The sequence below is a fragment of the Vulpes vulpes genome, chromosome 7, assembly GCF_048418805.1.
Source record: "Vulpes vulpes isolate BD-2025 chromosome 7, VulVul3, whole genome shotgun sequence".
NCBI lineage: Eukaryota > Metazoa > Chordata > Mammalia > Carnivora > Canidae > Vulpes > Vulpes vulpes.
In genome coordinates this window covers 22,759,641-22,829,500 of record NC_132786.1, presented here as the reverse complement: position 1 = coordinate 22,829,500, position 69,860 = coordinate 22,759,641, and the positions used below count along the sequence as shown (strand labels likewise).

The 69,860-nt window shown below is 55.1% G+C and overlaps 1 protein-coding gene and 1 long non-coding RNA gene across 3 annotated transcripts; both read right to left on the bottom strand.

Annotated features, from left to right (window-relative positions):
* Positions 1-16,948: 16,948 nt before the first annotated feature.
* Positions 16,949-23,406, bottom strand: LOC140599485 (uncharacterized). Its single transcript, XR_012002373.1, has 3 exons — positions 23,159-23,406; positions 22,573-22,770; positions 16,949-18,106 (listed from the first exon to the last, which is right to left on the bottom strand). It is a non-coding gene; the product is annotated as an uncharacterized lncRNA (long non-coding RNA).
* A 29,214-nt stretch (positions 23,407-52,620) lies between these two features.
* On the bottom strand, positions 52,621-63,756 carry INSIG1 (insulin induced gene 1). Of its 2 annotated transcripts, XM_072763241.1 has the most exons (6): positions 63,625-63,756; positions 62,687-63,118; positions 60,423-60,547; positions 59,755-59,921; positions 59,304-59,403; positions 52,621-54,572 (listed from the first exon to the last, which is right to left on the bottom strand). In XM_072763241.1, the coding sequence occupies exons 2-6, from the start codon at positions 63,090-63,092 to the stop codon at positions 54,543-54,545; spliced, it is 828 nt and encodes a 275-aa protein (XP_072619342.1). In that variant the 5' UTR covers positions 63,093-63,118; positions 63,625-63,756; the 3' UTR covers positions 52,621-54,542. The 2 variants fall into 2 exon arrangements, with proteins under 2 accessions (XP_072619342.1, XP_025849526.1); XM_025993741.2 differs by lacking the exons at positions 62,687-63,118; positions 63,625-63,756 and adding an exon at positions 61,805-62,024.
* Between the last annotated feature and the right edge of the window lie 6,104 nt (positions 63,757-69,860).

The window sequence follows — 69,860 nt, the reverse complement described above, 5'->3', positions numbered from 1 at the left end:
ACCAGTCATCCCCCTTTGTGTCTGTGTCCTGACTCCCTCTTATAAGGACACCTGTCAGACTGAACCAGGACCCACTATCCCGATCTCACTTTACCTTTACCGCATCTTCAAAAACCCCGTCTCCATATACAGTCACCTTCTGAGGTCCTGGGGTTAGGGTTCAACAGATGGATTTGGGGAGGGAGATACAATTCAGCCCCTAACATCCTTCTTATATACCTCTTCCAACCCACCAAGTCTATGAGATCCTGTCCACAGCATCGGGCAGGAGACACAGAGATGACTGCCGCTCACCCTTTCTCTTTTGGGTACTTCCGGCTGTTCCACGGTAGCCTGGGTGTCCTGAGCCCGGACAGGAAGCCTGGGGGATCGGGAGCTGGGTGGTAAACTGGCTTTTGCAGCTGCAGGAGCAAGAAGTCTGCTCAGAAGAGGAGGCATCTGTTGGGGACCTCGAGGTGAGCAGGGTCGTGCAGGGAGGGGTAAAGGGGAGGATATTTTGATTGAAGGCTATTTCTTGAGCGAAGGTGCATGGCTTGAAGAGCTTCTGGGGTCCGGGGAGCTGGGGGCAAGGGGGCGGGGGGTGCTCTGATGGCAGTGGGCAGCAGCAGACCAGGGCAGTGTTCCCTAGGCCAGGGGCTGTAAGCAGAGGAGTTCCTGACTTAGTTGGCCACCATGCTGGGGCCCCCGTAGCAGATCTGGGGAGAAGGAAGCCCGAGCAGCCCCTGCCTCAGTGGCCAGTGCATAGTTCTCCAGCAACACTGGCCGGCGGGGCCTGGGGTGCAGGCTGCTGCCCCTCCCGAGGGAGGTGCCCCAGCTGAAGCTGCCGGCCCTGAGCCCAGTGTCCGTCCTGGGGCAAAAGGGGCATGGGACCCGGGGCCGGAGCCTGTGGCCGGACAACACAACCATCACTCTCCGTTTAAAAAATGTTGTTCTTCTGAGGACAAGAATGAAGAATCAAGCTACGGCGTTTGGACTTTATTCCTCAGGCAACGTGGAGGCGGAAGGGGGTAGCAGTTGAAGGTTTCGGATCAGGAGTTACATGAACATCTGGGGGTGTGATTCTGTTGGGACTTTGGAGGCTAAAATGGACACTTGAAGGAGGGAAACTGAGGCAGAAAAATCCAGTCGCAGATTTTTATTATTTCTCTCGAGTTCAGTTGCCCCCGTGTCTTCCCAGAGCCTCCCCTTTGGTTTCAGGGCTATTTTTGACTCACAGGTGGATACCTTCCCTCCTCAAAGCTGTCCTGGCCATCCTGTGAGGCCTGGGGGTGGGGAGGGGTCCTTGGCCCACAGGTGGGAGGGCGAGGCTTCTACCCCTGACTTGGGCTGCATCCAAGACCTCACGTGCTTCCTCCAGCTGCGGGGAGAGTGGTGCCTGCCTTAGACTTCTGCAGTCATGCAAAGAATTTCTGAATGCGGGAGGCTACTCCAGGCTGGATTAAAAACCCACTTTCATGCCAGCTGGGTTTCTGGCAGACCTGCCACAAGCTGGCACCTGGCAGTGTTACTAAGCTGGCGGAGTCAGAGAACTTTGATTTTTCACAGCTCACACAGTGGAGCCTCCAGCATTTTACAGATGTTCCCGTGTGACTTGCATTTTTGCAAGGGGCTGCTGTGGAAAGCCACATTAGATCACCTTGAGGGCGATCAGGGGCGAACGGTGCTGCTGGAAGCTCCAGGAGTATCGGCAGTGAGGGCCACCAGCCCCCTCCAGAGCTCTGCGCTCAAGTCCAGCTGAGTCTGCTCACCCCATACAACAGGCAGTCGTGTCTGTGCTGATTCGTATGCACAAAGCAGACTTAAGGGAGGCGGGGGGCCAAGGACGACCTCCGGGGCCCAGCATGCAGAGTCACAAGACAGAGGGGCTGGACCTATGTAAACTCTGGGGCACAGCGCTGCCCCTGGGGACCACCTATGGGGCACCTCCCCCGTGATGGACACATGTCATCAGGGAGTCTTACTCATACATTCACTGATCTCCTTAATGTGGGGAGTTACAGTGCACTTTGCAAATATTCGTCCTTTCCTTCTCAGGGCGACCTTCCGAGGTCAGGGCTGCCATTAGCCCCCACACATGAAGACACAAGTAATGAGAGGCAGAAGCAGGACTGAGCCCCCGGCAAGCTGGCTCTAACCACTTGGCTAACCTTCGCTAAGCCAGATGCTGCACAAAGCTGTCAGGATACAGAGGAGAAGCCCTGCAGCCCTCAGTGTGCAGAAAGGGAGCGACCCGGGCCTTGCTGAAGGCAGGAGGTGGCCAGTGTGGGAGAAGCCTTCAGAGCTCTCACCTTGGATGTGCCTCCCCCCACCTCCACCTCTGCGGGGAGCTGCCCAGGCTACTGCTCTGAGGGAAACTGTCAGAGGTTAGTGGAAAATCGGGACTTCTTCCCTGGTGCAAAGACAATCGAGCACAGAGAGTTAAATCAAGAAAGGAGGAAGAATTATGTGTATCTCTTGTGGAAAACTCTAGGGTCCTCAGGCACCACCTGCAAGGAGCCAACAGGCTCCAGAGATGCGCTGGGGTCCGGGGGCATGGTGAGCGAGGCAGACGCAGACACAGGGCCAGGCAGCAGGAGGGGCTGTTGCAGAGGCACAGTCCACCATCCCAGGAGGGTGGCCAGGGCTTGGGGCAGAGCAACCGCCAGGGGTTTGGTGAGCAGAGCACTGCAGGGAGAGTCTGGAGCCTTAAGCTGCGGCCCCAGCCCCAGCCATGGGACACTCGATGGGCCCCCTTCTGCCTCTGGGTCCAAAGGGGTTGGACCATCTGCTCCTGGCAGTTCCTGGAGCTGTCACACTTTGTGGTTCCATCTCCTGGGGCGTGTGTGAGCATGAGGTCTGCCCGTCCTGCCCTCTGGATGGCTCCATGGTCTCCTGCCTTCCCTACAGCTCCGTGTGAACTGTTCGCAAGGCTGTGTACCGAGGCACCACGCACCAGGTGGCTTAAAACGGCGGACATTAATTCCCTCATGTCTGGAGGTCAAAAGCCCAAGACCAAGGTCCGCAGGGCTGGTTCCTTTTGGGGCTGTGAGGGAGCATCTTTCCTGGCCTCTCCTCAGCTCTGCCGCGGCCAGCAGGGGCGCTCCGGGGCCCAAAAGCACCACTGTGGCCTCTGCCTCATGCTCAGGGCTCTGCCCGGATTCCCCTCTTTTTAACAGGGTTAAAAGATCCTAACACCCTAGGACGGCTTCTGAACTAATTCTATTTGCAAGGGCCCCGTTGTGACTGAACGGCGAATTCCGAGGCTCTGGTGGGGAGGACCGCAGCAGGTTTTTGCAGGATACGACTGAACTCACAACACTCCGATTTCTCAAATTTAAAGCACGGAAACCGTTATCTGCCTCATAGGCTTTTGGAGAGAATTAAATGGTTAATGCACATGACGTCCTTTGCACCTGGGCCTGGCACATACTAAGTGCTAAATAAACAGTACCTGTTAGTGTGGTCCCCTTGTGAAAGGCTTTTTGATTCTGCTCTGAATTAACTAGAGGTCAGGGTGAGGTGAGGGGCCCGTATCTGGCCATGGAGGTCAGTGTGGCTGGCTTAAATCTGGACTCAGGCCTGGCCGGTGTCAATTCTCATTTCCAAGGTGGCTTGGCGACTGCTCGGGGACGTATGTGGTGGGGAGACAGCTCTCTGCAGGGATGTGTCTGCCAGTTTGCTTGGGGGTCACCCCGATTGGTGCCACCTATTGGTTTCCCAGCATTTCTGTGATAGAAATGCTCCCACCATGGCCAAAGTCAAGGCTCAAAACTGAAGACTCTCTGCAAGGAGTCACCGAGTGATGTCAACAGAAGACCCCTAATGACTGCCCATCCGCAGGGAGCATCCCCCGCCCCCCATTATCTGGATCCCAGCTTCATGCCCAGTGACCAGCCCGCTGTTTTGTGCACTGGGGGTCTACCCTCCACACCCACCCACGTCTTCAGCTTGTGTACGCAGCCTGAGGGTGGTTGGCATAAGGAAGCTGCCCAGGTGACCCTGACCCCCCATTGCCCCACCTCCTCCCCCTCAGGTGAGACCCATTCTTGCAGGTACGGGGCTGCCGGTGCCAGGTGTGTGGCACTGTGGGAACGCAGGAGGAAGACATAGCAATGGATAACACAAGGTCATGCCAGGAAAACCAGGCTTCTGCTCAGTGGCACCCCAGCTACATGTGGGGGACCCTGGCTAAGCGCCGAAATGTGGGTCTCAGGTCGTGAAATGGGAAGAGCCCAGTAGAGCAGGGAAGGAGACACTATGGGGCGTGGGAGACTAGGGCCGGATTCAGGAAGTGAACGGAGACTCAGGGACAGTTGTTCTCCATCCTTGAGATACCAGACCTCCTTTAAACATGTTCCAAAAGCTGGTTTCCAGGGTCAAAGCAGGCGATCTGGGCCGCCTGGGTGGTGCACGCGGTTGAGCGTCGGACTCGATTTCGGCATGAGATCAAGCCCTGCGTTGGGCTTTTTTCCTCCAATGCTCATGGGGGCATCTGCTTGAGACCTCTCTCTCTCTCTCTCTCTCTCTCTCTCTCTCTCTCTCTCCCCCCCCGTCCCTCCCCACTCTCTCTCTTTTTATTTAAGATTTTATTTATTTATCCATGAGAGACACAGAGAGAGAGGCAGAGACACAGGCAGAGGGAGAAGCAGGCTCCATGCAGGGAGCCTGATGCAGGACTCGATCCCAGGACTCCAGGATCACGCCCTGGGCCGAAGGCAGATGCTCAACCACTGAGCCACCCAGGTGCCCCTCATTCTCTTTTTCTCTGAAATAAATAAATTAATCTTTTAAAAAAAGAAAGATATAGTCTGTCTAACCGAGAGACTGCATTGTTTCAGCAGACGTTACTTCTCCCGTTTGCAGCAGCAGCACCAGTCCAGGCTCTGGGCGGGCCAAGAAGACCCGTGTCACTGCAGTGAGCTGACATCGAGTTAGCCCACGGCTGTGTGGGGCAGGGGAGCGAATGTGTGCGGATGGGCCTGCGGGGAGGAGTGCCCTGCTGACCGGCAGATCCTGACAGAGGCCGTGCTTGGTGCCCTTGGCATCCAGTAGACAGAGGACAGTGGCCCCAGGGGGGCTGCAAGGGGACTCATTCCCCGCATCACTTGTTCTGGACTCACTGGGGTCTGAGGAGGCAGATGTCGAGTTCTCCAAACTCCAAGGGCTGGACGTGGAGGCGGAAGCCTGTGGTGGGTTCATCGCTTGCTCTCACCTTGTGAGATGTGCCGCGGTCTTGGGCAGAGCGCTGCGTTTGTCCAAGCCTCAGGCGCCACATTGTAAAATAGGTAAGTGACAGCTGACCCGCGGCCCCCAGGGCTGCCATGAGGAGAGTCCTTGGGAAGCACTGCAGTTGTGTGGAGGCCCTGGCCCCAGGTGTCTCCCGGTCCCCAGGCACCGTCACTGTCCCCTGCTCATGCCCATACTATGGTGTCCCTGTGACCTCACCGCCGCTCCACACCACACTCCTCTGGCTTTTTTTCCGTAGTTGCTCCATCGGGCTGTCTGCACCTCCTCCCGGGCAAGCATTCTTGGCTGAGTTACCTTCCTAAAGCAAGATGCTGATGGCATCATTTCGCTCATCATCAGAAACCTCCCTGGTGTCCTCTTGCTCACGGGATAAGACCCCAGCCCGGGCATCTCGTCCACAAACGAGCTCTGAGCTCGTCCTCCGCCAAGCCCTGCCCACCCTCTGACCCCCAGCAGCTCCGTGAACGCGGCAGGGTGGCCTCTCCGGGGCCTCTGTGCTGTGACTGCTATTATTCCTCCTGACCAAACGCCCTTCCTCACCTTAGCCTTCTCTCCAAGCTCCAGCTCACCCCCACCACCTGGCCTAGCGGGGCGGCTCCTCCACACACACACCCCCAACCCCACCTCAGGCACCCATCCTCTCCAGCCTTGTGACCGGCTCATCCTCACACCTGTGTGGGCTGCGGGGTCTTCGGGGGCAGCGCCATGCATGGCTCCTCTCCACACTGCAGGCAGCACTTGGCGCTCACACGTAGTAGGTGCTCAGCAAATGGGCTGTGCCGTGAGAGAGCCTGAGCTGAAACTTGACACAGAAATGACCCAGGGCAGGCAATAGGTACCTGCTACTTTGTGAGCACCTGAGATCCATCTCCTGGTCTGACAATCTCAGCCCCACCATGTTTACCCGTATTTTATGGAGAAGGTAATGAAGGTTCCCGAGAGTGAGTTGCCTGACTCACAGCGAGGAAGTGGCAGGATTGAAACTCAGTTTGGTGACTCCAAGACTCAGGGATGTTCATGTCTCCTGGGCTGATGCACCCTGCCCTGGGCTCTCTTAGAAAATCGCTGATTCCCTTTATAGGCAGATTCCTTGGCTCCAAGAAAATTTAAGGATGAGGTACATAAGAACCCCAACCACCGCTCGATGCCCCAGCCCCTGTGCAATGGGGTGCAGTGGGGCATCAGAAGGGATAGGCCAGAGGTCTGTTTCTCCCCTAGCTCTGCACCTGACTCACGGTGGTAGAAGGAGGAGGCTACGACATTATGACAATGCCCTGCTGGCCTTTGGGTACCCCGGTGGCCTGTGGCTATGCATAAACCCAGGGAAGCTAATGTCACCCTCACCTAATGCTCTTCCATGGGGTAAGACGTATATTAAAAGTCTAGCTGAGTGGGGAAGTCTTCCAGGAGGTTCTCATCAGCCCATGCCAGCCCTGAGGCAGCAAGGGACCCTCCGTGGTTGCCCCTGGCCTCTGGCTGGCCAGGGAGTCCCCAGGGCGCCCCTTGCCACTTGGTGCCCGCCAGCCCTGTGGTGTGCTATCATGGGAACACACAGAAGCAGGGATCTTCTAGTTATTTTCATCAAGCTAAAATCAAACACTAAATTCAGAGTGGCAGTGGGGGAAACAAAGGGGTTCAATGCAGCATTTGGGGAGGAAGGGGAGCTGGAGGGAGTCTCCACGTCCTTGGGCGAGGCTGCTGTATGCTCTCCTCTTCGTCCACACCTACGGATGAGTGCTCTCCTGAACTTCCTGAGGTGGGGGTGGCCAGCACTCATGCCCCTGACAGGAGCCCAGACACTGTCTGTGGAAAACACCCTTGCAGAGGATCAAGCCTGCTCCTGGAACCTGCCCGAACCTCTCCGACAGGCGGTGCCATTCCCAGCATGTGGGCAGGAAAGCCTATGCCATCGTTTCTGGAAGGACCATCTCGGGCTCCTGTGTCTCCAGCGGCCTGCACCCAGGCTCACAGTCTCAGCTGCCTGGCTGCCGGCTCCTTCTTGGGGCTTCGCAACCCCTGCAGGGTCTCCCCGAGTCCTCTCTGTGGTTCTGGAGCAGCAGAGTGCTGGCAGGTGGAAGGCCAGGCTCCACGGAGGGGAAGGAGGACCAGATGGCCCTGCCTCCTGGTGCCTGGGACCTCTGCCCTTCCTGCAGAAACCACCAGGGATCCCTCCGGGGGTGGTGACCTGGAGACCACCTGGGCAGAGCAGGGGTCCAACGTGGGCCAGGACCAGGGACTCTCAGGATGTGCAGGCTGGGAGGCAGGATTAATAATGCATCGGAGGCAGCACTGTGCCTTTCAGGGAGTGAGTCAGGAAAACGCACTTCCAGCCCCGTCTGTACAGAAATCGCGTCTCCCTCGTTGTTTCCAATCGTTCCCGAGCGGGACACCAGCTCCCCCATCACTGGTGAGATCCCTCCTGGGCGACTGCGGGGCTTCTCAGCAGAGCAATTACTTTGGTATCTAAGGAAGTGTGGTCTGTGCTTCTAGGGCGATGGACACAAAATGGAGATCGCAAGAAAGCCTCATTCATTCAAAATCCAATTTTAAATTATTTCTTTCCCTGGCATTCAAAGCCCGGCCTGATTCCTGCAGCAACACCGAGCTGTGTGTTCACACTTCCTACGGAAAACACGGGCCGGCGTTTACCACCTCCCCCCCCCCCCCCCCCCCCCCCCATCCTGCAAGCAGTGGAGCCCGGTTCCCTCCTCCGTATTCTTCGAGTGTGTTTATTCTTTGAACACATTTGTGGGTTTATGCTTCTTCCTGGTGGTCAGAACGGAAACCGCCCCCCCCCCACACCTGACAGCACCGTATAGCGTCCTGTTCCTGACTCTGAGGGCCCTTCTCGAGGACGAACTGTAAGCCACGTCCAGCACTCTGTCTCTGCTCTTCTGTTGCCCGTGGGAACCCCCAGGCGCTCGGGCCTAATCTTCCCTCTGGGGGGCCGGGGGCACCCTGCAGCACCATAGAGAGGGCATCCCCCCCACCACACCCCAGAGATGGGTTCCAGTGGCCCTGCTACAGCCACTAGCCAGGGATAGGTTTGGGGTGGGGCCTCCAGAGCTCCTTAGATCTCAACCCTTGAGCCAATGTCTAGGTCCGACGTGAAAGCCCCAACCTTCTTCAATCACCTCCACCTGACCCCGGGTCTGACACTTGGGTCTCCAGACGACCTGCTCCCCTGCACCGCCTCCCTCCTGCCAAGGCCAGCAAGTGTGTGACGGCAGGCTGCAGGCATGCGGGGCTCTGCGGCTGCACTGGCGGGCCTCCGTCTGCAGCGTTAGAACTCGTGGCCCGGAGGGAGGATGCATTATTAATCCTGCCTCCCAGGCTGTGCATCCTGAGAGGCCCTGGCCTACGTTGTAGACCCCTGGCAGTCCAGGGCCCACAGCGAAGGCCAGACTGCAAGCAGCAGGTGGGGGGCGTGATCCCTGGGCCCAGCTGCTGGGGTCCCCACGTGCCCCTCCCACACGGCATGGACACGGGGTCACACTCCTGTTCTCAGGAAATCAGAAAATACATTGCTTTATGCTTTTCCCTCCGCGGTATTTTTCAAGAGGTGTCCGACTGTGAGTCAGTCCTGAGGTTGCATGATTTCCCACTCACGCACCCGCGATTTGTGACAGTGCTCTCACTGTTCTCCAGAAACAAGGTGGAATAATGTCTCCTTTGAGTGTCACTGCCATTTACGCCCATTCATCGATTAGGCCCCCTGCCCACACCCCCCTCCCTCGCTGTCCTTGGTGCTCTGTGCGAGAGGTGTGCTGTGTCTGCCCATCCCTTGGGCTCCACACGGCCGCGTGGGGTGTGAAGCTGGTTGGCACTGAGGCCTGTGAGCACCTGGGGCCCCAGGCCTTCAGCCATGGCATTTCTGTGGAGGTTCTCCCTCCCATTTCCATAGCGAGAACGCGACAGAGGGCTTCCCAGAGGGCAGCTGGGGTGGCTACATGAGTCACTAGTTGCTCACGTGGGACGATCCCAGGATACTCGTGCTGCCCTCTCCTCAAGCATCTGGCACCTCTACTGTGAGTGCAGCAACCCCTCTGGGTGCTGAAGAAGAGGGGAGCCTGGTGCTTCACCCCAGCCCTTCCAGAAGCAACGTGGGGCAGTAGGGGGGAGATAATGCAGTTCCAGGTGAAAGGCCCCCGAAGGCTGGGCCCCCACATCCTGCATGGTGGGCCTGTGATGGGGGCGATGAGGGCAGTGACCTGCCCAGTGGAAGCCCAAGGGCACAGTGTAGGTGGACAGAGGCTGCCCCCCCTCCCCCGCCTGCCTGGGCAGGAGCTCCTGCTCACTGGTTTTGTCGGAAGAAGTCGTGGAAGGGCCATTCATGCAGGGCGGCCGTGTGCATGGCCAGGGTGGCCTCTAGGACTTACTGCCATCTATGAATCTACACATCGGGGACCCAGGACTAGTGAGGTGCAGGGGCTTCCCCATCATGGGACAGGGGACCCGGTCCTCAGCCTGCCCCTCCCCACGGGCTCTGGGCCCTGGAGGACCGACCTGCACCCACCCAGCAGGCTCCCATGGCCTTCGGCTCTAGCTGGGTTTGCGTGGCAGGAGGACCAGCCGTCAATCTGCGGTGGGGTGAGTGGGGTGCACATCGCCCCTCCTTGCCCATCCTCTGTCCTGTATGTACAGGTGCCCGTCCCCTTGCCATGGGGTGGGAACTGCTTGCTGCCCCACCCGTGTGGCCACACTTCCACCCACAGCCCCTAGCCACCTCTCTCCCCTTGGGAACTCGGCTGGCTCTTCTTACAAGCTGATGATGAACTAAGGTGGTTCGCGGGCAGCTCACTGTGTTTAGGGTGAAGCCCCAGCTCGTTCACAGGGCCTCCTCCTGCTTCTCCAGCCCTCATGGCCCACCAGCCCCTTGGCCTTAACCCTGAAGGGTGTTCTGGAGGAGGCGCCCACAGGCCAGGCCCTGTCTGCTCCCGCCCATCCCACTGTTCCTCTGTTGAACAGCTCCTGTCCCTTGGGTCACCAGGCTGCCTTCAGGGGTGGGAGTCTCAGCTCCCCGGCCTTCTGGCCCGATCCCTCCCTGATCTTGGACCAGGCAGGTGTGCGTGGAGCATTCAGGCTCCCGGTGAGTCTGAGGTCCACACTCTTGGAAGCAGGCCCCTCGGGCCCCACACATGCCCGGCAGCCTCACCCTCCTGCTTCTGGAGACCCATTGCTGAGGGGGCTGGCTTGTGTACTAAGAAGAAGGGGTGTCACGGAGGTCCCCACACCCCACTCCTACCCAGGTGGGAGGCTGGCACAGCCTAGGCATGGAGCATTGGCATCAAAACCCCGGATTTAAATTCTGGCTCCATGCCTTACTGGCTGGTGACCTACAGCCAATGATCTGACCTCTTGGGCCTCAGTTTCCTTGCTGTGAAACAGGGAAAGAGTTACCCCGTAGTGCAGTAAGGGCACCCTGCAGGCACTGCCCACCCCCACCGGGCCCTACCCTGCCCAATGAGGAGGCCATGTGGTCTCAGGTCCCAGGGTGCAGCTCACTGCCTGTCATCCCAACCCCAGGCCAGTTCCTCATCATCCGGGTTAACGCCTCCTCTGACCACAGGAGGAAGGGGGTGCCGCAACTCCTGCAAAGTGGTGCAGGCAATCTGTAACCAGGAAACGAGGGGAGCTGTACACCATGGGGGGTGATCTTCCACCAAGATGGGAGCAACCAAGTGCCCGGTTCGGGGGAACCACCCAGACAGCTGCATGGGGGACCATGTGACAGATGAGGGCACAGGCTGGGAGGGAGGGGCATGGAGGGGGCCTGGCTGCGTCCTCACAGGGACACCCAGTAGCTCCCATGAGGGCAAGCTGGGCTGTCCGGAGTAGAGGGATGGGGCACACACACAGAGAGGAGCGGTTCCCCTGGTCAAGGCCAGTCTTCTGCAAGCCCTCGGAGGAGGCCTGACTCCCTGAGCTCGTCCTGCAGCAGCGTTGACCACAGGACTCCCAGCCAAGTGCAGGCCCTAGTCTTCTCTGTTTCTCCCAAGTTGTTTTTGTTTTCCTAAGGAGATTGCCAAATTTGGGGGCAGGATCATTAGCACAATCGGATGGGTTGGTAAAATCAGTAAGAGTGGGAGAGACAGGGGATTCCTTGGGTGGCTCAGCAGTTTAGCGCCTGCCATTGGCCCAGAGTGTTATCCTAGAGTCCCGGGATCAAGTCCCGCTTCCGGCTCTCTTGCATGGAGCCTACTCCTCCCTCTGCCTCTGTCTCTGTCTCTGTCTCTCTGTTTATCATGAATAAATAAATAAAATCTTAAAAAAAAAGAGTGGGAGAGACAGACAGGAAATATCAGTCCCAGGTATCTGGTAACTCACTGGACCGCTGAGAACTCCAGTTTCTTCTTTGACGGACCATGGAGTTTGGTTGGAGGAGAGTGATTTTTTATCCAGGGGCAATGAGGGGCACACCCCTGGTGCTGGGGTGTTTATACCCCCTCTTGACCAGAGTTTTCCCTCATGAGGGCTAGTCATCCTTTTCTATGTGGTCCTGTCTCTTGGACAGGCTCCCCCATCACCCCTCATCCAGCAGCTACATGTCCCAGGACCCTCAGACTAAAGGCCTCCCTGGACCACAGTGGCACCCCAAGAAGGAAGGCACTATTCCTCCCCCTGTACTCAGGTATGGGGGCTTCACCGTTAGCAGAGGAGTTGGCAGCAAGCAGACCACCTCCAGTATGGTGATCCCATAGGACTCCTTCTTACCAAGAGACAGCCCCCGCTTTCCAATGAAATATAAAATATTTCGAGCTAAATGGAACTTAAAATAAGCTAATTTAAAACACCCGTCGACAAAGCAGAACACTTAACAGGCGTGGACAGACTAACGTTCAAGGGGTCTGACCCCTGGCCGCTTCTCTCTTTTCCGTGCCAGGATGAAAGGCCACGTCCCCGTCTAGGCAACCAGAACCTGCTAGCCCAGGTTGACTCTTTGTGACTACACCCTGGCAGGCGGCTCATTTGAATGACAAACAAATGCCTTTGTATACTGCTGCACACTTTTCAAGGGGCCTTCTGGTGGTCCGGTGTGGACGGTCTCAACAGCCCCATGGAGCTGGCGTCTGGAGGCCTCCTTCTACAGTTGAGAGGACAGCCTGACTTAGAGATGGTGTTGACAGGGATGAATTGCCCCAAGCCTTTCACACCTAGGTATTGGCACAGTCAGGACTCCAACCAGATGCCCCTTGCCCAGTCCTGGATGGATGCAGCACCCTGAATTCTGCGGGATGCCCCCTGTGGCAATGGTGTCGAATGTGCCTTGATCTGCACGACATGCAGACTGCCCCCCAGATGACCTACGGAGCACTGTTGCGGAGGGTGGAGGGTGGGCAGAGGTTCACAGACAGTCAGGCTGAGCCATCCAGCGAGGTAAAAGCCGTCCTTGGATGGTGACAGTCCCTCATCCCTGCCAGCAGCACCGACCCTTCCATAGACAAGGCCTTGACGTTACCTACCCCCTCAGACATCTGTCTCTTCCTCCGGAGAGTGGGGTGATGAAAGTGCTACCCTCACGGGGCCGTCGTGAGGATGAGATGAGCGAACATGTGATGTGCATAGAAGCACATCTGGCCCACAGTACCTGCTGCCCAAGGGCTTCAATGACGATGGCATTGCATCATTTCTTCAGACAGGCATTCGCTCTGCATCTATGCTGTGCCCATCCCAGCCTCATCATTCCTATGATTAAATTGGTGCAGGGACTCCTGGATATCTCAGCAGTTTAGCGCCACCTTCAGCCCAGGGTGTAATCCTGGAGTCCTGGGATCGAGTCCCACGTCAGGCTCCCTGCATGAAGCCTGCTTCTCCCTCTGCCTGTGTCTCTGCCTCTATATGTGTGTCTCTCATGAATAAATAAATAAAATCCTAAAAAAAAAAAAACAAATAAATTGGTGCAAATGTCGAGGAAACCATGGGCATTGTGTTGGCAGGGAGGAGAGGCACAACCTATCTGGGAGGCCAAGACGCCCGATCTGAGGTTGGAGCATCATCACAGCCTGAGGCATCAGCCTTTGGTTTGGGGCTCTCTCACAGGGTAACCCCAGCCACTGGCCCCCACGGATCATCCATGGGGGCCACAGGGGTGCAGTGCCCCACAGAGATGCCACAGCCGGCTGGTGTACCTGCTTCCCATCTGTGACTCCATACCTCCCGTGGCAGGTTGTGAACCTCAGCGCTCACATGCTGGAATCCCAAGTTTTCTGGGTTGGGAGGGGTCACTCGTCCAAGTTTTACTCGGAATATCTTCCTCCTCTTTCTGCTGTACACGAAGCTGAGGTAGAAAAAGATGTTTGGGTCGATGCTACCATAAATCGTGTCTTCTTGGAACACAACTTCCAGGTGCAGGTGTTTAAATCAGCACAGTGTTTCCTTTATCCCCATCAAGGGAGAGGCTTCAGTTGCATTAATTAAGCGCCTACTGCACCCAGGCCTGTGAAAGTCCCTGTCAGCCTAGGGATACAGAAACAGAGGCATAATAACATCAGGATTTTATATCTGCAAGGACGGCACAGTGCAATCCGTGTTGCGACAGGCCTCGGCCCTGGGGAGTACGGGACTCCAGAGGAGGAACACCTTTTCTAGCCTGGAATTAGGGAGAGATTGGGGGAACAGTGTGGGAAAGCCATCCTGGGAGAGGAGGCTTTGCTTTATAATAGATTCTGAGAACTGAGAGCTGAAGACCACCAAGTGCTCAGGGATTTTTGATATTTAAAAAAATAGGAACAAGAATAGGGACTCTGGAAGAAGTGGGGGAAGGAAGCCACAGGTGGCTCTTCTCTGCCTGGTTCCCAGGTGCCCGGGCCCCCCAGGGCTGCTCCTGTCCCTGCAGCTTTGAGGGTGCCAGGCACTGGGTCCTCCCAGCAAGAACTACCCAGTAGGGTCAGGTTTCAGGTGGCAGAGACCCAAAGCTAAGCCAGAGGCGGGTCTGCACCTTGATGCTGGTTAGAACCTCCCAAACAGCTTCAGAACGTCCCCCGGTGGCTCTCATGGGCAGCCAGGGCTGAGGGCCGCTAAGCTTGGTTCAGGAACTATATAGCCTGGATCTCATCTGATCTGCAGCCCTGCTGGCTGCTTGGGGTGGAGGATGGGTATCTCCATTTCGCAGAGGAGGAAGCAGATTTGCAGAGGCCGAGTCGGGTGCCAAACATCATAGATGTGGCTGGGGGGGGCATGGAGGCGAGTTTACAAGCATGGCACCTGCTCCTTCACTGGCCCAAGATCCTGCCACGTGCTGATCCATCACAGCCAGAGGCTCAGTGGAACTGCTGCCAAGCATATGGTTTTTGGGTGCCCCGGAACCCCTCACTTTGGAGGTGCCACAGAACCCCAAGTCTCCTGGGGATGTGTTGCTTTGTCATAAACCCCTCAGGGGAACTACAAATGTCAGCCACCATGCTTAGTCCAGGCTCCATGTGGACGCTAGCTCAGAGCAAATGAGAGATGGAGTGAGCCTAAGAGGGGCAAGGACCCCGAGAGCATCCCTGGGCTCCACAGGGATCTGCTGGGGAGGAAAGAGAGCTGGAGGACATCCCCACCTGGCTCCTCAGGAGCAGAGAGAGGACATGCCTGACTCCCTGGGCGGTGTTGCCACAGCTTCTGCTGTCCCGTCGGCCTCATGGGCTGCTGAGACCCATGGTCATCGCTCAGGGTCCCCCGAAGCCATCTTAAAGCCTGAGTGGAGCAAAGGCCGGAGCATGCATGAAGGGACAACCATGCAAGGAGGCCATGTGACCACGCAGGCAGATCTTGGAATGCTGCATCCATGAGCCAAGGAGAGCGGAGAGTCAGTGGCCACCACCAGAAGCTAGGAAGAGGCAAGAAAGGCCCTGCCCACACCTCCAGATGTCACTGGAAGATTTCAGACTTCCAGCCTCCAGGATTGGAGGATCATAAATTTCTATTGTCCTAAGCCCCTCGGTTTGCCAGACCTTGTGATGGGGCCCCAGGACCCCGAGGACACAGACAGGCTGGTGAAGTGACTGTTGGAGAGTGGGCTGAGTGGCAGGGCAGGGCACCAGAGGTGGGGGAAGCCTGTCCAGGCCATGTCTTCGGGCAACCTCATGGCCTGCAGGCACTCCAGGGCCTGTCTGGGATGCACCTGGAATGTGTACCACCCAGGGCCGAGGCCTGTCACAACACTGACAGGGACTTTCATAGGCCCCCCAAGCCCCGCCTGGCCAGTCCCAGCACCACGCCTGCCTCTCCAGGGTCTGGGGCTACCTGGCTGCTTGGGGCAGGCATCCATCCTCCAAGGCCTGGCTGCAGGGGTGTGTGAGAGGGTATCTCTAGCTCTCCACCTCTCCCACCCCCCTCTAGCCACCTCCTGGCTGTGCACAAACTCAGTTCCACGGTGGAAGAGGGATGAAGAAGACCAAGTCCCCAAGGACACTGGCCTCTGAAGGCCAGAGGGTGCTTCCCATAGCTCCCTGAGGCTCTCGGAGGGCTCCCTGGGCACATTCCAAGCCCTCCTCCCCATCTCCCACCCCGTGCCCCCTGCCCCACCCGCACACTCAGCCAGGCCGCCCTTGACCATGAACCCAGCCGCCAGGGCTCTCAGCAACCAGGAACTTGCTTCCCCCTAGGCTGGCGGGTGGAGCGGGGCACCGGGGGAGGGAGGCTGGGGGGCTCCAGGCAGGGCAGGGGGTGGACCACAGAGGGCCATCCCAGCCCCTGGAGCCACCCCATGGGGCCCGGCGGAGGGGGAGAAATACCCCCGACACTCACCAGCATGGAGCCCGCGTGCCAGCCTTCTCAGCAGTCTTCCCGGAGCCAAGAAGGCCTGTCCTCCAGGAGCTCCGAGTTGGTCTCCCCCCCACCCCTCGCACACCCCTGCACTCATGCACAGTCACACGCTGGTGCACACCCACGAGCGTGTACGTACAGGCTCATGCGTGCTCACGCACACCCACAGGCTTGCACGCATTCACACGCCCCTGCTATGGGGCCCAGTGAGCCAGGGCCTGGGAGGTGAGGAAGGAGGGTGTGCAGGTCCTGGCGGGGCCCCTCAGAGAGCAGGGCCAGGGACCCCCCGCTGGAGGTGCCTCAAGCGGGGGAGCCCTGGGTACCCTGAGGCATGGGGTGGGAGCAGAGGGGACCCCCCCACCACTGGGGGTGGGCGGCGGCACTGGACACCAGGCTTTGCCCAGATCCCCTTCCAGGCGGAAGATGGAAGTTGGCTTTTGTCTGACCTGGTCAGACAGAGCCGTTTTGTGGGATAAAGGCTTAACGCTGGGTGAACACGCAGAAAAAGCTCGGTGCTGGCCCTCTGACAATCCCATTGTCTGGGGCCTGAGCCCAGCGGTTGGGGCTGAAAGCGCCAAGTTCATGACATTTCAAAGAGAAATGATACTGGGGAGGAGGGAAGGGGGGAGGGAAGGGTGTGCAGGAGACACAGAATCTTCAAACACCCAGCGACAGCGCTGGACACGGTGCCCCTGGGCAGCTCCTCACCCCCCTCTCAGACCGGCTCCCTTTCTCAGGCAGTGGGATAGGGGAGCCAGGCGCAGGAGGTCAGGGTCACCAGAAGCTGCTGTTTGCAAGGTGAAGGTGTAAAAAGAAGGCCAAATAAGCCGTGTGGAAGCTTCCAGGACCGTTAGTGCTGGGGAGCCTCGGTCAGCGCAGGCTCTCATTGTCCTCACCGCCCCGGCAAATGAGAATTTGCCAAAAGGACTTTAGGTGAAAAGGGAGTTTATTTTTTAAAAGAAACACCGTGTTATTGTTTTCTTTCATTTTTATTATTGTTATTACCAGATCCTTTTTTAAAAAAATATTTTCTTTGCCAGGGAGGTTCCATTTTTATGTTTCATTTGTTTCACGTGCCTCTGCAAAGGCAAATAATTCGGGAGAGAAAGCGGAGTCAGGAAATTGAATGTGTTTTGTCTCCAGCCAAGTTTCCCTTGAGTGATTTCGTTTGCTTTCTGCCTGGCAGAGAAGGCTCTGCGCTCTCGGACCTCCAGCCTGCTGGGCCAGGCAGGCAGCCCGCCATCCTCCGCCCCACCTCAGGTGGCTGGGGGTCGGGGTGGGGAGCTCGGCACCCCTCAGCCCATTGGCCAGGTAAACCATCCTCCAGAAGAACAAAAAAAACGTGGCCTTGCAGAATCATTCTCCTGCAGGAGAAAATAGGATTAGGCCAAAGTATCAGCAAGGTAAGTCGGATTAACAGCAAGGTTCAATACATTTTGGCATTCTTGTGCAATTTTTAATTGTACAAAGGTATATGTTTCCCTTGCCTGGTTTTATTTAAAGAGGCTGTTTGTTTGTGCCCACGAGGTAAACGATGAGCGATAAGGCTCTGTGTGGAATTGGAAACGGATAACCTTGCAAAATGACATTTCGCCCTGCAACGTGTGACACGCACGGGCAGATAAAGGCAGCTGTCTACACCCATTCTTTGTTAACGCCTCTTGCCCCCTGGCGTCGCTTTCATGGAAGGACACCCCTCGCGCTGCTGCAGAGGTGTCTGCCAACGGGCTCCTTCCCCACAGGCAACCACAGAGGTGACTGTGCGCCGATTCATTTTTTAAATACCCAGAGTGGGTGTTTAAAAGCACACCAACAGGCACTGCAGAATTTGATGCCAAAGCCCGTTGTTGATACTATTGAGAAAAAAAGAAAGCCTAGCTCTAATGCATTTTGCCACATGCAGAGGAAGGCTAGATTTGCTAATCAGGCTCTTGTCTTAGCAGGATTTCTTTGGGCCGAGGCAAGGGAACAATTATAATCGTTTAAGTTTGCAAATCATTTAGCAATGAACTTGGGGAGGGAGGTGCGGAGGGCTGCGGGTCCCCAAGGTAGCCAAAGCCGGCTCCCGAACCAGCGGGAAGTCATCGAATCCGAAGGTCGGTGGCATCTCGGATGGTCCTTTTCAGGATCACTGCAGACAGAGAGCCAGAGGGGACAGAATCAATCCAAAAGGTTTTTGAGGTTCTGGCTGAGAGAGAAATGCGCGTTTGCGGAAGCTTGGGGCCAAAGGAAAAGAAAGTTATGCTTGATCAAAGTTGCCTCTGTGGGTGGGGGTTTGCTGGGAGGGAGGTGGGCGGTGGGATTCGCCTTCCGCTGCGGACCTCACACGCCCGGCCCGCCGGTCGGCGCGGTTCTGCACCGGCAGTTTCTATAGCTGGAGACAGGTGTCCCCAGAAGAACCGAGCAGGGTCAGAAGTCTGGGAAAGTTGTGGCAGATGTTTGTGTGCTTCGGCCAGCTCGGGAGGCAGACTGCTTTCCTCCCGTGGCGGGAATGGAGAGAGAAGTTGGTTTCCTGTGAGCAGCTGGCCCTGCCTAGGCTGTTTCGCTGCTGTCCCAGGGAGCTCCCTGCAGCCACCCGGGAGGTGCCAGCGGGCACTTCTGCAGCTATCTTGGGGGGCCGGGGTGCGTTTAGGTGAATTCCGGAAGTCTGTCATTCCATTTTGATCAACCTGGTGAAGGAGGACCCAGGGATCTGTTTATTTTTTAGATGTTTGCCGTTTCCCAGATTTAACGTAGATACGGGTGTCTCTGCAAACGGCGAGGGAGCCTCCTGCAAGGCAGAGGAGTCCATGTTTCCACGGCTCGGCTCAGTTTGCAAATTCATGCCCGAGTGCCTCTTTAAAAACTGATTGATGATCCCACTTATTGCTAAGGCTGCAGGGCTCCTGGACCCATTATTCTCTCTCAGGTGGGGTAAGACCCGACACCTCTTCGATCTAAACCGTGTTCTGGTTACTCAGCACACACGTTTAAAGGTCTTTATTTCCACAAGACAGCTGACAGTTCTAAAGGCTCAGGAATCTGACCCATTCTGCCTCCTCTTCTCCCCATCTTTATTTTTTTAAAGATTTTTTTTTTTTTAATTGACAGAGGGAGAAAGAGAACACAAGCAGGAGGAGCAAGCAGCAGGCAGAGGGAGAGGGAGAAGCAGACTCCCCACTAAACAGTGGGCCTGATGCAGGACTCGATCCCAGGACCACCACCCCCCCCCACCGCCACCCATCATGATCTGAGCCGCACCACTGAGCCCCCCAGGCTCCCCTCCTCTTCTCCCCATCTTTACGCTATAACATTTGGGGGAGTGTTCCTTCACTGGAGTCTGTATCTCTGCACGGATTCGTTTTCCCAGGTGTCTGACCTCAGTACCTGAGGCCCGGCTGCAGACGCTGTGTGATAGGAAGAAGTGAGTCCAGCCCACCTGCACCCCACCCTTCGTCTCTGGCTTGTTTTTGAAGGAACTCCGAGCTCAGTGGGACACAGAGGGGTCCCTAGCCTGGGGCAGGTTGACCAAATGTCAGCATGGGAGACGAGGACAGAAGAGCCTGTGTGGGGAAAGGGAGTTCCATCAAAGGGGTACAAAATATCAACCTGTACAATGACTCCCACACCTTTGGCCCTTGATGTTGACCTCTGCTAACTTCCCTGGGCTTGTTCGTAACCAGCAGAGGTATTGATTAGAGGGATGCTGCCTTTATGGCTATCCATAACATGTTTTGTTTAGCTAGAATTTAAAAGTAATGGTGAACCATCATCCCAGGTGAAAGAGTATATACCCTGAAACCCTCGGAACAAACAGAAAAGGGACGTGGGGGCAACACTCTTCTTTACTCTTTGGAGGAGGGGGCCGAGGGGAGGAGGCAGTTGTGTTTCCTAAATCCAGGGACCGCTGGAGAAACCCAGAGGCCGAGCCTTTTCCTGCAGGCCTGCACTCCTGCCTCACTATCTCCAATCCACAGGCACCACAAATAATCACCAACACAGAGACAAGGGGGCCCTTGGCCACCTGCATTTGTGCCTTTGTCAGCCTTGGGACCGGGGGGAATGGCGGCTTCCAGCTCATAGGGTGGTGGACCCAAGCTTAAAAGATCCAGGGTTGGGGGGAGTCTGGATATGAGCTGGAGCCGGACCTCCAGCTTCACCATGGCCAGGAAGTGCAAGCTGCCTCGGGGTGCCCAGCAAGCTGATTACTGGGTGCTGGGGTTCCTGGCCCAGGCAGCCTTCTCCCACAAAGGCCCCACCTGGGGCTGCCCGAGGTCCGAGCCCTGAGTCAGGCCTGAGCCTGAGCTCCTGACTAGGCTCTTGTTTTTTTCTCAGGAGAGGGGGTTTGGAGGTGCGGAGTGTGCTGGCAAAGCACAGAGGAACTATTAGGGTGTCTCCTTGGCAAGAACTCATCCCGAGAGCCAAGGAGGCCAGCTAGGCTAGACCTTAGGGAGGCCCTGCCAGGTGTGTGCTGGGACAAAAAGCCATGGTCGTGGTGGTAGGTGTTTGGGGTGGTGTCCAAGTTAGAAACCTCCTTCCTTTGTGGACTTGAAGGAGGGGCAGGGAGCACACAAGAGGCCTTCCAGTGAGCCTTGAAGTCCCAGTTCCTGCTCCCCACTGCTAGCCTGGGTAGGGGAAATGAGATAAACCCAGCACAATCACAGAACCCTCTCTGGGGGGGGGGGGGGGGTGCAAACAGAAAGGGAGAAGTGGAGATGGGGAAAGAGCAAGTTCATTCCCCAAAGGGCTTTATTATAAAAGTCTGGAAGAGAACAAAGCGGGAACTGTTAATGTTTGTAAGTGTGCCTATTTCTTTAATATTTGTCTTCTCTAAATATAGCATCTAATAAAAGATATCTTAAAACCCCTGAATTGGGCCGAGTCCAAAAGCTGTCTCTTGGCCAAGTTCACACACATCAGCTCCCTCCCTGGGCATCCTCACACATTTTATTTATCCTTCAGTTTATCCAAACTTATTTTTGAACCACACGAATGCAGTTTTATTTGGCTAGTAAAGATTGTGTTTAACTCATTGAGTATGCATTGTAAAAGTTTTGCAGTCAAATGCCAACCCGAATTCCAAATTGGGAAGTTAAATATTTGTTTTTAATTTTCTGGCTTAAAAATGTTAACTAACAGAAATGATTCTTTCTGCTCTAATGTGCTTGCATAAATGGGGTTGTTATTGGAATCTTCCCCTAAAACAACATTTGCTTCCTGTCCTGACACATTGTGTTTGGAAACTCGACTCTTAGGAGCAATTTTAATATGTATAAATAAAAAGCAAGTGCTTGACCTTATAGTGTTTTGGTACAGAGGCTTATAGGAGGCAGGAAAATGAGAACACAGCATTTGTATTATTATTTGAGAAGCTCGATTAAAGACAAGTTTAAGTAAAAAAAATGTATTTTGTGGGAAATTATAGAAGAGCTTGCTTTACAAAAAAAATATAGGCACCAAAGACCCCTTAATGTTTGTCCTTTTAATATTATAATTGAAGATTGAGTAAATAATTTAAAATCTGGAATTTTGTAAAAAAAAAAAAATCCAAGATTTAATCTGCCAAATATGTCAGCTGTGTTGCAATATCTTGCATTTACCAGTTCATATGTGTCACTTTCTTAAATTAAGCAAATTGCCCTTTTCTTCACTGAGTGCCACTACAGGACAGAAAAGACAAATAGGTTTGGAGCTGACCTCACACATGTAACCCGCACGCCCTTGTGGGGAGTGAAGCTGCAGCAAACTGTGCCTTCTCTGGGGAGGTGTATTTCCAGGTAAACCAAACTGCAAACAGTTTAAAACCCTCTGCTTAAAATAGACTCTCAGATGATGGTGAAAATGAACCATCTGACTAGAAACCAAGATGAGATCCATTATAGAGATCACAGTATTCCAGCAGCTCCTCACATTTGACTTTTTTGAAAAACCATGTTTTGGGGGGATGAAGTCTGAAACCTGGGGTGGGGGGCACCTAGAAACACGTAACAACCCCAACAAGCAGATTGTGGCTGTGTCTGAACTGCAAGCCACTTCCTCCCTCTCCGCTTTATCTTCTAAAATCTAGAGGAAGCAGAGATGCCCCCTCCTACCTGCGGCTGGGTCTCCGCGGGCCACCAGCCCCAGAGTAAAACGGAACCTCACTTCTGCGTCTGTGGACCGCACACCAGAGACCCTCTCTTCCCCTCCACTCGGAGTGAAGTAAGTGCCCTCTGCACCCCCCTCCCGGTCTCACGTCTCTTTCCAGCCAGGTAGGGCTTGTGCAGACGGAGACCACTCTCCACCGGCATTAGGGTATCCCCAGGGCTCCTGCTGGAGACACGTGTGCAGGGGGTGGCCACGTGTACCCAGAGCTATGTAGGTGTCAGTGGGTCAAACACAACCATTCCATATCCCCTGGCAGTTTGAACTCCACCAACCTTCCTCCTCCCCCTCCTTCCGGGGAGAACCTCGGGAAGAAAGGGAAAGAGAGGCATAGCTTTCTGGTGTCTGAGGTGGGCAGGGATGGAGGAGCTTCTAGGAGGCAAGTTATTTCCCTTCCCCAGACTCAGCGATTCATCCGGTCACCAGGTAATTCTCTGGCCCCCTCATCTACAGCCAACCCCATTTGAGATCTACCTGGAGAAACTCTGGGGAGGTGTGCTCCGTCTCCTTGGCCCCTCTGAGCTCCAGGACCACCTTGGGGAAGCCCTCGCTGCCACCCGGCCACAGCCCCACAGCGAGGCAGGCCTTCCTCCCTGGGCATCCCGGCTCCTGCATCCGTTTGACTCTCCTCCCCAGATCCGCCTGCCGGCGCCCACTCCTGTCCTCGTGGTCCTGCGGGAAGAAGGGACAGGGAGGTGTTTCCTTTCTAATTGTACTTAATGCTTCCTCTAAAAACCAGCGGGAGGAGAGACGGCGGTCTAAGTCCTCTCGCCACCCTGCGCCATCTCCTTAGCTAGGAGAGCCCCTGGATTTTAAGAAGCGACCTCCCCGCTCCCCTTCCGCCCCCATCCGCCGACCGCCTGCCCTGAGAGCGGCCCCGCGTGGATGCCCCGTGCGTGGGCGCGCGGCGGGCGCAGGGACGCGAGTGCGCCCGGGCTCTGGAGGGGACCGTTCTGCACCGCGCAGGCCTGCGGGAGGGAGGAGGAGGAGGAGGAGGAGGGGGCCGGGCCGCGCCGCGGACCCGAGACAACCGAGCTCCCGGGCGCCTGCACTTGCTCACCTTCCCTAGGTGACCTTCAGGCCCGCGGCGGCCGGGCGGGAGCGGGGTTGACTGGCTCGTCCCCGGTGCCCGCGCCGCGCTCGCTGTGCAAAATGAACCCTCAGTGGACGCTCCTGACCCAGCGCGCCGGCGGCCGCTCCCCATTCACACGTCCCCGCGTAATGAATTCGTCCATTTAGAAACATTACAAGGAATATTGGAGATTGACTGCCAGAGGAAGTGACACTTGACCCTGGCATCCCGCGCCCGGGAGGGGACGGCCGCGGGCTTCACAATAGGAGCCGCCGGGCAGCGCCTCCGGTGGTGACCGCCCTGCCCTCCCGCGCTTCCGCGGGGCCCCATCCCCGCCGGGTCCCCTTCCCGGCCCGGGGCCCCATCCCCGCCGGGTCCCCTTCCCGGCCCGGGGCCCCATCCCCGCCGGGTCCCCTTCCCTCCCGGGGCCCCATCCCCGCCGGGTCCCCTTCCCAGCCCGGGGCCCCATCCCCGCCGGGGCGCCTGCCCTCCCCGGGGCCCCATCCCCGCCGGGTCCCCTGCCCTCCCCGGGGCCCTTCCTCGCCCCTCCCGCCTCGCGCCTCCCGCCTCGCGCCTCGCGCCGCCTTCCCTGCTCTACATCTTCTCGCAGCCGCGTTTCAATCAAACTCACTGGGATGGCACCGAGCAGGCGCCAGGGACAAGGAATGCGGCGCGGGCAACAACGCGCGGACAAGCCCCCAGCCCGGGGCCCTGCGCTCCAGCGCCCCCACCACAGGCGCTCCGCGGGCGGGGGCCCCACCCGGCCCGCACGGGCCCCGGCCCCGGCCCCGGGGAGAGCGGGCGCCCGCAGGCTCGCTGCCCTCGGGGATCGCGGGCTGGGGGGTCGGGAGGGGCTGGAGGGGACCTCGCCGCAGTGCGCCGCGCCCCCGCTGGCCGTCCGCGGCCCCGCGCACACCGAGCCCTCTCCGCGTCCCCTCGGCGTGGGGGCAGGAGGCGGGCGTGGAGGCGGACCCGGGCGCATCGCGCGCTCGCACCGGGCTCCCGGGACGCCCTGGCCCAGGAGGCGAGCCGGGGAGGGAGGCTCGGGGCCGCGGGCTGACGCCTGGGGGGCGCGGAGAGTTCGCAACCACAACCCGGGGGCCCACGCGGGTCCTTGATTTCGAAGCCGGGGCGGGCGGGGCGGCTGCGGGCCTGGGGCGCTCGAGCGGGCTGGGCGCGGCGCGGCGGGCTCCGGACCCGGACCCGCCCAGGCTGCTCGGCCTGCAGGTCCGGCTGCGCCTTTTGTTCTGGCCGGTGGCTGTAATTTCACATAAAATGCCTATTAGAATCACGGCGGCGGCAACACGACTGTCTCCTTGTTTTGCCACCAACTAACAGGATTAGCCAACAAGAGCGAGATTTAAAATTAACCATAAAAATTACAAATTGCAATTCATTTAGCTGCCCATTTACGACATTAAAACACATACATAAATGAACGCATATTCAGAGGGTTGACGAGCCCAGGAGAAGCCGCGTGGCTGAACTCCGGCCTCCAGACCCAAGAGCTGGAGCCTTGATGCCAGGAGAGAACCCACCGTCCGGATTCGCACTGTCCTCCCAGGGACCAGAAAGGGACCTCGCAGGTCCTCCTGAGGACTTGGGACCACCCCGGGGCCTGCTGGGCCCGAGCCCCTAGGAGCTACTCGCTGGAAGGGGGCTGTGTGGGGGAACAGGGCAGCACGGAGGGGAGAGCGCAGAGCGGGAACCACGCCTCTCTGGGGAAAGCCACCGAAAATCCGCAAAAGTGATTTGAAAAAAATCCCAGGTTGGGGCGATTCCTGTCCTGGTGCCTGGAACGTGAGGACTGAGAAGGGGCGGGTTAGTGCCCTTTGTGGAGGGGACAATCTGGAGCCAAAATCCTTCACTCCAGTGGCTTGCACTCTGGACCTCCTTTAGGGAGCAGGCCCACCCTCTGGCCTGGGGTGAGGGGTGGGGGGGTGGGGCATGTGGGGACCCCACGGCCTTGGCCTTTACAACCCAGTTTCTGCTTTCACTGAAGTTATTCCCGTTACAGGTGCCTCAAATCCTAGAGTTTTGTCTAAGCAGCAGACACAGAGGGAGACCTGATTTCTGGGGTCCCCATGGGTGGAGGTGGGTCAGCACAGGAGAGGGCAGCCGGCAGAGTTCTCTATGCTTCCCCTTGGCCAAGCAGCGCTCAGAGGGAACGCTGACCAAGGCTTCGCTCCCACGAAGCTGGTTTTTGGTTAGTTCTGGAGATTTCGTTCCTAGACCAGATGGTTTTTGGTAAGGGACACAAGCACCCCTGGTCTCCGGCTCAGACACTGAGCTTTCCTGGGGAGGTGGCATTGCCCCCTGTGCGAGCAGTCAGCAGGGGGCGCGCTCAGCCGCCTCGGTCGCACTCACCTCCAGCCCTGGTGAGCCTCTGTGGGCTGTGGTAGGTGGGGAGCTCCCCGCTTCGCTCCCGGGGCAGGGGGTACCCCTCAAGTCGGCCTGCGTCCATCGGGCTGCTCCCCGACCACTTGGGCACATGCCGGTAAGCGCTCCCCCTGATCCGGGAGTGCGCTATGGCGCAGTGTGGAGGGCGGGCGCCGGAGGGCTAAGGCAGAGCCACCGGAGCCCAGAGCCCGGGTCGGACCTGGGCAGGCAGGTCTGGAGCTGGGGACGCCCGCAGTGTGGCCTTGGCCCCAGCGCTCTATCCCAGGGGCGGAAGAAAGAGTGAGACGCGCACCCTAGTTCTTTCTGGATGGACAGTCTCCCTAAACTCTTGGCCAAGTCCAGAGGCAAGTGTGCCTTCTCACCAGGATATTCTCTGGAACAAGTCTGTTTCCACCAGAGCAGAGGCCTCCGCCGATAAGGTGGGGGTAAGGGTGGTGGGGGAAGGGAGGAGGGAGGTGAGCTCTTGGGTCTGCTTAGGAGACCCTTCCTGGCACTGACACCGTAGTCACACACAGTGTGATTTCTCTCCCCATCCTAAACCTGCTCCAGGGCCGGGTGGGGCCCACAGAGAAGGCTCCTCCCACTTGGAAAAGCCGGGATGCAGGGGAGCAGACTTCCAGAAGCTCTGTGGAGTCGTGGGCCCCTTGACATCACGGTGAGCAAGGCCCCGGCACTTCTAAGGGCTCCCAGGATAGGGTGGGCAGGGAGTCCAGGTTGCGCCAGCCCCCGCCCCACCCCATGCGGGAGAGCCCCACCATCCAGGCCCCCAGCTGCTCCCGCCAGGACCACCTTCAGGCCCCAAGAGAGAGGGGCGCCCCAGCCCAAGCCCCGCCCTGCACTATCAGCTCGCCCTGGAAAAGGGAGTGAGCCGGTCAAGAATTTGTTTTCCTGCTCCCTGGCTGGCTTTATCACCCTAGTACACGGAGCCAGAGACACAAAAGGGAGTTTGTTCTTGAACTCCGCCAACAACCGGGCCAGATCCAGATCGTGTTTCCTTTTCTTCCGCTCACGCTCACGCTCACGCTCACGGTGGTCCAGTTCCCGGGTGCGGGGAGTGGGAGGCGCCTTTGTTCCGCTGACAAAGACCGGAAATCCAGCCAGGGATTGTCGCAGGTTGGAGGGGTCTCCACATCCTTGGGCAGGTTTCAGGGCCGCTGGGCTAAACCCTCGCGCACAACTTAGGGGCGCCCCCTCCGAGATCCTGATCCTTTTCTCTTAGGGGCCCTAAACCATTCCCTTGAGCCCGCCAGAATCCACACGGAATCTCAGCAAAAAATACCCAGCTGTGTGCACAACAGGGCCTTTGACAAGAGTTGAGATGTCTGGGAATAATTCCTGTGGCCACAGAACAAGTTGGCTTCCCCGCCACCAGGAGGAGGCTGTGGCCAGGGATGGGACAACCCGGGCCTCCTTTGTAACAGCCCCGTGCGTCAAGTGCACGGCGGGGCAGGTGGCTTCTCAGGCACTCTGCCTGGATTATTTTATTTAATCTTTTCCAGAGACTCAGTGAGATAGGTACATTTATCATCTCCAGGGTACCCCTTGGGAAATTGAGGCACGAAGAGATGAGACTAGTTTCTCAAGAGCACACAACTAGTAAGTGGTCAGAATTTGACCGAGATCTGCCCTTAGAACTGCTATACCCTGGGATGCCAGGGCTCCATGATGGAGCATCCGCCTTTGGCTCAGGTCATGATCTTGGGGTCCCGGAATCGAGTCCCGTATCATGGGCTCCCTGCAGGGAGCCTGCTTCTCCCCCTGCCTGTGTCCCTGCCTCTCTCCCTCTCTGTGTCTCATGAATAAATAAAATCTTAAAAAAAAGAACTGCTACAGGGGATCCCTGGGTGGCGCAGCGGTTTGGCGCCTGCCTTTGGCCCAGGGTGCGATCCTGGAGACCTGGGATCGAATCCCATATCAGGCTCCTGGTGCATGGAGCCTGCTTCTCCCTCCGCCTGTGTCTCTGCCTCTCTCTGTCTCTGTGACTATCATAAATAAGTAAAAATTTAAAAATTAAAAAAAAAAAAAAAAGAACTGCTACACCCCGTGGACCCCATTTGTGCACCAACCCAGCATACCCCTGAAAGGAGCGTGCTCTGCACGTGGGGACTCAGATTACTGGCCTGTAAAATGAAGATGATTAGCCGACCCTACTTACTTCATCATGGAGTGAAGCTTAGACTAAAGGGATGAGCAAACACTCTGAAAATCATAAATATGTTAACATTCGAGTTTTGCTCTCAGTGGGATGGAAAGGGGTGTGTCTTGTCTCCTGGTGGTCTGAGTGGCCGAGTGCGTGCCGGACTTCTCCTGAAGCATTTGCTGTGTCCCTCAGGACAGAGGAGCCACTGTCCAGTAAGATAGCGCTGTGTACTTGGATGAGTTTCAACCTGCCAAGGCAATGCGGGGATATGTTTCAAGGTTCCACAATTAGTGGATGAGTCATGGAGCTAAAATGACCACAAGGTGATGAGGTCGAGTCCTGGGAAAGAAACAATGCTGGAATCAGATCCTGACCATCAGCAGTCCACAGGTCTTAGGAAGCACCTGTGATGGGCCAAGTATTGCATTAGGTGCACGGAGGGCGATGCACACTTGTTGGTGAGTAGCCCCCCAAAGCTTGCCCCGAGGTCTGTGTTCTTTACTCAGGGAAGGGGGCCCTCCAGCATAGCGTCCTAGTTATGGCCTGAATAAACGAGGCACCAACAGGCCTTTCTAGAACCTTCCACACTATGCCAAAAACCTGCCTGGCTCATGATCCATGTTTACTTCCTGTTGACGGCTTCCCTGAGCCTAACACCTGGACTCACTGCCTCACATGTGAGGACAGCTCAGAGTCCACGTGTGCTGAGCTGGGCTGCAGCATCCCTCATGCCTGTGAATGAGTGACCGGTAAGGAATGGAGGCTCCAGGAGGTGTACACAGATACAAGTGCACAAGACAATCATGTCGTAGAACATTCTGTGGAAGGTCCTTATTACACTCTCAGAGGTCTGAGCATATAGCACTGCCTCATGCAGCCTCTGTGGCTCTCCCCACTCCTGAACCTGCTCTCCTGACCCCTCCAGACCAAATCCTCTGGCTGACAGAGACCTGCTCTGGCCTGGGAAACGAACCCTCCTCCCACCACTTCCACTACGGGGCTGTGTCATCTTTGCAGGTGAAAAGCCTTGAGAGGGCAGATGGAAGACATAGGCACCAGAGCAGAGATGGAGGCGGTTTTCCCAGGGCCTTGCTTTGGGTCAGGAGCCACCTGTACACACATCTCCAGATTGGGAAGTGAGATCTTGTGAGATGAAATGGTCAACCATCGGGAGGTCAAGCATGGGCCTGGAAGAGGGGAGCCCTGTCAGCTCATAACGACTTGGGGAGCCTTCCCTGTGCTCTGGTCCTTGTGCCTCCCACTTTATGGACGCAGCCTCACAATGAGCCTGGGAGATGGGCTCCATCCTCATTCTTCCCATTTTAGAGATGAGAAAGCTGAGGCACCACGAGCTTTGGTGTGTCACCTCTAGGTAAGTGATGGAGACTTGGTTTGTCTCCAGATGGTCTGGCCCTGTACCCGCAGGGGTACAGCATCGCCCCTCACACAGAGATACCCATGCTGCAGAGATGCTGCACCATCCACTGTCACTAGATGAGGAGAGACAGGGAAGGAGGCAGGGAAAGGAAAGTCCAGCCACCCACCTGGCTGCAGGGACCCAGCCTTTAATCCTCAGAGCCTCCTGGTCCCAGCCCTGAGGGTGGACTTGATGAAGGATGCCTCGAATCTTCCCAAATCAAAGGGCGCAGCTGGCCACACATGCCTCTTGTCCAATAGCCCCTGCTGGGAGAGATTCCAGATGCTGACCCTGGCTCCACTCCCCCTTGTCCTGAGCTTTGATCTAATGAGTTTTAATCCCCGCTGGCGACCTGGCCTCTGTCCATCTGCTTCTGTCCAGCATCCGGACAGCAGCGCCAGCCTCTTTGGGATTCTTTGGCCTAAACACCTGTTCCCATTGGCGATTCTTTTCCCCCAAACCTCCTGTCTTCCCACGGGGGTGGCGTAAACACAGCTGGAGTGAAGCTGTCACTGTGCCTCTCAGCAAACCATCCACAAAACGTCAAGCAGATTTAATACACTGCAACGAAAAGTCAGGAAGTGTGTTTAATAACATATGAGATGATTCCCTACAAAGGGGGCAATATAGTTTTAAAAGTGGAGATGCTTTCTCATTAGACATCTAGAAAACTTAGCTCCCTAAGAAAACACTGTGTTTTGCTGTAGCTCATTCCAAGACTTTGCAGCCTCAACAAACACCAACCAGGGAAGTCCTAGGATCCTGCCTGGGGCAGGTGGCACCCAACAGACCTGGTCTAGTGCCTAGGCCCTCTTCTCCTCTTGCACACATGTGCCACCCTCTCTGGGCAGGAACAGTCCTCAAGGAGTTGCCGTGATGGCCCTCGGGGGAACCTAAGTCTGGTGCATAGGATTCCATGCCTATCACGTCCATTTTCCCTGTGGGCTCAGTGATGCCTGGGCACCTGTAGATCTGGATGGCGGGGTGGAGACAAGGAAGGAGAAGTGACCCGCAGAAGCTGGGCATTAGAGAAGGGGCTGTGAAGAGGAGACATAAACAGACTGCATTTGGGAGAAGCTCCATGCTCCCCATCTTCACTGAGCTCCTTCCTGCCCAAGTAGGGCCATCTGTTCTGGCCGAGACCCCGAGAATCCATGTGGGTGTACCTGTGTCATGCACCAAGCTTCATTTTTCATCCCAGGACCCTGTGATGTCAGGATGCTCTGACCATCCTTGAGCCTCTGCTGGAAGAGTGTCGCATCTGGGCTTTTATGTCATGTGTGCTAAGCAAAGGGCCCACCCCTACCCCTGGCGACCAGGCTCCAAGGGTCCCTACCTAATCCACCTGGCTTGAAACTGTACCCCAGTCGCCTCTGAAGTAAAACTGCCTTGACATTGGGGTTCTGGGCTTCAAAGCTCCTGGGACTGCAGGGACGGGACAATCCAATGGAGTTTGGGGAAATCACCTGCTTCCAGTGAATTTTCTTTACCTAAAACCACATGTGTGGATGCACCCTTGTTTCCACTAGAGCATCTCATGGCTGAGAATCAGGTGGCTCTGGGTTTTATCTTCATGAGCCTTTCTGCAGACCCTCCAAGGATGTGAGTAGTGAGTCTGTCCCCAAGCACTTGGAGAAAATGGGAAGTAGCCTGCAAAGACCTAGGAAGGGGTTGGGGGGTGGGTAGAAAGGGGTCGTGTGGTGGTGCCCCTCTCTCCTGGGCCTCTGTCCCCTCACGCTGAAGCTCTGAGGGCACAGGCTGGGAGGTGCAGGCCCTTCCGGGTGACACTGTCCTGTCCTGTAGCCCAGGAAGGGGACGCCGGGCAGCTTCACCAGGTGTCCCGTGGCCAGTTCTGACCCGGCGGGGCTCAAACATGTGCAGGTGTGGAGGTGCTGGTGGAGACGGCCCCAGGCCTCTGCCTCCGCTCTCAGCTCATTTGTTCTCTCTGTGCAGCAAACCCACGCTGAGCGTGATCTGAGTCCCACGCAAAGACTGGCAACCTGTCAGAGGTGAGTGACCACGGGAGGGACAGGAGGCCAGCGGGTCTAAGAACAGGTGGTCTGGGCGTGCCCAGGAGGGGAGATAACTCGGTAGTGGGGGCACCACGCTGAGCTGGCCTCCCAGGGGCCCGAGAAACCTGGCATACTGCTGCCCTGTGGTGGTCAGCTTTGTGACCCTGGGCAAGCCAGTGACCGCTTCTGCCACAGTTCCCAGGGTGCGGGGGGTGCCTTCTGCCTCCCTTGAGCCATGCACTGAGAATTTGGGGCTGGACAGACATGCAGGCATTACCACTCACATTAGTATTTCACTTCCCAGATGAGGTGCCGGGAAGTGACGGCCCCTCTCAGAGCTGGTGTGTTCCTGGCTCCTGTGGGCTCTGGCTCAGAGGACACAGCCTGGCACGTGGGGGTTTCTAACCTGTCCCTCCTGTAGGGGAGGCAGAGTGGACTGCGGGTGGGAGATGGGGGCCTGAACAGAGCTCATTCGCGCTGGGGTGACAGTGCCCGCCTCCTGTCATGTCCTTCCCAGACCCTGAGAATGCAGCCCTATTTGCAGATGTCATTAGTCGGATTAAGGTGAGGACCCCCCAGAGCAGAGCGGGCCCTCTATGCATCAACTGGTGTCCTCACGGAAGAGAGGAGGACACAGAGACACCAGAGAGTAAGGCCTCACGTGGATGAAGGCAGAGATGGGGCCGAGTGTCCACAAGCCTGGTGCCTCAGGCGCTGCCAGCAGTGCCAGGACCCCAAGATCAGGGCCCCCCTGCCCTGCAAGGCCCCAGGGAGCCCGGCCTTGCCCACACCCCAATCTAGGCCTCCAGGCTCCAGACAGGGACAGAACACACCTTCACTGTTCAAGCCCTTGGTCTGTGGGACTTTGTGCACAGACGGCGCCGAGTGCAGGGCTGTGGTGCAGCAAGGTTACTCCCAGGCCGGAGTTGGGGGGAGGGTGCAGTGCAGTGCAATTGCTGATGCCATGTCTCCCTGCCCATCTGCCTGGGGAAGGGTGCTCCCAAGGCTCCCAAGGTGCGAGGGTGGGATGAGAGTGCTGCAGATGCCCTCTCCCCACCCTCCCTCAGGCCCCAGCACCCACCTGACCTCTCCCTCAGAGTTCTCAGGGCAGCTGTGTGGGTTGGGCAGGGGTGAAGTCCGGGGAGCAGATGCTGGCCCAGCCGGCAAAGAAGATGTTTCTTAAGCTCACAGGACCCCGAGGGGGTGGCCACATGGCCCGGAGGGCCTCAGGGGAGTGCCGCCCCCCACCCCAACATCAGCAGGCAGAGGGCAGGTGTGAGGGAGAGCTCAGGGCTGTCCCAGGGGAAGGCAGGACAGGCCAACAGCTTAGGGGTTTGAGGAATCCCAGAATGTCTAAGCTGTGGGGTGGATCTGAGTTGCCCAGCACGTCCTCTCACACTGGGGTGATTAAAACTGCTGCTGCTGCTGCCCCAGGGATTCACAGGCCAGTTGAGGGTCCGTGGCTCTAGATTGTTTGGTTTGCATATCAGAGGCTGCTCGGCTGGCCCTCCCAGAGACTGCCACCCAGGAGGGGCAGTCTCTCCCCAGCCAGAGACAGCATCATACTGTACAGCACACCAGATGTACTCTATGCACACTCAGTTCTTGAATTGAATGTCTGTCTTGACTCTTGACAAGACCTGCGTTTGAGCAGGGACGACGTGGGATTGCCTGCCGGCCACCTGTGTCACCCCACCTGCCAGGTGTGCTCGGTGCTTGTGGAGCACTGCCCCCCAGAGGCCCTGAAGAGCGGCTCCGAGGGGCACCTGAGGTCAGATGGGGGTAAGGCAGGAGAGGAGTGTGAGCTCTGTCGGCAGCTTTTGCTTTATTTGCAAAGCATCGCTTTCGGATGAGTGTCACAGCATCACAGGAGTGCTGTGTGCCCACTGTCCAGAGACCACAGGGGTCCTTGCATGTCACCCGGCACCCGAGGACATGACATTGCTGCCCATCTGCCGTTGCCTGCTGCCCAGTCCTCCCCCTGTGCTCTGTGGATGTTTGCTCAGAGCAGGAAAGAGCTGGGGCCCGTGACCTTGAAGGGGAAACACGGCTTTGCAACGTGCCAGGCTCCCTTCCGGGGGGCACACGGGGTCTGGCCACACATCTGCCTTGAAATCCGTGGATGAAGGGAGTTGCTGTCCGTGCAGTGACAGCTCAGCCTTGAGGCCGGGAGAAGAGGAGCCTGCATGCTGCGTCCCAGCCATGGTCCCTGGGTGGCCCTGCTGCCGTGGGCGGCAAAAGTGATGGGGCCAGAGACCAGGGACTGAGGAAGGGGGTGGGGAGGGTGCAGAGCGGTGCCTCTCACCCCTGGGCCCAGCTTCCTGGTCCTCATTCTGCACGATTGTCTATTCTCCTCTCCTCTTTCATTCAGGAGGCAGGGCTGTGTGCGGGATGTGCGGGGCCGACAGTAGGAGGGCCATTGGAGCCAGTCCATGCCGGGGTCCCCCTGTCCCTAATTACCTTTGAAGTGATGTGCCTCCTGGGAGCACCAGCAACCTGCCCGCCTGGTCCTGGCCTCCATGTCAACGTTTCTCAGTGTTCCCGGGAACGTTAGTTTCTCTGGGTGTTGGCCATGCAGAACAGAAGGGGTTTCCCTGGAAGGAAGAGTGGGCCATACAAGGTTAAGATACGTGTGTAAGCATATTAAAGGCTCTGAGAACTCCTGCAGCCATCAATCTGTGTGGGTCACTTAACCATGGGTCTTCACTGGAGTCTTTCCCCCACGGCTCCTCGGGATCACTCAGCGTCTGCCATTCGGGAACACTCAGGAGGGTCTTGTTTTACAGCATTGAAGGGAGATGGTCTGGGAGCAGGTCAACAGCGCACATGGTTTCCATTTCTGTGACCTAATAACCAAGCAGTTTGCCCACAGACAGGTTTGAAAGCTGTTACCTGGGCCAGCTCCTGGGGAAGATGAGACCATTTGTTGTCAGGGCCTTTGGTCTCCCTGTCTCGTCCACATCCTCCCTGTCAGGGACCCCTCTCCTTGACCTCCTTGCTCACGTCTGCTATGTTCTGATTCTGCCCATCTTTCCTCTCCTTGAGATTTTCCTTCACGACTAGGCTAGAGAGCTTGTTTATACTAATGTGTAAATGGCTTGCCAGCTGATATCACTTAAATTTGGCATGGGCAGGAAGCTTTGTGTCCACTGCCCACATGCCTGGGTGTTTCCCTTCCAGCCGAGGACCACTGCCTGCCCCCACTTGCTGTGAGTTGAGAGTGTCCTCTTTAATTACAGAATTTCAAAGTTGGTTAGAGTTGGTCTCTTCTGATGACAGCATTTGTTCATTCAACAACTATTAGTAGCACCTGCTATGAAGTGACCAGGTCCTACTCTAAACGCAGGATGTACACTGGTGGGTGACAAGGCTAAGGCCCCAGGGGCTCAGCTTCCAGTGGAGAAGAGGGAGAAAGCCAAGGTAAGGAGCTGAGGACACTTAATTCTAACAGAGAGTCACTGGAGGCTGAGTGAGGAGCGACCATCAGGAGAGCATCAGCTGTCAGTGTGCGAAGGCAGGGAGAGGGGGTTCTGGATGCGTGGGTCCAGCTGGGCAAGTGTGTTCTGCGAAGGGCCCATGCATAAATGCAGAGAAAGTGGCTTTGGGACCACGTGTGTCTCTGCATGTTCTTCTCTAGAGATGCAAGAGAACCGCAGCTGAGTTTCTCTCCTGGGTCACCTTAGGTCCAGATCCACGACGGCGTTGTGCCCACCAGAGGGCACTGCTTTTAGGGAAATTGTCTGTTTTTCTTCAAAACAAGACAAAGTAGGGGCACCTGGGTGGCTCAGTGGTTGAACATCTAGCTTCGGCTCAGGTCAAAGGAAATAACAACATAAAAAGAAAAAAAGCAAGACAAAGTAAAAATGTCAAAAGCATCCGTGTAAGTCTAGGGTTTGGAGGAGGTAGGTGCCCGAGGTTATGAAGGTGAGCGGTCTGCGGGCTCTAGGCCAGCCGCTGGCTCTTGGGTTTGGTGGACACCAGCCCGGGTGTGGCCGTGACCGCGTGCTGTAGGTGTGGTTGACGCTTAACCAGTAGCCTCCGAAGAAGCAAACCACCCTCCAGGATGCGGGTGGGCCTCAGCCCATCGGTCGAAGGCCGTAAGAACAAAGACGGAGCTTTCCTGAGAAGGATTCTGCCTCAACACTGGCATGGAGGCCCCGTGTGAGTCTCCAAGGCTGCCGCCGCCCTTCAGAACTCACCCGTCAACACCAGGTCCCACCTGAACTTCCAGGCCACTACGACTTTCAGACTCGCCAGTCCTCAAGGACAGAGATTGAGACAGAGAGAGAGAGAGAGAGAGAGAGAGAGGCAGAGACACAGGCAGAGGGAGAAGCAGGCTCCAGACAGGGAGCCTGATGTGGGACTCGATCCCGGGATCCCAGGATCACACCCTGAGCCCAGGGCAGATGCTGAGCCACCCAGGAGTACCAACTGACTCAAGTTCTTTTTTTAAAAAAATATTTTATTTATTTATTCATGAGAGACACAGGCAGAGGGAGAAGCAGGCTCCACGCAGGGAGCCCAATGCGGGACTCGATCCCGGGTCTCCAGCATCACGCCCTGGTCTGAAGGCGGCGCTAAACCACTGTGCCACCCGGGCTGCCTCTGACCCAACTTCTTTTTTTTTTTTTTACGATATTCTTTTTTTTTTAATATGTTTATTTTTTACTGGTGTTCAATTTGCCAACATATAGAATAACACCCAGTGCTCATCCCATCAAGTGTCCCCCTCAGTGCCCATCACCCAGTCACCCCACCCCCCGCCCACCTCCCCTTCCACCACCCCTAGTTCGTTTCCCAGAGTTAGGAGACTTTCATGTTCTGTCTCCCTTTCTGATATTTCCCACTCATTTTTTCTCCTTTCCCCTTTATTCCCTTCCATCATTTTTTATATTCCCCAAATGAATGAGACCATATAATCTTTGTCTGACCCAACTTCTTAAATAAATCTCCCTCTGTCTCTCTCTCCTCCCTCCCCACATACCTTCTTGGTTCTGTTTCTCTGGAGAATCCAAAGGCAACAGCTCAGAAACAAGCTATTAATCCGGTGCCTCCTGGTAAACCATCTTGAGCCACTGGGCCTTCCCCGGGAGAGACGAAAGACAGGACTTCCCTGGGAGGCCATGGGGCTGGGCAGCCGCCACATAAACCAGGACCTCTGTGAACCTCCACAGCCACACTGAAGACCTTCCCTCTGTTCCTGTCTTTCTTGCCCCAACCCCCCAGGGCCAAGGTGGTGTGGCGCCAAGAAGCATAGCCACCTGCCACGGAGGGTCGTGTGCTCAGGCATTGGTGGGGGGCAGGGGGTGGATGGGACTCCCATGTGTCACCTGCAGGTCCCCTCCCCTTCCTAGGCTGTCCCACGGCCTAGGAGGCAGCCCTCTGACCCCAGCCCTGACCCCATCATTTGGTATCTGGAGGTCCTGAAGGCTTTCCCTTCCCAAATCCCAAGTCTGAGCACAGATTAGCCTCAGTCAGCTCTTCTTCCCTGGGCCCTGTGCTGTAGGATCAAACAAGAAGGTCTACAGATATTCCTGTCGTGCGGGGTAGAGACAGGAACTGTCCCTCTGGATGCAGGAAGGGACATGATCCCCAGTCTCCTCTCACCCGGGCGAGGTCAGGAAGCCAAGTGTGGGACAGAGGCTAGTAAGTGGGAGGGGCCATCTCCCATGGCTGCTGCTGGCCCCCTAGTCCCATAGGACGAAGGAGGCCCCTGCGGACATGCAGGGCAGCATGTAGGAGGTGCCTGGGCACCGGCCAGCTTCGAGCGGTGGGGGGCAGAGCCACCGGGACCCAGGCACCACTGGTCTCCACTCTTGCTTGAGACACAGATGCATCTCCAACGAAGCCTTTCTACATCCTGGAGAACTCTTTTTGGGGACCCTGGTCCAACTGCGCATAGGCTCACATCCCCAGCACCAGCTCACACCTCCTGAGGGACTCTGTTGGCCAGTGGGGAGTAAAATGGGGTCTGGGGCAGCAGGCATTTGAAGGGGAGGGTGATGGTGTGGGAAGAGCCCTGCCAAGAAAGGAAGGTTGAGGGGGGCCTATCTCAGGGGCCACACACTCCTGGAACCCACTGGGTCTCTGTGGCTGTGGATGGTAGGCCCTGCCTTCTCAGTAGCTCAGAGGAAGCTGGGGCTGCTCTAGGGCCTCCACGTGGGGATCTCCTGTGATTCTTGCCTCTCTGTACCATTGGGCTTCTGGGTGGCAGCACAGGTTCAAGTGGAGACTTCGGGGTGTGTGTGTGTGTGTGAGCATGTGTGCGCACGCATGAGCCGTGACTGGGGAGACTAATTCAGCGAGAGGACGGATCGGTCCAATGGGCACAGGAGAAGTCAGACCTTTCTGGAATCTAAGTCACCTTGCTAGTCTGTCAAATGGTGTTCGTTTATGCAGACAGAGCTAGGCTGGATGATGGGGATGGAGGTCCAGGGACCAGGAGGGACAGGAGAAACCTGCCACACGGAAGACACTTGTGCTTGGCTCTCCTCGCAGCCGAGCAGTGGTAAGTGCCTTGTGGAATTATTACATACAGGGAATGAATTTTAAAAATTCATGCTTCCCTATGTTCTTCTCTTCATCACACGGTTCTTTAAAAATATCACCCTCAAACGGCGATCTTAAATATTTAACAGGATCATTCTTGATTAAAATCTAGTAAAAGGTGGGGGTCACCTTCTGCATAAAACACATGCATACAACCCAAGGTGGGTAAACTCCAGGAACTGTTCTTGTGCCTCCGAGTGGGGTCCTTGTTCGGTTCAGGTTCTCCGAGGGTCCTGCCGCTGCGTCCATCCCCAGAGTCCCAGACACCTGCTATTTCCTTTCACCTGGGAGGTCCACTTCCAACTCCAAGGATGGGGATCCAGTTCCCTGGGCCCCACGGTCTTTGTCCTGTCTCCCCCGGGACCAGCTCATGAGGTCACATTTTACCAATGGGTTTGGTTTGGACAAGGGGTGTAACCCCTTGTTCCCAAAGGGTTTATTTTGCTAGGCCCTGTGCAGACCCAGCACCGAACCAGCCAAGCGGGAGCTCAGCAGGGGCATCCTGGGGGTGAGCGTGCTGCGTGCCACGTGCCGTGTGGCTCCTGGTCATTTCTGAAGGTGAGGACTCATTTACACCTGAACATCATCTGCGCATCTCAGGGCAAGCTTGCATTTGCTCCAGAGAAAACCCTACTTCAGGTGGCAGTGGTGGCAGCAGCGGTGGTGCTTTTTGGCAACAGACTCTGCATCAGAGGCAGAGAAAGCACGTTGGATCCCACGATGTCTCGTCCAGGGGGCGATGTGCACTCCTGTGTTGGCGGCGGAGTGTTTCGTGGGTTACAAATAAAAGGGCCCAGCCCCCGCCCCAGCCCACCCACCACCACCAGCGGAGCTTCCTTCCTCCCCCAGGGCGGCTGTGGGTAGACACAGAGTGCATTTTCGGAGCTGGGAGACCCGCACCCCTGTTCTCCTGGCAAGTTGGAGGCACCCCTCAAGAGGCTCCCTCCATGGATCAGGCCGACTGACGCCCTTGCGCTCACCGGGGTCTGGCCTGCGCAGTGAGCTCCCCCTGTGGGCTAATCATGACTTCCCCCAAACAACCTGGCCCAGAAGCTTCTCAGGTCACCCTGCCAGCCCACGTTTCCTCACATGGTTCCTCCGGGCTGCAACGGGGTGGCTGGGAAGTGAGGTCTTCCACAGGGTGTCCTGGGTGCAGCCCAGGTGTTCTGGAAGGTTCTAAAAGGAAGAGAAGCTTGTAGGGGCAAAGAGTGGGCACTACCATAGCCCCTGAGGCACTGAGCAGTTACAGGAGCGGAGCAGGTACAGAGAAGAGCTGCCTGTCCACTGGTCACATGTGAGGGGACACCTGTGCCCTCAGGTTACTGCCCAGCATGGAGCTTCCCTTGGACCCCCGGGCCGGAGTCAGGAAGTAGGAGAGATGACTCTTACCTTGCAGTTGGGGTGCGGGGGCGAGGTCCCCACAACAGACTGTCCCCGGGCCCCCTGGCCAAGCCACCTGTGTCTCAGGCCCTAGGACTCTACCCCCCACCCCGGGGCCTTCCACATACCTGCACATTCCCGATGAGGTGGAGGAGTGAAGGGCCAGCGGGAGCGCCTGGCTGCCCAGCTTGGGTAGGGCTGCCAGACCATGAACTAGGAGCTCAAACAGGAGAAATGCATGGATCTGGACCCCAGATCCAGGTGTGGCCATGCCTGGCTCCCTACAGGCACCAGGGAAGGATGTGCTCACGGCCTCTCCTCCTGGAGTCTGGTGGTCCCTGGGCTTGAGGCCGCAGAAATCCAGCCCATACCCAGCGTCCCTCACCCCTGAACCTGCACCTGTCGGCCTCTGCACTCCCCTTTCCATGGGGACACCAGTCACCTGGATTAGAGCCATCTGGTCCAGTGTGACCAGTCTTCACCTAACTGGTCACACCAGCAGTGGCTTTGTTTCCAAATATGGTCACATTCGGACTTACTGGGGGTTTGGACTTCAACGATCTTTTTTGGGGGGGTGCATAATTCGGGCTATAAGAAGGGTTCTGTCCAACTGATGGGGAGGTGGGGGGAGGCAAGCAGGAGGGAAACCCACGGGAGGGGGGTTAACTGTGTTTTGAGGCTTTACCTCTTCACAGACTGGGGACAGACATGCCACTTTATCTTCCCTCCTATCTTCCATCTGTGTCAGTGAGGCAAGCAGAGGATGAGGCATAAACCCACAAGGACAGGAGAGCATATGGCAGCAAGGGCCACCGTTGGCCTTGGACGTGGGTACCCTGGAGCCAGGGGTGGGTGTGAGGGAGTGGAGACACGCAGACCAGCACTCAGCCCGGGTGGGTGGGCAGGGTAGGGGGGCCACCAAGGATGGGGGACCCGCCGGGAGGGAGATGACCCTGTGCTGGCTGGGGGGGCATATTAGAGTCCTGTCAGGGACCATGCAGGTGAACGAGTGATGGCTGCACGTGGAAGGTAAGTTCATGGGGACAGGCGATGAGTGACAGCAGGAATAGTAAAAAAGCTGCACAAGAAAATAAACACCTTACCATGTAAGGGGGGTAAACTACAAATAGTATTTATGCCATCAGATTATTGCAAGGGTTCAATATTAGTTTAAGTGAATTATGCTTGGAGGAAGGGGCAGAAAAAGTGTGTGGGTGTGTGTGTGGGGGGGGGCATATGAGAGATTGAGACCCCTAACCTCTGTGGGAGGCACCAGCCAGGCAGCCCCTTGCAGGTTTCATCCACATGAGGAAGATTCTAGAAACAACATCTAGAAGGCATGTGAATGTCTGCCCAAGGGGTGGGAGCAGAGTGCAGGGCTGCTCCTCCGCATTATAAATCGGCTGAACCGTGTTACATTTTAAACGTATTATGTCGCTAAACTAAAAGAGGGGCAACATCCTGGAGTCCTTTGCCAGAGCCCCTGGGGGTGGGGGTGGGGGTGGCTTGGTGGGAGCCCTGAGGACGTGTACACAGATGTGGCGGGTTGGCGCAGGCTCTGGTCTCAATGGGTGCCAGCCAGGCCCAATGTCCTCCTTGTGGTCGGGGCTGTGGGGCGTCCCTGTCCCAGGCGCCCACGCCGGGGACCCCGGCCAGATGCTTGGCCTGGCCCACATTGCGACCCCAGGGTGACGCATGGGGGCAGGAAGGCAGGGTCATTGGCTGGCGGGGCTGGAAGGGCACATGTTCCGGCTGAGGAGGTGCCCTGAAAGCGCGCCCCCGGATCATCTTTCCCCAAGTCTGCTTCTGGTCTGGATTTGGCCGCAGATGGGTGTGTGTGTGTGTGTGTGTGTGTGTGTGTGTGTGTGTCGGGGGCTCTGGGCCTGGAGGGGCTGTCCACGCAGCTGCCTCTGGTCAGGAGCCCAGCCTGGACCCTCAGGACCTACATCTGGAGCGACGGCATCTCTGGTAACTGGCTCCACCTGCGGTGAGGGATGCGGGGGAACTGCGGGGCCTGCCCAGGGTGCTGTGGCTTGCAGAGACCTCAGGTGGCCCTCCGTGGCCCTGGGGGTCTGGGAGCGGCATTCGGGGACCCTTGTTCCTTCGGTCAGAGAGGTCTGTCTGTTCTCAGCAGCGTCCAGGGCCCCCAAACAGCCGAGAGCCGCCGTCCTGAGTGTGGCCGGGCCTGCAGGCTCTCCAGCGCTCGGATCTGTCCTTGGCCACGAAGGGCAGCGCTGAGCAGTGACATGCCGGCCTCTTGCCTGGAGGGGCAGAGCCGGTGTCACTGTGTCCCTCGGGCGCTGATGGGCCCCTCCCGGCTGCTTGTGTGCAGAAAGAATTCCCAGCCTTTCCTCTGTGATGCTCCCTTTACTAACAGGACTCCCAGCTGTTTGCTCCCAGGAATGAGGAAAAAAACAAAACAAAACTGTGTTTTTCTTCATTAATGTGCCTGCTACCCAAGCGACTCATTTGAAAATTCATTTTGGCAGAGCCTGCAGCATCTGTTACCATTTTGCCTACCCCAAGGGCACAGGTGCTCACCTGCCGGCCTCAGACGGCCCTACACCAGCAGCCTCACGCAGCCTTGCTCCCTTCCCGGGTTTCGACAGCAGGCAGGGGCAGCTGGGAACCATCGGGTCCGTTTCCCCACCAGGTCGGGTCTGGCAGCCAGAGCCTATCCCCCACCCCACCCCCCGCCCCCCGAACAGGAGGCAGGTGTGCATACCTGGCCACAGCCCTGCGGCCCCTTCCTCTCAGCTGAGCCCTGACGATGCCCACTGCCCACTGCGTGGAGCCCTCCAAGTGGGGCCCCTCGGTGCAGGGCGGAGGCTAGGATCCATTTCCTCCTGGGACACTGCCGGGAGGTGGGGGGAGTTGGTGCTCTCCTCGCAGGGGTCCTTGGAGATCCAAGGGTATGGGTATGAGTGGCTAGTCAACAACCACCAGACTGTAAGGTGCCTGGGGAAGGGGTCTGGGTGGACCTGGAGGCTGCTTCTCCTGCATCATGAATTTGACCTTCTGGGTGTTGACATTTTGGCCACATGCGCGCTGCCCTTCCCAAACTGTCATTTTCAGCCCCAACTCCCAGTCCCCCGGAACCTCAGTGAATAAGCTGCCTAAAACCCTGTCTGGTTTTTCTGCCTAAGAGAGAGAATGGATCACCCACAGCAATATTCCCACCAGGACCGGCCACATCAGAAACACTTCTCGCCGCCTCCCCCCTCCCCTCTCCCGTGTCTGCGAGGGCGAGGGCGAGGAGGACGCAGGTGCAGCAGCAGCCACCAGGGGGCGCGGGCGCCGCTCAGAGAAGGTGACAAAGCACCAGTGGGGGAAGGACACCCAGCCCCAGGGCCTCCCTCTCTCCCAGCTCCGGGGGACTGAGCGCTGCAGGGGAGCCTGTGTCCCCGGAAGGTGTGGGCGGGGGGTCACTGCGGCTCGTGCTAGGAGGGCGGCGGACAGGAGTGACGCACAGTTTGGAGGACAGAAGCAGCCCTCTTGTCCTCAAGCAGGAAAGCCTCCCTGCGCAGAACACGGTGGCCACAAGCCCAAATCTGGGGGGAAATGGGGGGTGGCTCCCGGGGACCTTGTGAAGGTGTCAGAGACAAGGGGGGGTGGGTGCTTCCCTGACGGGGTCCCCATGGCAGCCAGAAGTGGTTTCCAGAAGGCTGAGGTGGGATTCCCAGGGTGGGTCCCAAATCCTCTGCGATGGAGCAGGAAATGCTCCTGTGGGGTGGATCTTTCCGGAACACTGGGTCTGCTGAATCTTTGGTCAAGCAGGTTCCCCTGGCCTTCCCCAGGTGTGTGGGGTGAGGAGCAGGCAGGTGAGGCCCAGGCCTCAGTTTAGGCTTAGCGCCCTAAGCCTGTGGAGTCTATGGTGCGTGCATGAGCGAGGCCGGCACTCTGCCCTCCAGTCCCTGCCATGTCTGTGTCTGAGGACATTTTTGGGAGGGGGAGAGAAGGTGCTACTGGCGTTTAGTGGGGTGGGGCCGCTGTGCCCTGTTTCCTCACCTTGCAGTGGGAATAATCCCTACTCCTTGGTTAGTAGGGTGAGCTGAGAGGGTCGGGACCCAGGGCTAGAACTGCGGCCTCACTCATGAAGCCTCAATGAAGGGCTGCTCACCAGCACCTTCCAGCCACAGGAACACCTGCAGGAACACCTGGGTGCTCCGGGCGTGCAGCAGAGGTCACCCAGCACAGCGTGTGGCCTGAGGTCCTGCGCTTCAGAGCCCTTGGGAGAAGGGGTAGCGGGAAAGCCATTAGGTGCCACGTGCTGCTGGATTCCAGGCTCTTGGACCAGATCTGTTGTCGTTAGTCTGTTTCCATCATTTTATCTTGGACAATAAGCTTAATCCAACAGAAACATCTGATTGATTGCTTCCTCCACTGGTATGTCCATTGGTTCAGCAAGCATTCACTGATTTCTACGCTACATAATATAATAACATATTGAATTCACATGGCTGAAGGGTCCATTCTGGTGATTTTTCTTAAAACTAATCACAGCCTTCTCCAGAGGACAATGGAAAATGTTCATCTCCAGAGACAGGCAGCTTCATGCAAAATCTATTCTGGGTTATCTTTACTGTATGTGGCCTTTGCAAAAAAGACTTAGGAACAGAGAGAGCCCTACGAAACAAGGGTGCTACACCAGAAACATTATATCCCTCTAGCCCAGATACTGCAGAGTGAAAGGGGCCATGGCTAAGGGTGCTCACAAGTATGAGCTGCACAGAAAAAACAAAGATGTACCTTTCCTGATACACAAATAGACCCTAGAAGTGAGAAAATAGTGACAATGAAAAAAACAAACCACCTTGTAGAAAAACAGGCTAAGGAACCGATTGGCAAACTCACAAATGGTGAGAAATACAAATGGTGAATAAATGCAGTAGAAGCCACCAGCCTTACTAGTGATCAGAGAAGCGCTAGATAAAAAGGATAAACCACTTCCACCTGTAGATTGGCAAATGTGTCAAGGCCTGGGTGTGAGCCTCTCAGCAACGAGCATAGGAATAGTCACAGCCCAACTGAAATGAACTTCACGGCACCAATCAAAAGGTTAGATATGCATATGCCGTAAATCTACAAGTTTTACTTTTGGAGCTCTGGCAATGGAAATAGGCAGGGTCACTAGAATGAATGGACAGGTATGTCTGTCTGACCCTGGGTCATGGTGGTGAAAAGTTGGAGATGTTCTCCAACATGTATCTCCATGGGGCAAAACTTAAAGAGCTGACAATCATGTCTTTTTTTTCTTAAGAATTTATTATTTATTTATTATTTATTTATTTATAAAGATTTATGTATTTATTTTAGAAAGAGAGAGCACAAAGCTGCAGGTCAAGTGCCCTTGAGAAGACATTTGCAAATTATGTATCTGATAAGGGGATAATAATATATAATGAACTTCCTCAATTGAATAACAAAAATGAACCCAATTGAAGAATGGGCAAAGAGGGGCTCCTGGGTGGCTCAGTGGTGGAGTGTCTGCCTTTGGCTCAGGTCGTGATCCCGGGGTCCTGGTATCGAGTCCCACATTGGGCTCCCTGCATGGAGCCTGCTTCTCCCTCTGCCTGTGTCTCTGCCTCTCTCATGAATAAATAAATAAACAAATAAAATCTTAAAGAGAATTGGCAAAGGAATCACGTACACATTTCTCCGAAGATGGTAGAGAAATGGGCACAGGCATATGAGAGATGTTTAACATCATTAAAACCAGAGAAATGGAAATCAAAACTGCAGTGGCATATCACTTCACATCTATTTAGGATGGCTTCCATCAAAAGAACACACAGAAAAGAACAAGTGTTGGCAAGGATGTGAGAAGTTGGAACCCTTGTGCCGTGTTGGTAGGATCGTAACATGATGCGGCTGCTTTGGAAAACAGTGTGGAGGCATCTCAAAAACATAAAAAGTAGAACCTGGGATCCAGCAATCCCACTTCTGGGTATATACTTAAAAGGATTGAAATCACACAACAAGCACATGAGAAAATGCTCTGCATCACCTGCCATCAGGGAAATACAAATCAAAACCACAATGTGATACCACCTCACACCAGTGAGAATGGGGAAAATTAACAAGGCAGGAAACCAAAACTGTTGGAGAGGATGCGGAGAAAAGGGAACCCTCTTGCACTGTTGGTGGGGATGTGAACTGGTACAGCCACTCTGGAAAACTGTGTGGAGGTTCCTCAGAGAGTTAAAAATAGACCTGCCCTACGACCCAGCGATTGCACTGTTGGGGATTTACCCCAAAGATTCAGATGCAATGACACGTGGGGACACCTGCACCCCGATGTTTCTAGCAGCAATGTCCACAATAGCCAAACTGTGGAAGGAGCCTCGGTGTCCATCGAAAGATGAATGGATAAAGAAGATGTGGTCTATGTATACAATGGAATATTACTCTGCCCTTAGAAACCATTTGCTTCAACGTGGATGGAACTGGAGGGTATTATGCTGAGTGTAATAAGTCAATCGAAGAAGGACAAACATTATATGGTCTCATTCATTTGGGGAATATAAATAACAGTGAAAGGGAATAAAGGGGAAAGGAGGAAAAATGAGTGAGAAATATCAGAAAGGGAGACAGAACATGGAAGACTCCTAATTCTGGGAAACGAACTAGGGGTGATGGAAGGGGAGGAGGGTGGGGGGTGGGGGTGACTGGGTGGCGGGCACTAAGGTGGGCACTTGACGGGATGAGCACTGGGTGTTATTCTGTATGTTGGCAAATTGAACACCAATAAAAAATAAATTTATTATTAAAAAAAAAAGGAATTGAAAGCACGGTCTCAACGAGATGCTTATACACCATGCCCATGGCAGCATTATTCTTGATAGCCAAGAGTTGGAAGCAACCCAAATGTCCACTGATGGTCAAATGGATACACAAAACATGGTCTACACAAACAGTAGAATGTTATTCAGCCTTAAAAAGGAGGGGAATCCTGACACCTGCTATGACATGGGTGAACCTTGAGGACATTATGGTGAGTGAGTGAAACAAGCCAGTCACAAAAGGACAAATACTGCGTGATTTCCCTTATATGAGGACCCTCGAGTAGTCAGATGGCTGGTGCCAGGGGCTGGGGGAGGGGTATGAGAGTTTGTGTTTAATGGGGACAGAGTTACGGTTGAGAAGATGGAAAAGTTCTGGAGATGGACAGTAGTAATGATTGTGCAACAGTGTGGAAATCCAAACACTACTGAGCTGTACACTTAACAGTGGTTAAGATGGTAAAGTTAGGACAGGTGGTTTTTACCACCATAAAAATTAAAGCATAGTTTCTGAAAAATTTCTTTCACTTTATATACATATTTTTCTTACTATTTGTGTGTATCAGAAAAGACCTGGAAGTATACATACCACGTTGTATTTACTCCTGGAAGTAAAAGTGAGAGGAGAGAGTTCTATCTTTTATGTATCCATTTCTATCCTATTTGGTGCTTGCAGAAGGAGAGGATATTACTAGTATAGTTTTTTAAACCAGAAAAATAAGGTTTAATATTTCTATAGTTCAGATGGGTAATTAGGGAGACAGATGATAAGTTGGTTATCTAGCTAAATGCTTGCTTATGAATGCTGAAACTCAGTCCACTTCTCTAAGTTAAGAAGGGTTATTATTTTTACTTGTCCAGGTAAAATTTGTTATTTTTACTTTTGTGCACTTATGCTTCAGGATTGTAATCCTGTAAAGTAGGCTTTACAGGATTCTCCAGGTGGGCTCCTCTGTAGGCCTCCATGGTAGCAAGACAAAGTGGAACAGAGCAAATAAAAGAAGTAAAGACATATGATGATCCTGGTGATGGTGATGGTGATGGTGATGGTGATGATAATGATGGTGATGGTGATGGTGATGGTGATGATGGTGGTGGTAATGGTGATGGTGTTGATGATGGTGATGATGATGGTGGTGATGATAGTTAACATTTATTGAGCTCATATGTTTGCCAGGTTATCACAGCCCCATGAGATAAGTACTATTATCATGTCCATTTTACAGATAAGGAGAGTGGGACACTGAAAAGTGATTAGCCAAGCATGTTTAGCGAGGAAGGGGTGGAGCTCTGAACTCAAGGCTGGTCTGGGGAACCAATGTCCTGGCCTGCTTTTCCTCATTTCCACTGCAGGAGAGAGGACTCAACTGGGCCCAGCAGAGCAGAGCCAAGCCTATGGGACAGAGGTGCCTCCAGGAAGAGGGACCAGACCTCACGAGTCTGTGCCAAGGATGGGCTCAGGCTCATGCACTAGGAAGCTCCAAGAGAAATCCTCAGAACCTCATGCCCTCAGGAAGGAGGTGATCCCCCAGTAATCATGGGTTTCAGCTCTTGGGGTGGGGGACGTGGCTAGGGTGAGGGGCAGGGCTCTACTCCAGGAGGACAAGGGCGGCTTGTGGGGAAGCCTGATGATGTGAATTGGGGCGTGCAGTGTTCAGAACGGGAGCACAAGCATAGCTCACACCCCACTGTGTTTACTACAACAGGGTGCCCCAGTGCAGGGGAAGAAGAGCCACGGGAGTCCAGGGACCAGTGCAGCCCCTGTGTGTTGGCCACATTAGCGGCTGAGGGTCACCAGGAGCAGTGCCTGGTCTTGCGGTCAGCACTGGGGCTCCCCAGTGGGAGGAACAGCCGGGGCAGCTGCAGCTGCTTGAGGCTGGACAGAGCAGCTGGGAGTGGCCAGAGGAGAGGACATGAGGCTGCCGAGGCCACAGACTCAGACCCAGTGTGTTCGGTGTCCTCGTGGGCATTCTGCTCCTCACCCGTGAAGTGCAGGTGGGCAAGAGGTAGATGTGGATGATTCCTAAGACATTCCCAGCAACAGAAGGCAATTCCAGCCAGGTATTTATTTCCACGGTGCAATGTCTTCAATCTCCCTGGGAGAGGGGGTGCTACAGCTTTAGGACAGAGGGTCTGGCTGCCAGCCCTGGGTTGAGCCTGGGGTGAGGTCCCCCAGGGGAGGGTGCCTGCCCCTGGGCTCTCACTATTTTGTTTATCTTCTGGAGTCGGTTGCCCAACTCCAGAGAAGAGGCTGACTGTTCTCAGGAGGAGAACTTGACACCTGGTGGAGAAATCCTACCTGGTTAGTGCTAACTTTAATCTCAGCCAGTTATGTTTGCACAGACCAGCAAACTTCCTTATCGGCTTCCTTATTGGCCTTTCAGGGTTTGGCTCCAGGCCCCAGCTCTTTGCTTCCCTCTGGATGTGCACTTTCTCTATCCATTTCTGCCTCCCCCTCCCTGGGGAATGAAGTGGTTCCACATGAGAGGGTTTTCCAAATGGCAGTAATCTGGAAAGAAGAATTCTACAGCAAATAGTCACCATCATTTCCAATAATCTGCAACACAGTGTGAATATCTCACCTAGGGATGGCATTGGGTCATTTGGAAGAGATTTCAATATACTTGTACTGCGGGAAAAAAGAGTGTGGGCAAAGATCTAGAAACTCCCGGAAGTCTGGGTGAAGTGGGCAAAGCAGCAGAAGGGCAGGTGCTCTGGAAAAGTAAACACTGTTGTGAGAAACAAAAAGCCAACAGAGATCTGGAGGCCAGAGTCTAGGCCAGGGTGTCACGGGACCACAGTCCCTGTGGAGGTATGAGGGTGTGTCCCAGGCCTGTCTCCTGTGTCTGCAGCCTGGGGCGCTGCTTGGTATGTAGACACGGCACTTCTCATGGGGCCTCCCTGTGTGTCTTCCCATCAGCCTCTCTTTGCCACTGGGAGACCATGTTTTCCCTTTGGACAAGGACACCAGTCCTGCTAGATGAGGCCCACCCTGTGACCTCGTTTTCACACAGGCCTGCAACGACCCTCTTTCCAAACAGAGTCACATCCTGAGATGTTGGACTCAGGGCTTCCGCTTGCTGTGGGGTGGGGAGCAGAGTCTAGCCCCTAACTCAAGGGTAAGGAACAGTGGTGCCCAGAGAAGCAGTTCCTCCTTCCCTCTTTCACCCACCTTCTCTCCTTCTTTCATTTCTTTTCAACTCCTACTATTATTATTGTTCCTGATGGTTTTATTTTTTATTTTATTTATTTTTAAGATTTTATTTTTTCATGAGAGACACAGAGAGAGGCAGACACAGGCAGAGAAGCTGGCTCCCTGCAGGGAGCCTGATGCGGGACTCGATCCCAGGACCCCAGGATCATGCCTGGGCCAAAGGCAGACGCTCAACCACTGAGCCACCCCAGTGTCCTGTTCATGACAGTTTTAAATGACCAATTGTACAGTTGCAAATTCCTGCATGTGGAGCTTAGGAAATGCAATAATTTCACTTACAAGAAACCTTCCAACGGGGCTTTTCTGTGTGCCCAGATTTCTAAAAGAACTCAAAGCTCGTTGCTAATCCTATAATGTGAAATGAAGTGCAGACTCTCCCTCCTCTTGAATGTGTGAAATTTTGAAATGATCTTTCCAGTGACTTGTTGGCATGTTGACCTTTCTCCAGACAGCTTGGCCAGCTGGCGGGGTGTCCGGGGGAGACGTGGATAGTGATGTGTGATGGAGCAGGAGAAGGCAAACCGCAGCTCTGGCCCCGCAAGACGGTCATGGGGAGGCCTATCGATTCCGGCCACGTGTAGAGCGGCCTCCCCTCCCCTCTCGGGGCCAGAGTCCGGAGGAGGCTCATTAGGGGCACCACAGCTCTCCTGGCCCATGATCCTTCTCAGAGCCTCACCCTGCACCTGCTCTGCCCTTGTTGGGACTCTGCAGCTAAGGTGATTGACAGGGAACCAGGGACCAGGCAATGCCAGCTGCCCAGACCAGTGGGGGCAGGAGGCCCCAAGTGGGAGGGCACTAGGACGCTACGAGAGAGGTGGGTGGCCAACGAGACACAACGTGATGAACAGCCACAGGTCTCCTGGTGCCAAAGCACACAGCATTCTGCCCCAACAAGGCAGGCTCTGCGGATGTGGATGGGCACAGGACAAGGGCAAGCACACAGTCAGGGGGCGGCTCCAGCTCTAGTGACATCCTGAGTCAGCACCCCGTGGCACCCCGGGTTTGATCCCAGCAGCCCAGCTGGCCTTGGCTGGCATCAGGCAGGAGGTGTGGGTGGCCCAGTGCAGCCCACCCCATGCACAGCACCCCAGCACTCGTTGCCATTGTGCACATGGCCACAGGGTGACCTGGGGCTGTCAGAACCTCCCTGGGCGGGGGTGCAGTGTGTGTGGGGGTAAGGACCACCCACCTATGTCTCTATGTAGGTTCTCATCCACAGCCTGGAGCTCACACGGGGGACAGTGCCCGGGGCTGGGCCGATGGGGGTACCTGGCCTGCCGCAGGGAGCAGCACCCGTGAGCAGTGGCGTGATGGCCACGGAGGTGTGAGCCCGTGCATTCACTTGTTCAACACGCTTCCCACAGGTGTTTGCGGGTGACCAGCACACCGGGTGGCAGGCAGACTCCTCCCTCCCGGTCCGCAGCAACAGGAGCGGGGCGGGGCAGGGTGGTAGTAGTGGTGGTGACACGGGCACGTGATCATGGCTGGAGGGGCTGAGGGGACAGGCCCTGCAGCCTTGGAGCTTCAGGGAGACAGACATGCCCCGGGACGTGGGAGCGGGACTCTGGACAAGGCCTGAGGGACAACAGGACCAATTAGCACCATCGTGGCCGGGATTACGTGTCAGAGACGGGACACAAGGCGAAGTCACCTCAGTGGACAGAGCTGTGTCTTCCTGAACTTGAGAATATGCCACAAACCTGGAGAGAACTAGTAAAACAGGTGCCGACATGCTTAGCAGAATCCAGTGTCCGAGAAATGGAAAGAGCAAGGGAATCCACTCATGGGGCACGACCATTCTGATTTCAAAATCACGCGTCTGGACCAACTGCCCCTGCACAGCCCCGGTGCCTCCTGCTCTCCAGCCCACCTGGAGCCCAGCACGTGGCACAGTTTCCCTAAATGCCCAGTAAGGAACTCCTCAGGTGTGCACCTTAGGAAGAAAACCCACAGAGCACCAAGTTTGGGCATCCGGATTGGGTAGATCTCACACCTCAGTCTCTGCGTATTTTGGCCATATTAGGGGATCAATAGGAAATCCCTCCTGTGGCTAATTCATTGCTTATCAGCCTGCCTCTTGTTCAAGAGCAAGCCTGATGGTAGATGAGTGAGGAGTGGGCCAGAATCTTATGCATTATATGTATTGAAGCAGGATTGTAATATCTTCATTAGTATTTTACAATATCATACTTTTCAGAGTAGATCCCAACCCTAAGTCTCTATCTGCAAGCTACATTTTTTTTTTAAGATTTTATTTATTCATAAGAGAGAGAAAGAGAGAGAAAAAGAGAGAGACACAGGTAGAGGGAGAAGCAGGCTCCATGCAGGGAGCCCAACACGGGACTCGATCCCAGGTCTCCAGGATCACACTCCAGGCTGCAGGCATCACTAAACCACTGTGCCACCAGGGCTGCCTGCAAGCTACATTGTTACAGAGAAAGCTGAAACTCAGCAACCGAGCACTGTGAGGACACCTGGATGGCTCAGTGGGTGAGTGTCTGCCTTCAGATCAGGGTGTGATCCCAGGGTCCTGGGATCAAGTCCAACATCAGGCTCCCCACAGGGAGCCTGCTTCTCCCTCTGCCTGTGTCTCTGCCTCTGTGTCTCTTATGAATAAATAAAATCTTAAAAAAAAAAAGTGAGCATTGTTAGCAAAAGGTCTAACACACGAAATAGGAAAGACAAGTTCACTATTTTTTATAATTATTGTTCTTCGATGGAGAGAGAGGGAGGGAATCTGAAGCAGGCTCCACACTCGATGCAGAGCCTGACGTGGGGGCTGGATGCCAAGACCCTGAGATCATGGCCTGAGCCACCCAAGGGCCCCAAGAAAGGCCAGTTTAGATTCCAGTTGGTTCTCGTCCCTCGTGAAAGGAATGCCTGTAATGCAGGGAGGGACGATGCCAGGGCACTGATGATGTATGTTGAGTGCCAGTCTTGATCTCCAGACACACTCCGGAGGTGAGGTAGCAGGTGATCCTGAAAAGCAGCTCAGTGACGGAGCTCCTGCTCTCAGCCTGGCCCCTGCAGCTGACAGAGGGGACAAAGAACTTTAGGACAGCATGCCTTGCCTGCAATCAACAGGGTGACAGGATTCCTTGCCTGCCAACCCACTGCATGCCACGCTCCCAGACTTGCTCACACTTGGGCTTGGACGGGTTCAGTGTGGGCACTGCTGTGCTGGAGCTGCATGAACTGGGCTCCTCTGGGGCAGAACTTCACGCCTCAGTGGTGAGGGCCATGTCTGCGGTAGGGGGCGGGGGTCACCATCGGCATGGTCCCTTCCTCCTGGGCTCTATCTGCCAGGGAGACACCCCCCCCCGTCAGTGTGTGTGTGTGGGGGGGCAGGGAGTCAGAGTGGATCCTACTGCCAGTCACCTCCCAAATTCACCTCCCACTGGGAGGAAAAAATACACTCGAGCGGTCTTTCCCCAAGAGGTTGTGTAAACGCTGAGTCAAGTTTGAAGAACCATAAAATATTTTCCCATTCCAAATTCTAACACCCCACGCAGACAAGCTCCCTGCCCCTTTAAAGAAAAGCTCATAAATACAAGAGTTGGTTTTGAACCTTTAATAAAAGTAAAAAATGAATGCAAAAAGAACACAGTGCTGAAAACTTAGTATGAATGTGAATCTCACTAGATGTTTGTATCTGATATAGTGCAAATTTTGTTCAGAGTATTTTACATTTTTACAAACACAAATCACTTTGGTTCATATACTTGCTATAAAGTATTGGCAAAAAAATTCTTCAGATTCACATTTTTTTTTGGCTACATTATTTCTAACAGATAAAGATTTACTTCCAGTTTCAGAGAAAAAAATACTTACTGTTTGTACATGATCAAGTATATTTTAAAGATTCAATTACTGCTTTCACCTAATAACTTCTGGTTTCTCATAAGATGCTGACCTCTTCCTTGAGAAATCTTTTCACACACAGCTAATCATCCAACTTCAGTTTCAGAAAACATGTAAGGGGTCAGTGCAAAGTTCAGAACGATCTCGTTGACTTTTACACAAAATTCCTCTAGAACAGATTAGCTACACAGTCACCAAAAATTTATTCCATGGTATTTTTGTCAGAACAAAACCAAACAGGCGCGACGAGACCACCACGCGCACATCCGCGGCCGCGGATGCCAGTGACTCCGACCCCCGTCCTGCCCACTGCCTGTTTCTAGCCAAAAGGAGTCTCCTAATGAAGTCACTTTCACAGGATTTAAAACAAAAACATTTCAATTGCAAAATACAAAAAGGTAAATTTGTTAAGTAAAAATGACAAATCTACTAAACCCACAAAACTGGAGTATTTTCAAAGGACCAGGGCTCAGTGGAGGGTGCAACAGAACTGAAAGAAATTATTGCTGAATTTTGCCTCCATGCAGCACTGAAATGAATGGAGAACCCCTCTTCAACATCTCATACGTTAAAAAAAATAATAATAAATATTTAAGAGAATACAAGGCTCAGATTGGTTTTCATATACATTGCACTTGAAGTTTGAGACCCAATCCTCGCAAAGTGGGTCTAATAGGGTCTATGCCATTAAGTGAATACATTGTGCTCACCGATATCTTTGAGTATTTAGAAACACCAAATGTTCAATGTGGTGACATGTGCACGCGTCTTTTTACAAGGCAATCACAGATTGCAAATTCCATAGGGCTGTGGAAACTCGCCATGTCTATTCTGGAGGATTGAAGAAACACCACACATGACTCTGGCTCGCTAAGACTGAGACACACGGCAGACAGGTACTCCCTCTCAGGTGGGTATGGATTTTGGATGAGACTCGTCAAGTACCGCGGTGAGAACTCCGGTCTATCACAGTGTAGGACTACGGCCTTCGCTGCCCTCTGCACTCAGTAAGATTGTCTGCACGGAATCCCACAGGGGGAGCGAAGCACAGCTGCACACAGCGATGCACACGCTCATGCGGCACGGGAGTGTGAAGCGTCTCGGCGCGGGCGCGGCCTCCCGGGGCTCGCTGCCACACAACTTTGCTTTTTACACAACCCTATTCTTAGAAAAAAAAATCTTTTGGATAAATATTATTCCTATTTTTCCACACTTCACCTTTGTTAAGCACCATCAAGCTATCCCCTATGGGCACGGGTACAAAACCAGGAGCTGGTAATTAGGCTTTAGTTCAAGGCTTTGAAATATGGCAACTTGCTTTTAATAACATAAATGAGATCGAGGACTCGGGGAGCCGTACCCGCCTGACGCCCGCACCCGCTGGGGGGGCGCGTCTCTAGAGCAGGACGCAGGCATGGACGCATCAAGCAAGGTACCATTTCGAGATAAGCAGTTCTTCACTTGCTATTCTAAGACAGGTGAGTCATTTCTCCGGGAGTCACTGGTACAGTCAGCCCAATCTAAATAGATCACTGCGGAAAAAAGATCATCTTTGCCACAATCCAATGTCACAGACTCTCTTCCCACATCGTGCTCTTCTTCGGGGGGTTTGAAGACTCAGTCACTGTGCGGCTTTTCAGGAACGCCCTGCATGGAAGGAGAGCGAGAACGTCAGTGCCCTGTGTGTGCAGAGGAGGAGAGGATCTTCCGACAGAGAGCGTGGTGGGGATAGGACGTGTGGGAGCCACTGGCACAGAATGGGCCCCTGTGACCTCCGCAACACCCTTGGCCGGGAGTCACCTGTCCTGCCCAGCGCCGAGCTGCTGCACAAGTGGAGGCAGGACGACATCCGCCCCAGCGGGGAGGCCGTGGGGTCCTGTGTGGTCAGGGCGCCGGGGGTGCACGGCGATGACACCAGGACGCTCACACACTGCGATCTAGGATGCACATGCTTCTGTGCGCAGCAGTCTGCTCCCCAGGAAGGGGGCCTCTGTCCTGACCTTTACTAACATCTGGTTTCCCCGGGGGCAGCCTGGGGAGACAGGCCTGGCTCTAGGACGCTGAGACACCCGTGCCCCGCGCTTCGTCTGAGCCCCGCAACAGCACGCCAGATGTGCGAGTGGCTCATGCACATGGGGAAATGCAGAAAACATGGCTTTGCAATCCACTGTGCGTGGGAGACCTAACTCGGGTCTGGCGTTAGCATAAGGACACATGACCACCGAGAGGAGGGGATGCTTGGCCTGGGATGGAGAAGACACGGGGCCACAGCCTGAGAGCTGCAGGTCTTGGACAGAAGGGGTCCCGCAGTGATGCCCCCAAGATACCCCAAGGCAGGCCGTCGGGAGCTGTGTGCTCACAGGGTGGGTGGCACACCCCTGACCAGCTCACCTCGCGTCCCTTCCGCACCCGCCGGCGCTGCTCTGACCACCGCCACCACCACAAGAAAGGCAGTCAGCTGTCCGTTGCCAGGAGGCCTGGGCGTGGGAGTGGGAAGCAGAGCCACGTGTCCCCTCCCTGGGACAGCTCAAAGCCTCCATGTTTCCAAAGATTTGAAGCTACAAACGCAGAGACGCATCATTTTCTCTGGAACACCTGGGTGGCCACGCAGCTGCCACATCAGCTCCCTGAGCCACGGGATGGGAGTAGGGCCCATCTGCGGCTTTGGGACCCAGCGACCCCGGCAAGTGACCATGTGTCTCCCTGAGGGAGGGAGCCAACGGCAAGGATGGAGAAGGAGCCCGAGGAGAGTGGGTGAGCAGGGCCATCAGAGGCCCTTGTGGGGAAGGTGTCCGTCCTGGATCAGGGGTTCGCTCTGAGAAAGTGCCCCCACAACCCCAGGCCCCGTCCCACCAGCAGCCTGAGGGTGGAGGCCTCTGGCGAGGGCGGCCCAGGGCCACAGCCAGCCCGACTGGCAGCCCCATTCTGGACGCCGGGCAGCTTTCCTGGAGGTAAGCATGGGAAGGGCTTTTCCAGTTTTGAGCACAGTTAGCCTGTTTTTGCAAATAAGAAAGCTGTTGTTTTTTCTGTTTATTTGAAGCAGGGTAACAACTAAGGAGGCAGGCTCAAACATTCAGACTCTCTCCCTGAAAAACCTCTTAACTCCCTGTCGTTTTTAAAGTCAGGGGTGCCCACGAGGAGGAAGGTTCTAGCCAGGGAGGACTTGACATCATGGCGCCAACATTCAAGATGCCACAGAAGCACTTTCTAAGGCTGACAACTCAGGGACCCACAGACTCACACCCACACCACAGGACCCACTCGCCCGGGTCGTCAGGGTGCAGACTCGGCTGCCCCAGGGAGAGGGCTCTGGGCCCCCAGCCCTTGCGGTCCTCCCAGCAGCTTCCTGGGCCACCTGCTGCTGCAGCATCAAGGGAGAAACCCCCCAAACACAGGCCCCAGGAGAAGCTGGTCAGGCAGGGCACCTGGATTAGGATTCATATTTTATTCTTCGGTCATTCCGCAGCCTGAGACATCTATAATTTCCCGCACTCCCAGCTCTACCGGCAGGCAGGACACAATTTTAGCTTCATGCACTTTGCTGTCGCAGCAGCACCACTGCAGACAGGGCCCAGGTCCCGCACCCTCACCGCCGCAGCCGGAGGACTCATTTGGCTGCAGGTGCATTCTGTCAAAGATTCCCCGGGTCCACTTTTATAAGACTCTCTTGCTTCCACGAGACTCGTGTGTACACACTTCCAGGGATGGAGGTCAAGAGGATCAAAGCGGCAGGGTGTCAACTGCCATGTAATGCCAGGGTGGTGTCCAGGAAGGCTTCACCCTCCAGGAGCCACGTCAGGGTGGGTGTTGGACGGCTGTGGTGGTGGCAGGGCAGGAAGGCCTCCATCCCAGGGACCTCCAGGGACCTCTAGGTGAGCGGGCCCCATGTGTTCACAGCGGACCTTCCTGGCTCCCTCACCACGGCCCTCCGCAGTCTACACTATCACTTCCTACACACATCACCTGCGCTTTACATTACAAAACTATCATTTTTACTGTAACTTTTTTTTAACAAAGATGAGAAAAATCAAACAGACCCTACAAACAATGTGCAGTTCTACTTTCCAGAAGCAGCGGCTCCTGTAAGGGGCTCCTCACCCCTTACAGATGCCCCCCCAACTCCCACAAGGCCATCCTCACCTCAGGGGCCAGGGCTGCCCGCCAGTCCAGATGGACCTGGACTATACAAGTGGCTTTAACACCTGGCTCCCCGCTCTCAGGCCTCCATAACACCCCTACACAACGAAGCCAGAAGCTTCCAGAAGCTGTGTTCCACTCTAGCACGACTCTCCTGGGTTCCTCCAGCACTAACAGGGCTGGGGGCATGAGGGCCAGCAGTTTCACATGTGCTCACCCTCGTCTCATGCTCTCCACCTAGAGAACGGGGACTGGGCTGCCCCCACCCTCCAGTGGCCAGGAGCAGCCACTTGCTGTCAGCAGCTCATCTCGGGGGCAACCACAGGGTATGGCTGGTGGTGCCACTGGTCCAAGTGAAGGGAGCCCCCACTTCTGAGGACTCTGCCAGCCTTCCCTGCATGTGGGACCCACGGGGAAGGAAGGGTTTCCATTCTCGAGGACAGAAACAGTGGTGCACAGGGTGGGCGCAGAGCCTCGAGATGCCCGCTCATTCTGATGACCTGGGAGGGGAGGTGACTATCGCTCCCCACGTTTCAAGGTATGAGAACATCCTTACATAAGTCTCTCCACTTTTAAAGGCTAGGGAAGAGCAAGCTTCAGTAAGGAGAACTGCAACTCTGTGGCTCACTTGTTTTATGTTTAAAACTTACCTTTATCAAACTTTCACTTAATTCTGATATTTCCACCATAACGACCAAGGGGGGGGCTGCGCAGCAAGGATCATCTGCTAACACAATCTATAAGCAGCGGTATTTTCAAAGGTATGACGTGTATGACTCTTTAAATCAGTTCCCTCCAACCATTTACCATTTCTCGGTGCTTATAACTCGTACTCGTGGAAGTCACTACCTCTACGGGACTAATGTTCACTTCCCAACCCTGGCTTAACCCTTCCCTGCAAATACATAACAGCACCAGCCAAGCAGCCTGAAACCACAACATGCAACCTGTCGAACGTCATTCAGATTTTTGTTTTATGAAGTCACCCTGTTGACAGCAGTTTTACCCCAAAAGCCATATTAGGAGTTCTCTACTGAAGCTACTGAAACAGAAGCCGTACGGCAACAAGCACCGGTGGACAGACAAGAGGGCAGATGGTGGACAGATACAACCAGGTGACGTGGGCCTGCCTGGTTCTAGTCGGACAACCAGTCAGTGGGCTGCATGGGAGGGAGCCAGTGCATGGGTGTCTCATGTGAGGCTTCAAGAGTCAAAATAAGCAAGCCAAGTCCTTTGACCCTCACTGAGGCTGCAAGAAACCGTACTTTCATTGAGTTCCCATTTTGGGCACTGGCTCCACAGAATTGCAAGGCATGGAGGGACGGACAGTGAACTCCAGAACCAGTGGGACATGCTACACATTTTATCTTTCTGAAATTAGTTCTATTTTTGTGAAACAGCCAAGTGGCCTTCAAATTCAGCTCCCGCAAGTGAGTATCAGCTGGCACAAATAAATGTCCTGTTCTATAAATAGCCTGAGGGACCGAGATAAGTTTTCTGAGAAAGCCCCAGGGCTGATGTGAGGGCAGTGGCCCTCGTAAGACTCAGCAATTCTCTTCCGTTCGTTTTACTAAAGCCCTAGAGTCAAAGTCAACTCCTGAGAGAACTTTCTCGTACTAATGTGTTCAAATGTGAAAGTGTAACTACTACTGTATGTGAAGGTAGAACCACCAAAATCATCCCTGACTCCCTCTGCCCTTCCAGGTCTCAAGGAATGGTCAATGGCTCCGAGCTGTGTGACTCCCTCTACGGCCGATGGCAGGGCTTCCAGGGAGGCTGAGCCAGGTCCCCCAGCCCAGGATGTGCATGGCCTGTCTACCCAGGCCTCAACCTGGGTGCAGGGCCTCTGCTGCATCTCCTGCCCGGGCATCACCTGCCCTCATGGGATGGACGGTGGACACCTCGTCATCAACTATTAGCCATTTCAGTGACTTTATCTGCCAGCCACTGGACTCGCTGAGAGCCTAGAAAGGTTGCTGAATGCATCTATAACATGAGGGGTCACCCGCCAACCCTGGCTGCTTCCTAGTTCATCATGAGTTCACAAATCCCCAAATCTTTATCATTTAGCAAAGAGTTGCCTTGGTATCATTGGGTTTTTGTTTTGTTTTTTTTTTTAAATTTATGCTTTCCTCTGTAATTGTTGTTCTTGGGTCTCAATCACACATTACAATGACTTGTGGGCAGCCACTTTATCAGGCGAGCGATCAGGCACTGGGAGCAGACCGCCGCAGGACCTACCATTGCCAGCTGCCGTCCTATGTTGCCCACGGTGACGCCTCCTGAGAAGAAGATACACGGCAGCCAGGAGCGGATGTAGAGAAAGTCTGGGGACGTGTATCTGCAGAGAAAGCAGAGGAGACGATACCTAAGCAGTCAGCCTCCCCGAGCCTGGCTGGCCTCTGGGGGAGAGTCCACCAGTGGGGAGACGCACGATGCACAGTAGCCACAATGGGCCGCAGGACAGTCCCGTCTCACCGCTGCGCTGCCACTGCTTTACTTCCCTACGGTAAGTTATGGGTGGTACATTTTTAACATGGGAATCAACAATAAGTATTTTTGAGAATTTCATGCCTAAGTCGACATCATGTATGTATTAAAAAAAATATGGCATCTCAGCTTAGTGGGCGTTTTTAATAAAAGTGAAGTCATAGCTTCTAGGCGACGTAAATATGCTAGAGAACATACTTACTGATAGACACCATTGTACACCAGCAGCTGAGTGATCAGAGTGGCCAGGAAGGCAATAGTGATCCCAAGCCCAAGGCCACTTCTTGAACGGTCAAATGTCCACCAGAGGCCCAAAGACAGGGCTGCTAACGTCAAGGAGAGCTGGACGTTATTGGCAAAATCCAATTTCTGGTGATGCAAGGTTAAGGACAAGTCCAGTGATTTTTAAGATGCTCAAAACAAGCCAAAGGAAAAAACAAACAGAACAAGCAAACAAAGCAACTCAGATCCTATACATGTCATTATTATGTACCACATAAGTCTCCATCTAAAAAACCCTCCCCAAGAACAGGGACCCTTGGCCTCCTCTCACTGGGCCACAGAAACCAGGTCTTCTTAATGGAAGATTATGAGGGTGAAACGTAAAAGAATTTATAAAACCAATTCCAAGGAACCAGGAGCTACTGTCTGACAAAACAGAAAGTCCACTCTGCTTCTCGTATTATTTCAACAGTTTCCTGAACTATTCTGAAAACTCTATACACCAAGCAATATGCTTTAAAATAAAATAGTTGGAAGAAGATCATTCCACTAACCTATGAGATAATACATACTCGTTAGAAGTAAAAAAGTGCTTCAACATATAACCTAAGGAAATGCCCTGGACGTAGCACATCCTCTGAAGGATACAGCGCTGGCGTGGTTGATGCCAACAAACACAGCCACACAGCGCATCACGCTGGCCCACTCTCTCTTAAACTTGTGTGGTTCTCCCAGGTGACTGTCGATGCAGGGGTACAGCAAGCCCACCACAGCTGCCAAAGAAAACAACACCACACGTGAGAACACGCCAGCTCTATGACAACAGGACTTCTAAGTGCGATTAACAGATTATTCAAGCCAGTTCTTTTCCTAGAAAACATATATGCTATAATACAGCATTTGAATTAAGACTAATTTTTGTTGGTCTTTTTTTCGTTTCGTCTTCCTTGACTACAAACAAAAGGATCACACTGTTTTTGAAAAATTGCTGTTCTTCAGTTTAATTAGACACAGAACTCAATCAGGCGGGGGGGGGGGGGGGAGGGGGGTTAATTATCCATATAATGCTGTGACCAGTCAGCCATGCTGAGCCACCCCTGTGAGTCCAGGTCCTGACCTGTGGGAACAGCCTGGGACCAGGCCCAGGGAACCAGGCCCCTGGTTCACTGTGGGCTCTGATGGGACTTGGATCCTCATGTTTGTTTCCTCATGTGTAAAATGACAAGGGTTATGTAAGCAGAAGGCGGAGTAGGAAGAGTTCAGGAGTTTTCACAGGCACAGATTTTTAAAGGAGAGAGGACACAGAGAACTTAGACAGGGGGAGAGTGTGGCACTCCGGGACATAGTAAAGGCAGGAAGAACAAACAGGGTGCCTGGAGGCTGCTGGGGATCCAGGCCCACGGGACCAACTGTGGGACATGGGGCTCAGCACTTAAAGATGCCAAGTGCAGAGGCTTGAAAGCCAAGGAGCAGTTCCACCTGCTGTCCTAGGAAAGGAGTAACTAGTTCAGGTTCCTGAACAAATAAGGAACACAGTTCTGGTGAAAATAATCAGTGAAACTGAGAGTTTCAGTTTCAATTTTGTTTTACAGTTTATCAAATTCTAATTTTAAGAGTTTTGAAAACTGAAACCCAAACAATTCTATAACTTATTTAGCTATAACTTAATCTTACCTTTTAAGGTTAAAAGGTAAAGTGGCACAACCGTACTGAAGAATTTTGCCCTATGCTTATCTGGTAATTTTTTTTTTTTTAAGGAGGTATGAGAAACTGAGAGAGTGCAGAATTCCTTGACGCTTCAATTGCAAATATTTCCTTAAAATACCGAATTTTTGATTCAGAGAAAGAACTACTGTACCAAACGTGCATGAAAGATGGGATCTGCTCTAGGTAACTTTCTCAAAAAGGATTTTTAATAGGATAGCTATATGATTAAAGGATTTAGAAAGGCAAAGTAGGATCCTACATTTCTAAGAACAGAGATGAAGGCACTGTACCCACTGAGTGGGTGCTCTACCCCCACCCCTCACCCGGCAGTGACTGACGTGCCCTGGCCAGAACACAGCTTCCACTCCCAGCCCTGTGCCATCCAGCTGTTCTCAGCCAGTCTGCTGCAAAGAGGATGTGTCTCCACAGTGCAGGGGACACTGCCAGACTCCAGGGAGGCAGTTTGCAGAGTTATGCACAGCGGTCTGCCGTTTACTGTGTCTCCTTAGGGATGCTTAAAGTCTCTGCACCCAGTTTCCACATCTGTGAAATGGAGCCATCACAGAGTACTGTTGTAAGGAGTGAACAGGCAAAGCACGTAAAACCCACGGCAGGCAACCCATCAAGGCTGGACACACAGCCCACAGCGCGGCACCCCCGCCACGGCTGTCCCACTTAGGTGCACCTGTGCTCTGCCCAGCAGAGCGTGGCTCCCCGAGGGCAAGGGCCGAGGGCTGGGGCCCGCCGGTTCTCTACTCCGCGGCTGGCCCGGCGAGGCTGCAGGAAACACCTGACGCCGCGCGTATGCACGAAGGCTGTGCCGCTAGAGAAGCGCTAAGCGGTCTTCGGAGCCAAGCCGAGACCGACCCCGCGTGGGCACGGGCGCGGAACAAGTCCCCCAGGAGTCAGCGGCCCCCGCGCACGGAGTCTGCCGGCGGCCCCCCGCGGCCCCCTCCGCCCCGCCCCGCCCCGCCCCCGCCCGGCGGGGCCCACGTGACGGTTTGTTTTCGGTGGCCGGCGGGTAGCGTGTTCGCGTGCCGGGCCAATGGCAGCGCCGCCGCGCCGCTCACCAGTTCGCCCGCCGCCAATCCGGGGTGCGCTCAGCCCGGGGACGGCGGCGGGCTCGGCGCGCGCGGCCCCCGGGCCCGGTCGGCGGGAGGCCGGCCCGGCGCCCCCGAGCAGCGCCCCCACCCCGCTGCACTCACCGGCCGCCGTCCCGCAGCACGGCGGGACCCACCAGGCCGACGAGAAGATGGTGGCGATGACCTCCTCGGGGAACAGGGTGACGTTCCGCTGCACCTGCAGCAGGTTGAGCACCAGGGCCAGCACGACCCCCACCGAGAACAGCACCAGGCTCCGTTGCACCAGGTGGTGGTGCCAGCTGGCGGGGGAGCCGCGGCCAGCGCCGCCTGCGCCGCGACCCCCCGCCCCGGGGCTGCGAGGCCCGTGAGCGGGCGCGGGGTCCGGGCCGCGGCGGGCCGCCAGCGCCGCGGGGCTGAGCATGTCTCCCACTTTAGCCGCCAGCCCTCCGGCCCCGGCCACCGGGAGGCCTCGGTGCCTGGCGCCCTGGGCGCACGAACAGCTCCAGCAGTGGTCGTCCAGCCTGGGCATCGGTCACCGGGGGCGGGCCGGCGCTCCTGCGGGGAGAGGGGCGGGGCCGCGTCAAGTTCGCGGGCGCGGGGAGCTGGGCCCGGGCGGCCGTCGGGCGACGTGCCGGCCTCGCGGCTCGCGCGGGGAGCCGGGGCTCTGGGCGCCCGCAGCCGGCACGGCCCGCGCCCGGGTCCCGCCGGGTGCCCGCTGGGTGGCGCGGGGCTGCGGGCGGCGGCGGCGGCGGCGCCAGGCGCCTGGGACGGGCTGCCAGCACCGAGCGGCCCCCGTGCCCTCCGCACGCGCCTCCAGCGCTGGCCCGTCCGGCCCCAAAGTTTCCCACACGCCGTCCGCGCGCAGCGCAAGTTACCCGCGGCCCCGGGCAGAGGGGGCGCCGAGCCACCCGCGGGGGCCGGGCGTGCAGCTCCGCCCCGGGGCCGGGCCCGGGTCCCTGCGGCTCCCGGGGGTGGGTGGGGGCGCCCGGACCGCCCCAGTCCCCGCGCGCCCGGCTCCCGCCCCGAGCTCGGCCCCGGAGTCTCCCACGCGCCCCGCGTACCTGTCCGGGGGGGCGCCCGCGCGCGGGCTCAGGGGGGAAGAGGTCGCGGCCGGGACCGCCTGGAGTTGGGCCCGTGGCGCGGGGCGCGCGGCGCGGCTTATAAGGCGGGCGGTGGGCCCCGGGTCACGTGACCCCGCCCGGCCCGCCGTCGGGGGCGTGGCCTCCGCGCGCCCCGCCCCGCCCGCGCGCCCGTCCGCTCGCGGTCTGGTGAGGCGGCGGTGGCCAATCGGAGGCGGGCGGCCCATATGACGTCAGCACACGCCACCGCCACCTCGCGCCCGGCGCTGGCTCGGGAGCGCGGACGGCCGGCGGGTGGACGGCGGCTGGGCGGCGGGGCGGCGGGGCGGCGGGGCGGCGGCCGGCCGGGAGGGGACGGCGGGGAGCTGGGGGCCGGCGGGGAGCTGGGGGCCGGCGGGCCCGGAGGGGAGGGGGAGCGGGCGGCGGGTCCTCCCCGGACGTGGCGCACGGTGGCGCCCCCTGCTAACGCGGCCTCTGCACCGCGCCGGCAGCAGGTGATCGCGCTGCACCTGCCGCGTCACCTGACGCTGCCCCCGTTGTGCCCAAGATTGCGAATGCGAGAAACCACCGAGGAGCCGACGCCGATGCAAGTGCACGAGGGTTTGTTTGCAAGCTCGAGCTCGGGTCCAAGTGTACTGCACACGGCGGAGCAGGGGCTTGGACCCCGGGGCGAAGAAGCGCCTTGAAGTGTTGTGGGGGCCCGTGCCCAGTGACATGGTAACACACACAGAAAGTTGCGCAGTCGTGTCGGCCCGCACGCAGGTGGCCGACTGAATTACGATTCACCCTATAGTGACCGTTTGGACCAGCCTATTCTGCTTAGAATTGGCGCGCAGGTTCGGCGGCAAAAGACGGGGTTTTCATTTGGCGGCTAAAAGTCAGAGGTCCCGCGTTCCCAGGTGTGCTGGTTTCTGATCAGGGTGTGCTTAATGGCTGAACTAGGTGAGCGCGTGCCTGAAACAACAGGCAGGTCGTGTGGGGGGTTTACAGGAGGTGGCGGCTGCAGCACAAAGTGGAGTTAGTCCTGCTCTGCTTGTCCAGGGGTAGGGCATTTTCGTCGGATTTCCTGGGTCCCACAGCCCCTACCTCTCCTGTCTGGCCCGCTTCTGCGGCGCCTGACGGTCACCACACCTGCTCCCTGGCCTAGGTGGGTGGATGCCCAGCACCAAGCCGGCGCGGAGATGGAGCTGCCGTTGTGTGTGCGCTTCCCGGCGGCCTAGAGGGGTCCAGAAGCCCTTCTTAGACATGAAATCTGTGATGAAAGTGCAGATGATGCGCTCTTCCTTCATGCAGTGACTTCTTCCACGTTCACGTTGCCTTTCCTTATTTACGGAAAGCAAACCATCACAAGTACTGCAGGAAGACAGAAAATGTAGACTCTTATTAAACTTTACTCTTCAAAAGCAGATTGCTTTACCTCGTTGATGTGTAATGTGTTTCGACCCTGTTTGCCACATGTGTCACACCATGCCCCGTGCTAATCTCACATCTTGTTGAGCAAGATGGTATTAAGATGTTCCTCAACAGTAGCCGGGGAAGAGTCCGTGGTCTTCTGTTGTGTCCCCAGTCAGCAGAGATTGAGAGGAAGTTGGGACTTAGAGCAGATCCTCTGGTGGCTGAGAGACCCCGGGGGCTGAGGCAGCATGAAATCCCATTGCATGTGGCATCTTCAGTATCAGGGTTTGTGACTCGGTGCCAGAAGCTTTAAAAAAATGGAGACAGCCTCCTGAGATACTCATATTTCTCAAAGTTCCTTTTTTTGTTGGGTGGGGAGGTGGGAGGGGAGGGTTCACATGATTTTTTCAATGATGAAACAGGAAACTTCAGGGAAAAAGTAGTCTTACAGTGGCTGTGTTCCCACTCCGTGACTTTAAGGGGTGTTTCATTAAAGTTTTGAGAAGCACAGCGTAAAGACACTTGCCATCCATTAATTAGCTTGTTACTATTGCGTCAGCGTCCGTGGTGGGTTTTCTGCTACTGCTAACTTATAGGCCAGACACAGCCTGGTTATGGTGTAAACACCCTACAGCCAGTCCATCATGCCAACCCAGTGTGAACATAACCTACTAATCTTTTCTACCTCCATGAGAGCCTAAGTTTTTAACAAGTTTCTTCATCATGGACTATGACAAAAGTGTTTTCAAACACTCCTGCATAATCAAGACTTATCATTTGCTAATAATGTGACTTGTTTGCATTTCTTGGGCACGACCCAAAGTGGAAGTGGGTGGGATGGAGGGGTTCCGTCTTCACGTCTCTCTGTGAGAAGGGCAGAAGCTGGCTTTCACACTCTCTCTGTGTATCCCTCTCTAAACCCTGATCACCACTATAAACCTTGCTCCCAGAAGTTCAAAGCGCTCTTGACTTCACATAGTGCCATGTGGTCTTGGCCATTTTCTCCACGCATCTACTGTAAGTGCACACCGTTGTAACTTTGGAACTTTGTAAAAGCAAAAAAAATGAAAAGCTGCCCAACTGTTCACTGATAGGAAATCGTCTGGCTCAATGACGGCACACGTATCCAAGGGACGCTATGTAATCATGTCACTGCCGGCTCAGCCATCAGCAGCCAGTGTTCTCTCTCCCTTCCCCTGCCATCAGCCTGCAGTGCCATATGCAGGTGGAGAAGCACTTCTTTCAATCAAGGTGTGAATCTTGTGGACGTGGATCTGCATCAGCCTCGGCCCTGAAATGTCGGCATGTCATGGACTCAATCAGGAAAGACTAGTAAATGCAGGGAGCTTCTCACCAGCTTTCAAAAACTGGTCCATTCAGGTATATGAGGCCCAAGAGGCAGGGGGGACTGCTCTTCACTTACCTGCCAAGCTGCTGTGTAGGTGGATTCCTTACAGCACTGAAATTAGCGTTATCTGTCTTCTGGGATCTAAGATGTGTTAGGTTTTCTTTATGTTTTTTTCTCTTGCCATTTTGCCTGGCCGTGCAGACTACTCCAGTGGCGCTTTTAGTGTAATACCCTTATGTACAAGTACAAACCTTATGAAAATACATATTTTAAAAAAGATTTCATTATCTATTTGAGAGAGAGTGTGTGTGCAAGTGGTGCGGGGAGAGGGAGTGGGAGAGAGAATCTCAAGCAGACTCCACTCTCAGGACCAAGCCCGAGGTGGGGCTGGATCTCACGACCCTGAGATCATGACCTGAGCTGAAACTGAGAGTCAATGCTCAACTCACTGAGCATCCCAGGCGCCCCTCATGAGAATATTTTATGGGTTTCTGTGTTGTCTGTCTCCTGTGTGGAAACCGACTCCATTCCATGAGCTTATTGGTGTGTTAAAGTCTATTCATGTGCCTATTTCTCTCCCTGCCCCAGCTGCTGGCCACACAGTCCAGCCTCTGACCCCTCATTCCCTCACATCTGTCCTGGGACTTTGTGAATCAGGAGCCCTCCGGGAGCCGCTTCGAGGCCCAGGGAGCCTGTGGGAAGTGGGAGGGCTGCCTGCGGACTGTGTTCTGTTGGGTCCTTGCTGAGGGCTGTGGATGTGGCCTCAGTACTGCTGCCCCACGGCCTGTGGTTTGCTCCAATGTCGGTGGAATCTGGTCCCACGAATGAAGTTAGGCTAGGGGAATGGCAATGGAAGAATGTGAGTGTACACTGTGAGGCTTGCAAACCACAGGCTTGGTTTCGGAAACAATATTCAAATATTTTGAGAATTTGCAACTCCATTATCCCCAGCGACGTTGTTATTGTTGCAGCTTCTCAGATACATAAGGGTTTCTCTGTTCCCCCCAGCCCCAGTCAGTTACTCAGAGTTAAGTATTTAGGGAAATGTGTTCAGGAGAGCATTTAGTTCTTAATTACTTCATTTTATGTTAATCATTCATTCTAGATGGGCCATCATGCAAGAGAAGTTTACTGTTGGTAATGGACCAAATGCTGTGACGTACTTTCTTCCCAAATCACTAACTCAGGACCCAAGACCTCTGTAGCTCTCTAGACACAGAAGACTCAAGGGAGGAAGGGAAGGGCCAGGTGTCTAAGACCTTTGAGAGGTCTTGCAGTGAGTGCCTATAGTCTGTATTCCCACTATTTTTTTTTTAAACATTAATAACTATTTATAATAAATATTTTTAAGAATAGGGTAGAAGACTAAGTATATTGTTTTTAATAGAAGAACATCACATGCTCCTTTCATTCAGAAAATATGAAAGAATATATTTTATTTTAGTATTTTTTAATTAAAATATTTTTTTTTTGAGAGAGAGAGAGAGAAAGAGAGAGAGAGGAGGAACAGACGGAGAAGGATAGGCAGATTCCCTGCTGAGCATGGAGCCTGACATGGGGTTCAACCCCATGACCCTGGGATCATGACCTGAGCTGAAACCAAGAGTCAGAGGCACAACCGACTGATCCGCCCAGATGCCTCAGGAATATATTTTTAAAACCCATAATTCCAGTGACCAGAGATAATGTAATATTTCGGGGTGTGTACTTCCACATTTTTTTCCTGTGCATAAGTGTTTGTTTGTGTGTTTGTGTTTAAAACAACTAAGTAAGATCATACTTCACATATAATGGAACCAGACCTTCAGAGATAATGAGTAGCTTTCCAAGTCAATCAGTATAGATTAGGTCATCGTTTTTAAACAGCTTTATTAAGATACAATTTACTAACCGTGCAGTTTCCCCATTTAAAGTGTGCAATTCAATGGCTTTGGTATATTCACAGATGTGTGCAACCATCACCACAGTCAATCCTAGAACATCTTCATCAACCCAGAAAGAAACTCAGGCTTTAGCTGTCCTTTCCCTCCCCACCCTCCACCCCATCTTCCAGCTTCCGCTCCCCAGCCCTGGGCAGCCAGCAATCAATTTTCTGTGTCTATAGGTTTTCCTGCTCTAGAAGTTTATATGAATAGTATTACATAATAATGTGTTCTTGGGGGACTGGTTTCTTTCACTTAGTGTAATATTGCAAGGTTCACCTATGTTGTATCATGTGCCAATACTTTACTTTTCATGGCTGAATGATATCCCATTTCACAGAAATGCACATTTTATTATCCATTTACCATCTCATGGATAATTTCGTTGTTTTCACTTTGAGGCTCTGATGAGCAAAGCTTCTGTGAACGTTGGTATGTACATCTCTGCGGGGGCATGTTTTACTTCTCCCGGTGGGGCTGCTGGTTGTACAGTGCTGTATGGAACTGCTAGACTATTCTCTAGAGCAGCTGCCCACTTCACATTCCATCCAGAGGTATATTCCATCTGATTTCTGCACATCCTTGGCAACACCCGTTACTAGTGGACCTTATGTTTCTCATTATCCTAGTGGGCATGAGGTGCTCAGGTCATGATTCTGGTAGCAAGATAGTATTCTTGTATCTTGAGGAGCATCTTGACTTCCTTGTTAAGACTTTATTGGCAAGTGTCATACGAGGGTGAGGCAAAGAGGTGAGTAGGTCGGCAAAGAAGGAAAAGCAAAATGCAAGGTAGTGCCTTCCTGAGTCAGCTGCAGCTGTGTGAGAAACATGTCGGGGATCTGATTATACAAGATGTCTTCCACTTTGCAGGAACAGTCCTGTGGGGGAGAGAAGCATACCTGTCAGGGCTCTGTCTGGTGGCTCCAGGTTCACCCCACTTGGTCCAGGCTCGCCCCTGTTGGCCCAAGTTCATCCCTCTCTCTCCTTCTGATCCCAGCCCCTCTGTACAGCTGCTGGCAGCCTGATTCCATAGCCAACAGCGCATCATCAGAATCAGAAGTGACAGGAAGAGCCCGGAGCTGGGTCTGTAGGTCTGGTTGGCTCAGATTGGCCTTCAGTCACTCGAAAAGGGAGTACAAAACACATGATTAGCCAAGAGACTACAGGGACCAAGGGCTGTCCCCAAATGTGCCACTTTGGCATGCTGATTATTATAAAATAGAAGTTACTAAAGAGCCAGCTTGTGCAGAAGGACACTCAGACCCTCCTCTGTCCCCTAAAAGCAGGGAAAAAATCTCCCCCGTGCAAGTTCCCTCCGTGGACCAGGAGGTAGAGAGACATCGTCATGACTAGAGATGGGAGATCTAGAGCCATGAAGTCTGTATCAGCGACCCCTGTTACTTTTTACTAATGCACTACCCCAGCCCCAATTCTGTTCAGAATTCCTTACTAACTGAAGCTCCCAGAGTGAAGTCTTCCTTCTCCTGTCAATTCTTCTCAGGTGTGTTGTCTCTTTGTCCAACAAAGTATGAAAACTGCCTGCCTGGGTCATT

Excerpts from the sequence above, each read along its gene's own strand:
- INSIG1 (XM_072763241.1), bottom strand. The coding sequence starts at position 63,092 with ATGCCCAGGCTGGACGACCACTGCTGGAGCTGTTCGTGCGCCCAGGGC. Across the intron at positions 59,922-60,422 it reads GCATCAACCACGCCAGCGCT|AAATTGGATTTTGCCAATAA; the intron begins GTATCCTTCAGA and ends TTGCATCACCAG. Across the intron at positions 59,404-59,754 it reads GTGTACAATGGTGTCTATCA|ATACACGTCCCCAGACTTTC; the intron begins GTAAGTATGTTC and ends CTTTCTCTGCAG.